General features: G+C 38.4%; 1 protein-coding gene across 2 annotated transcripts; it reads right to left on the bottom strand.

Moving 5' to 3' along the window:
- Nucleotides 1-33,267: 33,267 nt before the first annotated feature.
- Nucleotides 33,268-63,528, bottom strand: HPGD (15-hydroxyprostaglandin dehydrogenase). Of its 2 annotated transcripts, XM_034661378.1 has the most exons (8): nt 63,308-63,520; nt 62,886-63,081; nt 62,470-62,593; nt 59,236-59,342; nt 51,118-51,214; nt 38,602-38,678; nt 36,093-36,256; nt 33,268-35,090 (listed from the first exon to the last, which is right to left on the bottom strand). In XM_034661378.1, the coding sequence occupies exons 2-8, from the start codon at nt 62,976-62,978 to the stop codon at nt 34,952-34,954; spliced, it is 801 nt and encodes a 266-aa protein (XP_034517269.1). In that variant the 5' UTR covers nt 62,979-63,081; nt 63,308-63,520; the 3' UTR covers nt 33,268-34,951. The 2 variants fall into 2 exon arrangements, with proteins under 2 accessions (XP_034517269.1, XP_034517270.1); XM_034661379.1 differs by lacking the exons at nt 33,268-35,090; nt 36,093-36,256; nt 38,602-38,678 and adding an exon at nt 39,631-41,340 and having other exon boundaries at nt 62,886-63,528.
- Nucleotides 63,529-72,089: the final 8,561 nt, after the last annotated feature.

The following is a 72,089-nucleotide window of genomic DNA, read 5'->3' as shown; positions in this document are numbered from 1 at the left end:
AAGAGAAGTTATCACTTTTAATCTTATTAACATTATATTTATTTGTTTATTTATTTACTTATTTATGAGAGAGAGAGAGAGAGAGCACAAGTGCACTGGGATAGGAGCAGAGGGAGAGGGAAAGAGAGAATCTTAAGCAGGCTATAGAACCAGTGTGGAGCCTAATGTGGGGCTTGGTCTCACAACTCTGAGAGCGTGACCTGAGCCAAAATCAAGAGTCAGACCCTCAACCAACTGAGCCACCCAGACACCCTTAAATCTTATGAACAATGTGACGCCAATACATTTGGTCACTTTAATTAAATGGACACATTCCTTGAATGACACAAACTACCGTCAACCAAGAAAGGAGATAAAGTGGAAAAAGAACAAAGGCCTTTATTTGTGGTCTCAGAAATTATAATTCAGGAAGCACAAATCCTAGCAGAAACCAGAAAAGTGTTCTGCCTGAGGGGTGAAAGCAAGGGATTTTTATAAGCAAGAGGAAGGGGGGCAATTATATGACCTGGATAAAAAACAAAAAGAATTGTCAATTGGTACTAAGAGGCTGAACTGCTTTCAGTCACCCATCCATTGACTATTCTATTGGTGTTCACAAATGAAATTATTCCTGGTAGGCATTAGTTAACTATTCTGTCTTCAGGAAGTCCATAACCAACAGTCTTATGATGAGGAAGCCTGCTGTCCTGTTGACTTTTTACAGACAATTGCTTATAAAACAGTTGTTGCTTCCAGCGCAGCCAAGGATCTTTTTGCCCAGTTCAAGTTCATTAGCCATTTGCTTTAGAAGGGAAAGTAGAGCTTTTCTCAAAATAGAGTCTCTCAGGTTATAAAGTTTTATACAATTCCGCATGACTAAAACTGACACAAGAAGAAGTAGAAAATCTGAATAGCTGTGAAGCTACCCCATCTTGAGATGGGATTTTAGGCTCTCTATTCTTTCCCGTGCAGGATGTTTTAACTAAGGTAGCAGGGTGACTCTCCTTAACAAAGCTCAATGTAAAGACCACAGTAATTTATTTAGAAATGTATAAAACATAATGTCTAGACATGAAGACACCAAGGTAGAGAATGTGAAGACATACTAATGCAAACAAAATCCCCTTAAAAATCCTTCAGTGAAGAGTCAAAACAATAAAGTAAAAAGCTTAATGTGGGAGATTGAGGTATAACATTCAGACAGACTAAAAGTAGGACAGTGTAGTAGCTTGGAATCAAGCCATTGGGAGGAATTCACTTGAAACTCAGTGATGTTTCATCAGATAAAGGTGGAGAAGAGTCAGGTGAAAATGAGATTCTCAGGACAGGTAAAAGGGTTAGTTTTGAAAGATAGGAGCAGGGTATTTCTTTGTGACAACAGTGAAGTGGATAGGAGGAAATAAAGTAAATTCTTCAGATAAGAAAAGAAGGATGTCAATAAAATTTACTGTTAATGGCTTAAATCTTTTCAGTGAAAGAGTCTCTGGGTTTGAGTATAGGGTGTAGGATTCCACTTGAAGAATGTGGAAATTATTTAAACTAGCTTCTAGGGTAAATAGAAGAAAGGCTTGCTAATTAGTTCAAACCTAGTTGGATTTACTTAGCATGCCGTTTGAATGAGTACAATCAGTAATAAAGGGTACAAGATTAATGGAAACCGGAGCATTAATCCAGGATAAGGCACTTCCCTTGCCTGTATCACAGAATGTTAGGGGAACAAAGGATTCTAAGTTGATCTATGGACATCACTAAAATGATTTACCATAAAGTCTAGGCTGGGACAATAAAAATGGCACTGAAATACAAAAGAACATAGGAACTTAGACAGGAAGTTTTCTGAGATGTGATACCTTCTCTCTGTGATATAAGATGTTCTGGTTTATCTTCTTGTGCTGTCATTTAATGTACGTCCCAACCATGTAATCTTGTTGTTTTTAACCAAAAATTAACATTCTTTACTTTAGAATATTCTGTTGCCACACAAAAATATTTAATCATGCTTAATACCTTCGAGAAAGGTAGCCAATTAAAACAAATAGGATCCCTCGCTCTCAGAGAGATACTCCTTATTGTAAATGTAAATTGCAAAGGTACTTTATCTTAAAGGCTGAGTCTAAGTTTTTCTTTAATGTTCTCTGTGGACAGTTTGTGTAGAGAAGACCAGTATTTCGCCTTTAATGTGTGTAGGACTTACTGTGATAGATATTAGAGAAACATGTAATACGATAAAAAGGCCCACCAGTTGTTCGATCACTATTCAGCTTTCTCTTTATCAAGATTAATTATGCAGCTATAGCCACATAAGGTTTTTAATACTCCCCTAACACTCTATTAAATTGAATCATATGAAACTGCCATTTTTATAGGTCATAAATGGTTATTTATTCACAGCTGCATCTGCTTCAACCTAATATTTCAAATTTTATTTCTCTAACTTTGGAAATACTAGAAATCGATACCGAGTCTGGATATTAGTGAGTGAAGAATTACAGTTTGCACAGGCAATAAACTATTTTCAATATTAAACTTTTAATAATAGTACAATACTAGCATTACTGACTTTATTTTAATTTTATTTATTTATTTATTTTTTAATTTATTTGACTGAGAAATAGAGTCAGAGAGCACAAGTGGTGGGGTGGGCGGGCAGGGAATGGCAGAGGGAAAAGGAGAAGCAGACTCCTTGCTGAGCAGGGAGCCTGACATGGGCCTCAGTCCCAGGACCCTGGGATCATGACCTGAGCCGAAGGCAGATGCTTCACCAACCAAGCCACCCAGGCGCCCCCACCTAGCATTACTGGCTTTAAAAGGAAGTAGCACAACTAACTTCCGAAGATGATAAATACATGGTGTTTATAGACTATAAAAAACATCCTCAGATTATTTGTGGTCGTGCTCAGTCATAGTCTTTTTCCTGTCCTTTATCTCTATTATGTTTTGCCCCTCTTCGGTATCATATGCATATTCATAGTCCATTTTATTTCTTCTCTACCAACTTCAATTTAATACTTGGAGCACTGAATCAGCTTGCATACTTAATGAAAATGTGTCGGTATTTCATCACACATATAGAAGAAAAAATTTATAGCCTCAGAGGGAGGCCCCCATCTCTCATTGCTCCCTCTGAACTTGTCGTGACAAGGACTCTCTGCAGCCCAGGTCTGTGAATTGACAAGATGCTTAAATGAACAGTTGACTCCTCTGGAATAAGAGGACCTCGGGCAGCACAGTTCTTGAAGTCAACAGTCCAGCATGGCATGGCTGGGTTCTCTTCTCAGGGTATCACAAGGCTGAAATCAATGTGTAGGCTGGGCTGAGTCGTCATTTGGAGGTTCTGGGGAAAAATCTGCCTTCTACGTTCATTCTTGTTGTTGGCAGAATTCAATTCCTGTGGTTATAGTACTGAGGTCCCTGACTCCTTGCCCGTTGTCTGTCAAGGACTTCTCTGTGCCTTTAGAAGCTGCTTGCATTCCTTGTCATATGGCCCCTCTATCTTCAAGTCAGAAATGGAACATTGGAATCCTTCTCGTGCTTCTAATCTCTGACTTACTCTGTTCACAAACTTGTGTGTGTGTGTGTGTTTTGTATATACAAAATTTATTGGTGAAAGCTAAGGCCCTATAATACATTCCAAAGTCCAGAGTAGGTCACTACAGATTATGTGTAGCTCTGATTGCCCTGTTACTGTGCAATTTTTGCAGCTATGCCAATGTAATGACGCCAAAGAATATAGGAAAAACTCAGCTAAATTGATGTCTTCTAAAAAAATGATGATATATGATCTGTAGTTTGTGCATCAGCTTTTATTTTTGTTTTAAAGTTTTTATTTATTTATTTGACAGAGAGACAGAGAAAGAGAGAGCCCAAGCAGAAAGAGCATGAGAGGGAGAAGCAGGCTCCCCTGAGCAGGGAGCCCAACGCAGGGCTCAATCCCAGGACCCTGGGATCATGACCTGAGCCAAAGGCAGGCACTTAATCGACTGAGCCACCCAGGCGCCCCTGTGCATCAACTGTTATATCAACTTTTCAAATCTTCTGAAAAATAATGATTATTTTCTTCCTTTTTGTCACATAGCATGTTTCTCTAATATCTTTTGCAATAAGTCCTAGATGCCTTACAGAAGAAATATTCTTCTTTTCTCTACAAACGATCTTTTCTGTTTTGACTGTGTACTTATAACTCATGCTTTCAGGCATCATTTATGCTGACGAAGTCAAAGATCATTTGGATTTCTTTTTGCTTATTTCCTATCTAATGTTGGCTTATGGATATGCAGTTATATTTCCCTATTTCTGTTGTTCATTTTTTTACCTGTTTTTTTCAGACCAGATTTTTTCATTTTGAATAAAAATGCCAGGTCGAGCTCAGCTAAATTTTAGTGATAACCTCCTGTGTGTTTAGTAACTTATATTACTCCTTTCTACAATAAAGTTGTCAGTTGAAAACATCAATTATAAAATTAACAGTGTTTCCCAGTTTAACAACATTTTACATTCCTTGCTTTTGCATAGATTGATAAAACAGAAAAGATATTAATTTTCCACCTTTTTTTGTAGAAAAGGGATGAGTTTCTAATTTTTAATTTAGAATGTCCCGTCATTAGATACCTTTAAGAATTTGATTTGTACAACTGATATTTGTCACTTTGATTTGCCATGTATATAATTCAATCATCTGGATACTGTGCAAACATATCCAAAACTTGGCAAGAAAGCACTACTTTCCATAACCAATATGTTAGCCAAGTCCCTGAATTAGTATTGTTTAGAAATATCTGTCTTCCTGAGACAACTCTGACTAAAATGAAACGTTTTCTGGTGAACAATTTTCCAAGCTTTAAGGCATCTGTGCACCCTGTTCAGTTCATCACAAACAGTGACTCCAAGGATTTGGCGTTAGGGAAATGATTGTAAAACATCTAAATCATGCACTAAAACTGTTTTTTTTTTTTTCGAAGCAGCCATAGAATTGGCAGTATCTCTGCGGGTGAACACTGAGTTTATCCCACCTGCCAAATATATAAACCCTTACCTCCTTGAAAATGGAAGGATGTGCAGGTTAAATAAATTTAAAAATATTCTTTGTCTTGTAAGATCACTTACACAGCCCTGGGGAGGGTCTTCTCTTCCAGGCAAATGATGTTCTTGGGTTTTCTCTCACTATTTCCCTTGCTAAGTGACGGATCTCTCTCTGGTGTTTCCTGGATTTTCGTCCTTCTGTGCCTCTACCTGGATGTTTATATCATGTCTCAGTCTTAGGGATGTGGGATGTATATGTGTGTTGCGGGGTGGGGGTAGTAGAAATTCCAGCAACAATCTTGTTTTGCAAATTGTATGCAATTATCAAGTGTATTCAGCTAAATATCTCTGAAACGTATGACAAGTTACAGTTTCCTAAGAAACAAATTGATTTTAATCCACTAATGTTCTTAGGGAATAATTAAGTCTCTATTGCTCAAGTTTTGTATTATCATTCCATGGATAATCGGGCTTCCATCTTCTAATTGAAAAACAAGAAATACCTTGTTCCACTTAATTAAATCAGGTAACAACGGGAGAAGTGCAGTGAGGAATGGGGGGACCAGAAGCTGAGCAGATAGAGAGCTAAAATGACCTCTCCGGTTTTCTGACTCAGGTCTCTATGGTCTACTTTTATTACTTTGTCTGAAATGCAAATTCTCAGAATGCCAGACACACCCATATTCCAATGAAAGTACAAAAACAAAATTCAAAGCCAACCACAGTTGAGTTTTTCATTGTCTGTCACTTTGATTGGTCTTGTTCCTTCCGCCTCCTTTCCACACCAACCAACCCGAATAATCAAAAGTTGTTTCTGTTTAATAGGAAAAATGCATGTACTAAGCGGGTTATTCACCCAAAGAACTTTCTGGTGTAAATAGATACTCAATTGACTATAAATAAGCCCCCCCTCTTGCTGAGGGCTCTGAACACTACCAGATATTACTGATGTGATGTTGCTTGGTGGTACAGCTGACCTTTACTGGGGAAAGTAATACAGAGAAGGATTTTCATATCCAGCCCCTATTGCTGTTGGGCCTGTTTTCTCTTCTCACACAAGATTAAGGGGTAGGCTTACTTGAGAGTCTATGTTCTGGCAAGCCTTGTTGCTGAACTTGGCAGGAACATTAAAATATCTTTATTAGAAACCATGAATCAAGTTCCATCACAGAATTCATAACCTTCCCGATCTGGCTGCCTTCTTTTGTCAAACCTCACCAAAAGGTGTGGCTTAAAATAAAGTTTATTTTAGGGTGCAAAGATCCAATGATAATGGTAAATTTTCTTCTATAGCATATACAGGAGTCTTCATTGAAAGTAAAACCCATCAACCTGTGATTTAAAAATGTGCCATAGAGTTTCCAAATATAATCCAGAAAATTTTGCCAATAAAGAGCTCGGCTATAAAGAAGTGATGATGGGTTTTGAAAAGCGCCAGTATTTTCTTTGAGCCTGATGAAAATCCATTGGCTTTGGTTCTTTAAAGATGCATATTGAAATCGTTTATAATAGGAAAATCTGTTAATACTTTCTTAAAGCAAAGGTATGAAATTGCTTTCTTAAAATTGCTTCCAAGTTCTAGAAGTCCAGTTTGAAGGAGTCTAAACTCTCAGAAATCTATGAGACTTAACCTGCCAATCAGGCATGGGTCCAGTTATCATGAAAAGCTATACACAATGAGAAGAGTTTTAAAATATTGGTGAGAAAAAGGTTAGCATGTGTATAGGCTCTCATAAATTCGAGTCTTATTTTTCCAGCATGACCTGTAGCCTGGAGGTCCCTCACCAGTGACAGGAGACATACAATAGACAAATCTGCAGAATGGGCCACAGGGAATCCCAAGCTCATCTTCAACCTTAGAAGTGGTGGTGGGGGAAGAGCAGAAAAGAAGCCAGTCTCTTTACAAGGTGGGAAAAGTTAGAACTCAGTCTACAGAGATTAATAAATGTAAGATGGAATCTTTCAGAACTGTTTTGGTGTGCCTGAAATTAATAATACACTATAGGTTAACTAACTTGAATTTAAATTAAAAAAATAGAATTGCTTTGTTGTGTACTATCATTCTGTATGAGTGACAGGGGATAGGCTAGAATAAAAATTTTTTTTTAAGATTTATTTATTTATTTGAGAGAGAGAGGGAGAGAGACAGCTTGAGTGGGAGGGGCAGAGGGAGAGGGAGAGAGAATCTCAAGCAGACTTCACGCTGAGCATGGAGCCCAACGCAGGGCTCAATCCCACAACCCTGGGATCGTGACTTGAGCTTGAAGCCCAGAGTCAGACGTCTAACCGACTGAGCCACCCAGGTGCCCCTCGAATAAAAATTCGGAGTCAACTGTGTGAATAATAGAATTGTCTAGATAAATAGGGCTTAATGGCAGTTTTAGGACTATTAAGTAGCCAGATCATTGTCTATTAATGCTATCAGCGTGGATGTGAATGCTTTCTCGACCTAGTGCTTTGGATAAAGTAAAACTATTCTGTTTTATTGTTTTTGAAAATGTTGGTGAGTTGGAGGCATTAGCTTTGCATCAAAAAATCCTATGTTTTTAATATTGATGATTCCATAGAAATCTGTGTTAGAACAGAGAAGGAAAGGCACTTGCTATCGCAGCTCCTATTACTAATTCTTGGATACTTTGATAATTGAGCTGTGGATTTAGTGGACTAGACGATTAACGTATATTATGTCCCTTTAAGTCTCAGATTACCCAAAAATGCATTTATTTTTTTCAGCTGTGTAATAGCAGCTGACTGAAGCTGGTTAGATCTTATTGTCTTCCAGTGTCTGTCCTACTGCTCTGAATTGTTCAGAGGCACTATACCAGGGTGGGACTCTGTTATTTTGAGAGGCTGAATTAGGAAATGGAACACCTTAGCTCTATACGAGTGCACTTTACCTGCCCCCGGGCACATCTCACAGCCACTGTATGCTGTAAATACTCCTTGTTTATGAAGCCTTACAATACAAACTTGACTGAATGGCTGAGGAAAGAACACACGGCTGTTTTCCCCTTCAGTTGCCTTCTGTGAAGAACATTTTGTCTTGGAAGCTTATGCTTCACTTCCTATATGGAGGCTCTGTCAAAAATTAGATGGAGTTTGAGCAAATTTTCAAAGATCTGGGAGGAGTTTGATGAAACTCTGGGTGGGTTTGTTTTGTTTTGTTTTGTTTTGTTTTGTTTTTTTTAGGTAATTGCTATGCCCTTCCTCCTTGGTACAGACTGCCCTTCACAGAAATCCCCATAAATTAAACTTCTTTCCATGAGGAGGAGAGATGAGGAGAGAACGCCTCTGTTTTAGTTTCCTCCATAGAATAATGCATATTTGCTTTAAATCATGAGAAGCTGACAGGTTTAGAATCTGCTTCCAGATGTCCAGATGGTTTAATAAAGAAAAGAATAATAATACATGACATATTTTCTTTTTCTGATCCAGAAAGAAACAGCCTCGTGTCAAGTTAACTTGGAAGTTGTATGTTGAAGGAAACTGTTATGTAAATAAAGAAGATTGATAAAACAGAAGAAAACAGGACAAGTAAAGACACCCTGCCCAGGAAAAAACCAAGAAGGCATATAAGAAAAATTACTTCTTTAAACAAAGACTGAAATGTTTATCTGAATTATCACAGTCTGAATTATACGTACCTCTAGCTCCCGAGGTAATCTCAAGTCCAATATATTTGCAAACAACCCTGTCCTAGAGTCTTTGCTGTACAATACAATAAAACCATATTTCAGGGCAAAGCTAAGATAAAAAAGAAAGTATGAATAAGCAAGTTAAGGCTATGATGGCTTACTGAAGGCAGACATTCATCAACATCCAGACATGACTATTTGGAATAAACTTGATTTATATGTATAAAAATAAAACTCCACAACCCCTAAAAATTAAAACTTTTCTTTCCTATATGAAGTTTAGTATTTCTAAAGCCTCTTGACTCTATCTTTTCACAGAAGTATGGATATGTAGTTCGTAGACTTGCTTTTTGGTTTTACAGTATTTACTTTAAACAAGGTACATTGAAAGAGTTCTTGGTTAAAGATTTTGCAATTCCATCTTAGCTGTATCAATAACTTGAAAATAACAAACCAGTATTTTGTGAGAAAAAAAATGGAATGGAAAAATATTAAAGATATAGATTGTGGAAGGAGGACTAAAAGTTTAGTATCATATACTGTACTGTATGTATAGCCATATTTAAAACTGAAATACTGAAAGGAAATCCATTTAACCCTTGGGAATTTGTCTCTTTCCTTCTATGATCATTCTCTGCATGCAGTAATTTAAGCACATTAATTATATATTATTACTGAACATTCTTAATACCTGACAATTTAATGCATGAAGCTGTATTCCACATTTTTCATTGGATGTATGTACATTTATATTACATACACATATCATATATACATATATGATACATAGATCCATACATATGAATATATACATACATATTCACATAATTTTTAAACATTAGGGAATATTCTGAAAATTCAATCGAAAAATTCGTAAATGAGTTTTACAAAGTTTATATGTATTTAGATTAAGGAATGACCAGTCTATTCAAATATTTTCAGCTTTAAGAAAATGTACTAAGATGATCAAAGTAATTCTACTAAATCTTCCTAATCATTTCTCGGGATGGATGGGATGGAGGTGGGACTAAAGACCTGTATAGGCCAGCCTGGGGACCTGAGAGTTGCTCACAGCTGGTTGATGTTTCTGAGTTCAACATCGGATCTGTTGGGATAATTGCTAATAGAGTACAGATAAAAATAAAATGCTACAAACTTTGAAAATTTACGAAACACACGCATTGTTCTATGTGCAATGTAAATATAGTTATGCATAATATATTGTGTATGTAATAGATAGTATATGTAATATATTATACACACGTAGAAGTTCTCTTTAAAACTCACTGCAATCCTATGAGATAGTTGCTAATTTATTGTCCCAATTTATCAATTTATTGATCCAATTAAGAAGTACATTACTTATTGTACATGGAAATCCATCTATTCATTGCTATCCAGATCTGTCTTCCTGACCAAGTTTTGATAAGGTTCTCTCACATGCCAGGCTCAAAGGCCATGTAGGCAAATGCCTGAACCTAAATTTAAACTCAAAGGCAGCAGCTCAGACAGTTCCTTCCTTAGGTAATAACTGTGCTTGAAAAAGCAAGGAGCCGATTTTAAAAATCAAAACTAGTTCTATCACAAAGCAACAAAGCTCACACCCAGAGGTAAAGTAACCTTAATTGGTACGACCTTCTGCTGGTATTCCGAGGCCTTTGGGCTCTGTTATTTAAAGTTGGCCAATGTATAACCTAGTGGAATGAACTTTAGACATATACGTGGGATGTTTAGGTTCTAGTCTTGGCTCTACCAATGAGTCAATGGTTTTAAGCTTGTCAAGGGAACATTGGTTAATGTATTAACAATAAAAACAAAAGCAATATGCTCAAATGCTTTAAAAGAAAGACACTTTAAATTCAAGATATTATTAATTTTACTACAATAAGGAAATAAAACCCATTGCTATAGTCCTGAGATATTTCTTCTAGAGCTTAATTTTTCTAATGTTCAATGAGTGTTTCGGTCCATTTCCCTGAAAATGTGTGGGAGAGGCAGAGGAGAAGCAGAAAGATGTAGGTCCATGGGTCATCAAAGAATTTCTCTGATGCAAAGCAGGAAAGTGAAAGATCATGTGTCTACTTCATTTCTCTTATACCGTATTTTTGAAACCTAAAGCTTGAGATCATGCTATGTATACTATTCATAAAAGTTACTTAATTTTAGAAGTTGTCTACTGGTGTCTGGGTTGCTAGAAAGATACAAATAAAAACTATGGTGTATCCTCTAATGTTGAAAATTTTCAAGTTTTGAAAATTTTGAAAATATAAATGTATTCAGTATTTTTTCTGTATAGAATCTTATGGTTTCTGTAGTTTTGTTTTGTTTTTCCTCTTGGAAATATTCCAGGATACTGAAGGTTAAGAGTCAAACTGAGGGATCTACTCTAAGATTTTAGGAAACACTGTATTCTAACACTGTCATTTAGATAACCACAGCTTCTGTCTTGGAGGTAGAGATTTTCAGAGGGAGATAAAAGATTCTTTCTGATAACTATTTCATACATTTTCTAGACACTGGATTCAGGTTCTTTGGCTATAAGAATGAAGTATAATTATCAACTGGTCATGGGGCTATTGTGGGAATGGTGAGCAAGTAAACTTTCCCAATTTTAGTTTTTTGTCATCACCCTCACAAATATTTTATTAGCGATTTATAAACAAATTTAAATCCTTCTTCTGAGTCTAGGATTCTCGGCTATACTCTATTCGCTTTAGTAACTCTCATGTTTCTTTCTGGATTGTATTACTAATTTCTAGGGTGGGACTGGGTGTGTGGGATGCAGAGTAATGAGAAAAATTAAGACTTTATAGATCCTGTGGCTTGATAAATTTTGATATTCTACCAGACTTGTCTACTTCTGCCAGAACCCCTATGGAGGAGGACAGGCTGCTGGCAAATGATCTGATGTGAAGCCTAGAAGCCTAAACAGTGTAATTTTAAATATTTCCCGATTAAACAAAATAAAAGTAAGAGGTCAGAATCTCAAAAATAGCAGGACTTGACATTAATCGACTGGTAAATAGGTACCAGGGTTCAAATGAGGCTCGAAAGGTGTTCTTTTTTCCTGAAAGCAAACCATAAGCCAGACATATAGAGCAGTATTTTTTCCCTTCAAAAAAAAAAAAAAAAAGGAAACTGCATTGGTTTTTCTTAATATTTTGATTTCATGCACCAAAGAGTTTTCTTAATAATTTTTTATAAATTATTAGCTCACTACCAAGTGGTTAAGTGTTAGTTTTACGCCTTCATACCACTCTCTCTCTTTCTCTCTCTCTCAGAAAGAAATCAAAACATATTTTTAAGGTCTTTTTTCTGTAGGAAGAACAAAATATTTTTTTCCAAAGTGGCTTTTTAAAGATTTTCTTTCAAGGTGCTCCATAAATATTTAGAAACCTCCCTCAAATCAAATAATCTTATATTTAATGTGTTGGGGGGAAATGGCAGTTAAAGATGTCGTCGATAGCAGAATGCAAGGAAGAAGGACCCCATTTCTTTTGGAAAAGCAGAGCTTATGAACTAAGAGCTGAACCAGCTTTGGTTATGTGTGGATGCAGTTCTAGGAGTTAATCATTGCTTTTTTCCAGTGAGACAAGTATAAGTTTTTTTTTACAAAATTGGTTCCTTTCCAGGTTGGATGGAAAGTGGAGCAAAGTCATGCAAATATCTTATAAGCACAGATTGCCAAGAAAGTTTTCATTGATTGGCAGGATCAGGGAGAGTGAAGGGGGCTGGAGAAGGGAGTAGAAGGGCAAATTGTAAAGTTTGAAATGTGGCATCCGTTCAGTTTGTTTATTGCAGGTTTCTGGCTTGAACCACTTCTAGTCCTAGGACATGTTCTTACAACTTTGCCAATTGTTGGTGTCAGGGTTCATACTCATATAAATAAGTAGTCCAAACATTAAGATATAATTTATCAGTGTTCTCTACATACACTGGCTCTGGAGGAAGTTAAAGTAAGAGAGGTTAGTTTTTAAAATAATTTTGTCACATTACTACTCTTTCCTTAGCCCCACCTGTCCTTCTTCTGTAGGCAGAACTCTTTTCTTTCATGCCTTTCCTCTGCCTAATAAAATGTGTATTCCATTTCCTGAGGGTTCTTATTTCTGCCCGGAGCTAATCTGATAAACTAATGCCTGATGAGTTGTTTAATAATAAAAGATTGCTCCTATCTTGCCCATCTAAGATTATGATTATGAATATTAGGATTTGTCAAAGGATTCTCTTATAAGAATGGCCAATTTGGGGTATTTTCTATAATTAGTAGAGAAAATTTTTAGACTAAGCAAATTTCAAATGGCTCACTCCCTTTTTTGGGCATATTTTTCTAATAGGACTATCTAGCTAGCTAGCTAGCTATCTAAATTTTTAGACTAAGCAAACTTCAAATGGCTCACTCCCTTTTTTGGGCATATTTTTCTAATAGGACTATCTATCTATCTATCATCTATCTATCTATCTATCTATCTATCTATCTATCTATCTATCTATATTATGAAAAGAGTGCTTGGTCCTGATAAGCTTTCAATTTTTTCCCATTTGATATTCTTGAATCCATGAAATGCCACACTGAATGAGAATAAACAGTGATGGATTTAATCTTCACTATATCCTAGTATTCATTTTCTAGATAAGTCCACCTTCCCAGATGCTTTATATATTAGTTGAGATGTTTTTGGTTATGAGTAACAGAACTCCAACTCAAATTAGCATAAATGATAAACCAGATTTATTGGCTCACATATCTGAAAAGTCCAGGCATGTTTTGATTAAGGCAGTCTCTCAGTTTTCTATGATTCTCTTGGCTGTGCCCTTCTCTGTATTCTGGCTACAACCTCAGATTGGCTTCCATCATAGCCACAAAATGGCTGCCAATAGCAACTAGGGCAACATGTTATTTGATTCATATCCAAGGGGAGAAAGACTCTCACATTTTATAATCATTTAACAAAAGTCTTGAGATTTACTCTGATTGAGTCAATCACTGGGCCCAGGAAAAAAACAAATGCTGGTTTATCTGGGCTTTGGTGGCAGCCCCTGCTGAAACAATCTTTGTTTTAACTGGGGTAAAACAATAAAGCTTGGAGCTGGGATGGAGTCAAGCCATGCAGAGTTCATGGCTATAGCACAACGAGGGAGGGATATTTCCAAAGAAACATCTGAGTGCAGTTAGTAAAGGTGGAATAAATTCTAAGTTTGTAACTAAATATTATCTCCAAGCTCCTTTAAGTGAAGTCTATTCTTTCAACCTTAGGAAAAAAAATACAGAAAAACAGAAGAATAGACTTCATTGCCAAACAGAAAAATTATATGTGACTCATATCTAGCTTGGCAGTTTCTTTTTACTCTATAGTAACCAAAACTTTACTCTTTTCTTAGAACTGGATATATACACTTAGCCATGTGAGACATTCTAAGTACTATATGATTAAAGAGCACTTGTTACCCTGGACACCTAGGAAGTTCTGAGATGCCACATACAGCTACTTTAAGAGGAAAAGGACAGAGATGATACCAAGCCAAAGTTATGAATTCTGTGTGGTTTGGTGTAAGGTTTACAGTGCTCACCCTGAGACTGAGGAGAAGGCACATATGAATATCTAACTTTAAAAAATAGAATTCTGAGGAAAGAACCAATTCAGTGTTTGAAGAATTATCTAGGGATTGGTTTCCTTTAGTTTCATCTCTGTTCTGGATTCTGTTGCTACTATGTCTTCCAATAATCAATAATTTAGTTTTAATCTGATGTTCTTGTATAGCTCCTGCTTCATTACAGTGGTTTTCTTTAGGTGTTTTCCATTTTTTCACTTTTGGGTCATTACGTTCAAATTCTTAGAGACAACCCAAGTGGCAGAAAGCAGCAAATAACTATTTTTCTGCTTGATATTGACACATGGGCCTATAGCATCCATGCTCCAACCTCTAACTTATTGGTATCAGAGTCTGTATATCCCAAAATATCTCTTTACCTTCCTCTGGTGCCTAGAATTCTTATCTATAGGATCATACTCTATTTGCATTTAGACATGGTCCCAGCAAGTTACTTTTTAGAATGCTTAATATGGCTTAATAAGAACATGCTCCTAATGTGCAAATTCAATCATTGTGTGAAGTCGAGAATGTGAAATAGTTGCCCTTGCGTTTCTGGCCCTGGTTGTGTGTTTTTTCACCCACACATTGCAAAATTCCAGTTTTGAAAAAGGAGAAAGGATTGCTGGCCTCCAAAGGGCAGGAATGGGTGAGACGTTGTGAAGATGTGGACATGAGAGTATAAGAATGGCTCTTGAGGAGAAGTCCAGGAGGTAAGGAATGGGAAGAGTACTACTATGAAATCTTTCCTTTTTGGAGCTGAGCATGCAAATCTTTTTTGTTCATCAACTTAAAGCAGTATATATCTAATATCATCAGTCTTAATGCTTATGCACCAGAACTTGAGGGGATTGTCTGCCCAGCACCCCTCATTCTCATGGGTGTTATTGGACCTTCTCTATAATCCCTCTTTTGTATCATTGTCCAGTCTAGAGACAGACACCATATCTGAACTGGGCCAACTGGAATCTTTATAGGAGTTTTAGATATGGAAACCGAGAAATGGAAGTCAATATTTTTTTGGTATGTCAGGTATAAAGGTGGAAGTGTGGAAGCAATTAATAGCCATGTTTTCTACTCTGTGGATAAGAGAAGGCAGGCTGCACCCACTGGTGTTATATCTGAGTTAAACAAAGTTATGAAAAATATGCAAGCTCCAATAGATGTTATTTAAATCTAAAAGGAAACATAAAAAAAAGAATACAGAATCTAATTAAGTGGTGAAGAAAACGTTAGCTAAAGTCACATGAGGCAGAATTCCATTTATTTGACGCAGGTAGAAATATTCGATAAAAGAATGTCTTGAACTCTGTAGTCAGTGGCAGGATTGATGTCAGTCTGTATGTCTACTGTTCCAAGTTTTTCATTCTAGCCCCCCAAAACAGGTCAATAGCAATTTTAACACACTGCGATGGTGATACCAATTCTTCTTTGAAGAATAAAATTTTCTCCTTGAGGAGGTTCAAAATTAATTTTAGAGAATGTTCAGTACATCAAATTAATATTTTAGTATTAGGATAAGAATGACATGTCCGTATTTGGTGTTAAGTATTTATAATGTTTATATATCATTACCTATTGATGCTATGATGACTGATTTGTGTGTCAACTTGGCTAGGCTATGGTGCCCAGCTGTTTGGTCAAACACCAGTCCAGCTGTTGCCGTAAAGGTAAGTTTTAGATGTGATTACTATTTACCAGTAGATTTTGAGTATAGCAGATTATCTTCTGTAAAGTGGATGACCCTTATCCAAGCAGTTGAAAGCCTTAAGAGAAAAGACTGAGTTTCCTCAAAGAGGAACGAGTTCTGCCACTCTCCCCCTGCGCCCCCCCACCCCCAGGTTGCCTTTGGACTCAAGGTTGCAACATCAACTCTTGCTGGAATTGACAGCCTGTCAGCCTACTCAGCAGATTTTGGACTTGCCAGCTCCCACTCTCTCTCCTTCTGTACACACATACCCACACGTACCCACACGTACCCACACCCACACACATTAGTTTGTTTTTCTGGAGAATCCTGACGATACATATTTATGACAAAGGCTCCAAAAATTATTGACTTAAGACAACAAACATTTATTATCTCACAGTCTCTGTAGATCAGGAATCAAGGTGCAGCTTTGCTGAATGCTTCTGCCTTAACGTCTCTTAAAGGCTGTAATCAAGGTGTTGGAGATGTAACCTTATCTGAAGGTCCAGGTGGGGGGTGGATCTGCTTCTATATTCTCTCACCTGGCTGTTGGCAGGATTCATTTCCTCATGGCTTGCTGAACTGAATATCCCAGTTCCTCACTGGCTGTTACCTGAAGGCCTCCCTCAGTTCCTTGCAACATGGATCGTCCATAGGGAAGCTCACAACACAGAAGCTGGCTACATCAGAGCAAGCAACCAAGGGAGGAAGAGAGATCACCAAACACACAAGGCCGGTTTTTTGTAACCTGATCTTGGAAATAAGATAGTGTCATTTCTCATGGAAATTCATTGAAAGTCACAAAACACCAGCCCTCTAAGGGGAAGGTACTACATAAGAGTGTGACTACCAGGGGCACCTGGGTGGCTCAGTTGGTTAAGCATCTGCCTTCGGCTCAGGTCATGATCTCAGGGTCCTGGGGTTGAGCCTTGCATGGGGCTCCCTGCTCAGCGGAGTCTGCTTTTCCCTCTCCTTCTGCCCCTCCCTCCATTTATGCTCTCTTTCTCTCTTTCTCTCTTGCTCTCTCTCAAATAAATAAATAAAATCTTAAAAAAATAAAAGTATAATTGAATGATTGATTCGAACTTGTAACTTAGTTGAAGATCAGGAGAGAATTTTTCTAAGATTGTAAACACTGCTAAAATGTGTGAGAGAACCTCAGATTTATCATATTTATGAATTTAATTTGTGAGGTTTACTAGAGCAATTTAAATAGCTGAGAAAGTACCTGAAAAAATTTCACTTGTTATGTCAGGTCAAATCAGTCTACAAATATGTTAATTACAAATGCAGTCAAAAATGTTAAAGGCAATTAAATTAACTAATTTGTAAGAAGCCTGATCAGTGAGTTCTGCAACCTGAATTATTCAGATAGCAACAACCAATCTGAAAGTGATTGTTAAATTTTGCTAATTTGTAAATAGAATTATGTGATATATATAAAATAAAGTTAAAAGCTTAAGGGAAACTAAATTCTAGAACTTTTTCACTTTAACTAATTGAATATTAATTTAAAAAAATCCCAGTTCTTAAGATTTCTCCTCTCTATGAAAAAACAAAACAGAACAAAACAAAAAAACAAAAAACAAAAGCAAAAAAAAAACCTCAGAAAAAATAAAATCTTACAGTGACAAAAGCCCATCTGTGGAGAGAAAGAAAGGGAAAATTCAAATAGGTAAGAAGAAAAGGGCAGTGGTGATACTTGGGAGAGCTTTCCAGCTGTTCCTACCACTAGCTGCATCCCAGTCTTTCAGTTCTGTAAGACACCTTGGTGTGCTTAAAATTACTTTCACTTGAAACTAAGAGTATCAACTCAAATATGTTTTTCCTAGAATCTTTTCTTCAGAACTGTCATTTGTGAAATACAAACTGGGCACAGTATCTTCTCCAGCTATAGTAATTTTCGGAGAGCCAGAAAAGCTCTCCAGTGTGGGAGCCCTGAGACCCAGAGTTCACTCCTGAGCCTCCATCATTTCTTTCCAGATCAATTTCCTTTTTATTAAAACAACGTGAATTTAATAGTTGACCGCTGCCTCCTATGACTATCGAGAAAATAAGTAATAAACCTCGACATGTGTTGAAAAGAATATTCAGTGGTCTCCCCAAGGTAGTTTAAATGTCATGTATTTTGTAGTATTGGGGTAATAATGACATCTGTCTTAGAAGATTATTACAAGATTTGCAGCGAAGAGCTTGACACGGTGTCTGGAACAGAGTAAGCCCTCAATAAATATAACTGATGATGTTGATGGTGCTTTTGTAAACTTTGCACATGGCACACAGAAAATATGTCAGTGGTCCCACGGCTCCCCCTCCTTTCCACCGCTCATTCCCCACGTGGCGCTGCTGATTCTGACCTGTGATTGTGCTTCTGTCTGTGCTTACCTCTTTGTCTCCATTAGTATTACATTTATGAAGGCCTCTGCCATCTCTCCTATGGGATTTTGCAATATTTTCCCATTTAGTTGTCTGGACATCCAGGACAGAATTCGTCTATTCCATTCTGAACACATCCCAAGAATATCTTCTCAAACACAACCCTTTTCACACTTTTCCTTATTAACTGAGTCCATGAAAGTTTCCCTATTGGCAACACAAAGCACAAACCTCTTTGAATGACACACGGGCTTCTTTACACTAGCTTCCAATCCTAAATTTTATGCTAAACGCATAGAGAACTGATTATAGCTTGCTAAACTAATTATGCGGTATGCCTCTCCCTGGAACATCTTCCACCCAAACTCTTAAAAACCTTTCAAGGCTAGGCTCAAAATTCTCCTTTTTAATGAAGCTTCCTCTCCCCGACTCACTCAAGCGAAGTTTCCATTGTAATTTTCCCATCAGCCTTCTGCATAAAGCCATTACAATCTTTATGTTTGTTTCCCAAACACAGTTGAAGGCAGGCACGTGACTGACTTACTCATCCTTGCCTCCTTGATGTCTAGGACTATTCTTGAAGCAAGGTGATTATTCAGTAAATGTATATAAAATGGAAAGTAGATCTACTGATATTCTTGGAATATATAATATTAAATGTAATTTAAATTGAAAATTAAATTAAATTTAAAAACAGTAAATATCCTAAGAGTTCTAAGAAAATTGTTTTTTATTTTTATTTTTTTTATTTAGTGATTCATCACTTAACACATAACACCCAGTGCTCATCACAAGTGCCCTCCTTAATGCCCATCACCCATCTAGCCCATCCCCCACCCACCTCCTCCATCACCCTCAGTTTGTTCTCTATAGTTAAGAGTCTCTTACGGTTTGCTTCTCCATCTCTCTCTCTTTTTCTTCCCATATGTTCATCTGTTTTGTTTCTTAAATTCCACATGAGTGAAGTAAGAAAATTATTTAACTTTCCCTTCTATTGGGGAAAGGACTGCTTTAGACTATAATACAGCACTAAATTAAAGTAAAGCAAGTTTGTTGGACACCTGGTTGCCCCAGTCGATTAAGCATCTGCCTTTGGCTCAGATCGTGATCACATCATGGTTCTGGGATAGAGTCCTGCATTGGGCTCCTTCCTCAGCAGAGAGCCTGCTTCTCCCTCTGCCCACTGCTCCCCCCGTTTGTGCTTGCTCTCTCTCTCTGACAAATAAATAAATACATAAAATCTTTCAAAAAATAAAGTAAATCAAGTTTGTTTCTTTAGGTAGTGGGAGAGGGAAGACTGGAAAATGTTTCATTCCTTGTTTTTGCATACAGGTTAAAACATACTTAAAGTAAGATTTGTCGCAAACTGCAATACAACAGAGTTGATGGACTATATTTAAGTGAAACAAGAGGGAGTTTTAAGAAGGACTCACTATTTATTTACTTTTTGTTTCCATGTTAAGGGGGAGAACAGCAAAACAGATGGATTCGGGGAAGCTTGTGATTGAGAATTAGTATGGGGATTCTCAGCCTCTTCTCTCTACACTAAAATGCTTAAGAAGTCAAGAAGAGGTCAATGAAAAAAGACACTAGCATTTGCCTTAGAAACCTTTAAAAATGAGTAGCCTTTTAAAAGAGAAGGTTTTGTTGGAGATTGCCATTTCTATCCTTTCTGGCTTTCTACTCATCAAGTCGTTTTGTGTTTTGTGTGTGTTTTGTGTGTGTGTGTGTGTAAAGAGATCTCCAAAAAGTGTTCTTCTGCTGATTTATTTATTTATTTTTAAGTTTTGAATGTTTTATAGCAATGACAGAAAACAGAATTGTTTGGAGTTCAGCATTCCCCATTACTCACTCACCATAACTTGTAATAAGATGAACAAAGATAATGGGAGGCCGAGATCAATCACTGCTCTGTTGCACTGTGAGTGAAGTGATACTGAGGACAGCAACTCAACAACCCAGCAACCCTGGGCACTGACTTGTGATGTTTTAGAACACCTGAAAAAAGAATTGTCCAGGATCAAGTCCTGTGATGGACTGGACGGTTTTGGATCCTCACTGATACCCTCCCCCGCCAACCACTAAACAGTTCAAGTCAACTAGCCAGTAACAAGCACTTAACTTGAACCAGTGGGGTTTGGGGAGCCACGGAAAGGCCTGCTTTTCTGTCTTAGGTGCTATGATTATAATATGAAAAGCTTATTCATTGTTCAATTGAATCTGAATCAACACTGATTACAAACATCTGTATGTGGACAATTAAATTCAGAAATCTATTCCTTATACTTTTATGCCAGGCTAAATCTGAAAAACATATTTCTCTGAAGTTTATCTAAATCTCTTTCTAGTATCTTTAGCCTAAAATTCCTTTCGCCCCCATCACTCACCCCCTCAACTGTAATTCTCTTCCATCAGCAGGAATCCTATCCTAACCATCCCCTTTGCACCTACTCCAATTCCCTTCCCTGTGGGGCAGATTCAGAAATGAGGATAAGAGAGAAACAGAATAAGCGAAAGGCAGAGGTGGGGTTTGGGGAAGCCTGTAATTTGATAAGGATTAGCTTAGATAAGGAAGGATTGGCAAATTGTGGTCTGATGGTGAAAGGTCTGGAATGTCTGGCTGGACCTCCGGACTTCATGCTTCTGGAAGTAGGAGGCAAGAAGTTTTGAGCTGGGGAGTGACCTGATTAGATTACACAAACACAATATTTAGGATTAATTGACCAGGACAGACACGGGAGGCTTGAGAGTAATTATGAGAAAAATAAAAGCATATTAGCACATGGAAGATGTTATGAGAATCTGATCTTACGCAGTAGAAGTGGATCAGAGGAAAAAGGACAGTAAAAACAAAAACACCCGAGGCTAGAAAGATCGAATTTTCTTCTCAATTTTATAACGGGCAGTATGTTCACCATCACGAAACTCTAGGTGTCTGCTTGTGCAATCTCATAAATATATAAAATCCCTTCACTGATAAAATATGGGAAAAGGATACAACAACAACAAAAAAGAACAATTTTATCATATCACTTTAGCTACCATCAGATAAGGATGATAACACTTATTTAAGAAAACTGATGCTCAAAGCATCCTCCTTGCCAAAGAAACCTCCCAAACCCCACCCCCATGGGCAGGAAGAATGGAGCAGACCATTCATCAACTAACATTTTGTAAGCATTTTACAACAAAATCTCAATAAAATAAGCATTAGATTTATCCAAAATTAGGTGGCCACTGTGACTCCTTTAAAAAAGTCCTTGCCAGAGCCTGGAGGTAGGCAGCTAGGTGGCCGTATGACGAAGTGGAAGTGGCAGCTCAGAAGAGCGTAGCAAGGCCACACGGTTCTGGAAAGCCTCCTACCAAAACACTTAGCTATTAAATAGGTATGAGAAATGAGACATTAAGGAAAGTTAGAAAGCAAGCAGAATAACGCATGAATACCATAGTGACCCTTTATGGTTAAGTGTGACCATAAATTGTATTTCCTTTGTATAAACTTAACTTCAGAGACCATCGTGTAGGAATGGAGAATAGACATGAAGTTCAAAGAGATTTAAAGCTCTTTTGGCCAAATTCCCACTTGTGCAGAGATGCCATGTACAGGATCCCTAGCAGGTGCTTAGTATTAGCCTTCTACCATCTCAATGATCAATACATTTTCTGCTTCCAGGGCAAATGCATTCTATTTGGAGTGTCCTCATTCTGATGGTACCTCATACCACATCCCTTACACCTCTGCTTATTCACAGCCCTGTTCCCTAGAGAAAACTGTGTCTATTCTACCTTTCTTTAAAAATTGACAATGCAAGAAACAACAGTTGTTGGAGAGGATGTGGAGAAAGGGGATCCCTCCTACATTGTTGGTGGGAATGCAAGTTGGTACAGCCACTCTGGAAAACAGTGTGGAGGTCCCTTAAAAAGTTAAAAATTGAACTACCCTATGACCCAGCCATTGCACTACTGGGTGTTTACCCCAAAGATACAGACGTAGTAAAGAGAAGGGCCATATGCACCCCAATGTTCATAGCTGCATTGTCCACAATAGCCAAATCATGGAAGGAGCCGAGATGCCCTTCAACAGATGACTGGATTAAGAAGCTGTGGTCCATATATACAATGGAATATTACTCAGCTATCAGAAAGAACGAATTCTCAACATTTGCTGCAACATGGACGGCACTGGAGGAGATAATGCTAAGTGAAAATATTTAAAAAAAAAACAAAAAAAACTTAACTCCAAGTATGTGAAGCTTTGTATATTTCTCCCATTGCACTTAAGATAAAAATCCAAACCCCAGATTTCTGAAGTCCTCTTAAAATGTGGTACTTCGACTCCAACCCAGTATCCTAGAAGTCATCTGATCAATACAAAGAAGAGTGGAAATATTAACTTCTGGTGTTTGGGAAACTTATATTTTTATAGACAGTCTAGAATCCTTTAGCCATTTAACAGACATTTCAGTCATCAATTCAATAATCTTTGCTTGATGCACATCATGTTCCATATACTGGGTTTTTTTGGGGGGGGTTGTTTGTTTTAAAGATTTTATTTACTTATTCAGAGAGAGAGAGAGAGAGCATGAGTGGGAGGGGCAAAAGGAGAGGGAGAGAAAGAATCCCAAGCAGAGTCCTCACTAAGCACAGAGCCCGATGTAGGGCTCCATCTCCCGACCCCAAGATCATGACCTGAGCCAAAATCAAGAGTCAGACTCTGAATTGACTGAACCCCCCCAGGTGCCCCCCATGCACTGTTTTATATGCTGGGATTAGATAGAGAACAGAAATGGAAAGTTCTTATTTCTATAGAGGTTGTATTAGAGCAGAAAAACCATAATGAAAAAATAAATGACCAAGATAAATTCAGAGACAATCAATGCTATGAAGGTAAAAACTAAAACAAGTGTGATGCGATGGCCTAGGGTAGGAGAGCTGTACAGTTAAATTAGAGTAGCAGTCATGGGGGACTGTACTGAGGTGGTAACATTACAGCCTGGCCAATCTTGGAAATACATGGGAAGAGGGCGCTCTGGGCTGCAGAGTGGATGCAAGGTTCCATGGAGAAAGTTTGATATGCTTGAGGGTCGGAGAAGCCAGGAGTCTAACGGACAAGTCAGAAACAAGGGAAGTGAGAACAGGCAAGATCCAAGAAAGAGGATTTTTATCTTAACTGCAATGGCAGACACTGGGATTTGTAAAGAGAAGTGTGGGATGATTTAATTTACGATTTGATCGCTAGTACACTTGCTTGTTTTCTATTGGGTCCACCATTATATGTAATGCTATTTCTTTCTTTGGACTCATCAGCTAATTATTATTAGAATTTCTTCTCAATTAGCTTATTAGTTATACATTATCTTCTATATTATACTAGCCTGACTTATTAATATCTAACATTAGTGGTTTTTTACCAAATCCAAAAAAAATATAAATAGCTTAGAACACTAATTCTATTTACCCATTCATGACATCTAAGCTTTCGTATATTTTAAATTCTGGAAGTCATTATTTCATTGCTTAGTAAAATATTTATTTTTATTTATCATGCTCCATCCCCCCCTTTACCATTACACTTCATAGTTCCTTACATTTTTCTTCCTCTATCTGGGGATCCTTTCTGGTGTTTGAAAAACTCCTTGCTTATATTTCTTTGAAAGTGGATATGTTGTGAAAAATTCTCTCTTTTTTTTTCTGGAAATATTTTTATTGCAATTCAGTTTTGAAGGATTTTTTACTGCATACAGAACTCTAGGGTTTTTTGGTTTTTGTTTTTTGGGGGTTCTTTTTTTTGCTTGTTTTTGGACTTTGAAATATCATTTCATTGATTTCTGACCTATATAGTTTCTGTTAAGAAGTCAGTTCCATTCTTATCTTTGTTTCCTTTGAAGATAATGTGTCTTTTTCACCCCTCTGGCTGGTTTTAAGATTTCCTCTGGTCATTGGTTTTTCTGTGGTTTGTATTATCATTTGGCAAGGTGTGCTTTTTTTTTTCTCTTCTCATTTGTATTGTTTGTTGAATCAGCAGCTTGAATTACTAATTAGGAAAATTCTTGAAAATGAGTTTCAAATATTGCTTCTGCCTCAATTTCTCTTTTCTTCTTTCCTGGGACTCTAATCACACCTCTGTTAGACAGTCTTAAGTCCACATTTTTTTAACCCCTTGGTATGTATTTGCCATCCTCTCTTTCTCTTTTGTTGCAGCCTAGAGATTCTCTGCTGGCCTATTTTCTGATTCTCAGATCAGATTCATGAATCTCTTCAGCTATGTCTATTCTCTTATTTCATCTATTTTCATGACTTCAATAATTGTCTTTTCAGTTCTAAAGGTCTTATTGTTTCTAGTTCTTTGGCAAAATTCCCAATCTTGGTCATCTACTTTTTGAACATATAAATTGCAATTATTTTATTTTTAATTTTTAAAAATTACAATGATTTAAAAGTCCATTTCTGATAACTCCAATATCTAGCCCCCTAGATGTTGCCTTTTTCAAACAAAATATTTTCATATTGTTTGTCTGTATGTCTATTACTTTTTTTTTTTGCCTGTTACTTTTTAATTGAATGCTAGAAATTGTGTATGAACAATTATAGAAGCTCTGGTTGATTATTTTTCTCCAGAGAAGGTTTTTGATAGCTTATGGTAGACAAGTAGAATAGTAGTTAATCAGCTAAATGTAATAAGGGATTAAGATGACTTGAGTCTGGGTTTTAGTCCTTGTAGGGCCTGGTCTCTTATTTCTGGTTTGCCCTTACTTGAGAATATGGCCATTTGGGGGTCCCAAATGAATCTATTCTCTGTTACCTCCTCACCATAATTGGGGCTGACTCTTATTGTTTTCTTCCCCACATGTGATGCTGGTGAAAACAATGTTTACTTTTCCAGTCTCTTAGCAGCCACTTTATATTAACTTGTCTGCCTCTCAAACCAAGCTGCTTATGGTTTGTCCAATGGCTTGTGCTGAAACTGGCTCCTTTCTGTACTTCCTTTTTCGCTATAATCCTGCTCTCTCAAATCCTCTCTACTTAGTTGTCCTAAGCTCTAATGTTTTTCCTCCAGCTATGTACCGTTTTTAAAATACTCTTTTTTTAAAGATGTATTTATTTACCTTAGAGAGAGAGAGAATGAGAGAGTGGGAGGAGGAGCAGAGGAAGAGGGGGAAAGAATCTCAAGGAGACTTCCCACTGAGCATGGAGCCCAACATGGAGCTCAATGTCATGACCCTGAGATCAAGACCTGAGCCAAAATCACAAGTTGAACAGACACCCTTGCTTAACTGACTAAGGCACCCAGGTGCCCCCGCGTAACATTTTACTTCTGTTCTATTTTGCTTCTCTGCAACTTCGCAGCCATTAGCCATGACCTACTGTTTGTCAGCATCTCAGAGCATTTAAAAATTGTCCGATGTCTCCAAGGAGAAGTAGTAAAAACACCACACCCATTTCAGTGAGTTTCTCTTCTCTCCAACATCTTGGTTCCTCAAAATTAGGACTGCTGGGTAGCTTTCCTTTGCCATCAATCAGATGTGTTTTACCAGTATTATTATTATTATTATTATTATTCAATTAAGTTTTTTTAGTTTTCTTTTTTTTTAAGATTTTATTTATTTGAAAGAGTGAGAGAGAGAACATGAGAAGGGGGAGGGTCAGAGGAAAAAGCAGATTCGCCACTGAGCGGGGAGCCCCATGCGGAGCTGGATCCCAACTGAGCCACCCAGGCAGCCCATTAGTTTTCTTTTTCTTCATCTCCTCCTTTCTTTCTTCCTTCTCTTCTCCCCTCCTTCTTCTCTTTTTTCTTTCTCTTTGTTTGTCTCTCCCACCCTCCCTCCCTCCCTCCTTTTCTTTCTTCCTTGAAGCCCATCAAGACAAGAGGCTACTTGGCAAATTTTATGTTATTGAGCATGCTGTATTTTAATTGTTTTTTTTTTTTCTGTTTTTAGATGTTCACATATTTTTCTTTTTTTTTTTTAAAGATTTTATTTATTTATTCAACAGAGATAGAGACAAACAGCGAGAGAGGGAACACAAGCAGGGGGAGTGGGAGAGGAAGAAGCAGGCTCACAGCAGAGGAGCCTGATGTGGGGCTCGATCCCGTAACGCCGGGATCACGCCCTGAGCCGAAGGCAGACGCTTAACTGCTGTGCCACCCAGGCGCCCCTAATGTTCACATATTTTTCTATACCATCTTTGTTTTCAGAGCCTTTTTTACCAGTTAGCATTTGCCACATAACAGAGAACCATACGTTAGTGGGTTAAAACAATGATCTTTTTATCTCACAAGTCTGTATTGGCAATTTGGGCTGGGCTCAGCCGAGTGGTTCTGCTGTGTGTTAGGCTTGACTAATTTTGAATGGGGCTCACTCATCACCTGCCGCTGGCTACCGGAGTGGCTGGGAACCGGCCAATTAGCATGTGTTGGTTGCCCGGTATGTGGTCTCTCATCCTTCAACAGGTTAACATCAGGGTTATTTATGAGGAAGCAGGATTCCATGCACAAAAGTAGAAGCAAGCAAAAACCTCATCAGACTTCACACAATATTGATTCTCTTGCAGTTTTGACAAAGGAGGTCACAAGGCCAGCCCATACTGGGGTGCAGAAACAGAGTCCAGCTCTTGTTGAAAGAAACTGCAATGAATTGTGACTATTTTTTTTTTTTTTGCAGTCTACATGCTTGAGAAATTATTAATTGTAATAATTGAAGTTTCTTGGACTTTTGTACATTGATGGTCACATCCACAGACAATAATGATAGTTTTATTTTTTCCTTTCTAATTTTTATACCGTCTTTTCATTGCCTGACTGTACTGGATAGATCGTTCAGTTTCAAATGAAAGCTGAGATAGTGAACATTCCTGATTTGTTCCCAATTACAGAGGGAAAGACTTTTTTAAACATTTCCCTGTTAATATGCTGTACTTTTTTGGTGGATACTTTTCATAAGACTAAGAAATCACTCTCTTTTTTAGGTTTTCATACATATTTGTTGTCATAATTAAGAATAGATGTTGAATTTCATCAAATATTTTTTCTGCATATATTAAGATAATCGTGTGATTTTCCTTTTTATTTTTTAATGTGGTCATTTCCACTGAATATTTTAAAGTTGGACCAAATTTAATTACTATAATAACCCAACTTGTTTTCTGTTATTTTTTGACGTGGAAGAATTTTTTTGTTTGTTAACTTTTAGGACTTTTATACTTATGATCATTATGGGAAAACTGTGATTGGTCTATTCTTCTTCTTTTTTTTAATAATGTCTTTGGCAGGTTTTGAAATCAAGGTTATAAGTTGAGAATTGGCCTCTTTTTCTGTACTCTGGGAGAGTGGATATAAAGTTGGAATTGCTTCCTCCTCAAATATTTGGGAGAATTAACCAGCAAAGCCATCCAGGCAAAAAAAAGTTTCTTCTTTTTCTATTGTTCTCCATTTGAAGGGGTGGTACCAAATCTCCCGGGAAGCTGTGTCACTTTTACACATTCTGCCTGGTCAATCCGAGTTTCAAAACCCAAGGTTTATTTTAAGTCTTAAACACTTAAAGGCTTTTTCAGCCTGGTTTGTAATTTCTTTAGCTGAGCAATTCTCTAAAAAAATTAGTAGACTTCTGATCTATTTAGTCAATTTTATTTGCCCGAAAAGATCTCAAATATCTTTAATTGTCATAATAGTCATAATTCTCAAGCCTGATATGTTTCTCTGCACCTTCTCCCCTATTCTCTTCTTTCAACGTAATGGCAGCTGCGCTGAGATAAGCAGGCTTAGATGGAGCTCTACACTTGCAATTTGTGATAGACCTATACTTTTTTTTAATTTTAATTCCAGTTAGTGTATTAGTTTCAGGAGTGCAATATAGTGATTGAACAGTTCCATACAACATCTGGTGCTCATCACAGCAAGTGTCCTCCTTCATCCCCACCTTCTATTTCACCCATACCCCCACCCACCTCCCCACTGGTGACCATCAGTTTGTTTGCTATAATTAAGAGTCTGTTTCTTGGTTTGCCCCCCCCTTTTTTCCTTTGCTCCTTTGTCTTGTTTCTTAAATTCCACATATGAATGAAATCATATGTTACGTCTTTCTCGGACTGAATTACTTTGCTTAGCATACTACTCTCTAGCTCCATTAATGCAGTTGCAAATGGCAGGAGTTAATTCTTTTTATGGCTGAACAATATTCCATTTTGTATATATACCACATCTTCATCCACTCATCAGTCGATGGATGCTTGGGCTGTTTCCACGATAATGCTGCTATAAACATCAGGGACAGACCTATACTTCAATGCATTTTTAATGCATCTTTAATGCAGAAAACATTTCTTAGTCTTACCTGTTTGTATTTGGAGTCTAAAGGCAGTTAAATTTTCCAACCCAAAAGGCTCCAAATTTCTGGATTCTTTCTTCTCCTCCCCCACCCCATTTTATTGTAAACTGGCCAATTCCAGCCTGAGCTGGCCTCTGGTTTCCATACCTTGCTAAATGTAACCAGAAAATACCAAAACACACCACTAGCATTCTGTCTTCCAAACTCTTCACCTAGAAATCAGCCTCAGTAGGCACAGAAGCAATATCATTATCAAATGTTTTATTTTTGCTTAACATGGTCCTCCATTTTTCTAGCCTCACCACCCGCCTCCCACCTACCAAGCCAAGGCCACATAGGTTGGTTTTGGTTGTTATTTGACAGCGTTCCACTTCAGTATCAACTGTATTAGCTAAGGTAACGTTCAGTGCTGTAGGAGCGAAATCCCCAAATTGCAGGAACTCAACAAAATGGAATTTATTCTTCTCAGACACAAGAATTCAGGGTAGGTGTAGCGTGCACAGCATTCCAAGAGGGCGTGTTAAGGATTCAGGCTCCTACCATCTTGAAGCTCCACCATGATTGAGAGCTCCAGAGTCTACTCAGAGAGTAGACAAGGAAATTCCTCACTTTTGGGGAGAGAGACCACACAATGCTTACTTGTAGGATTGTCATCACCGCTATTGACCAGTGATCCTGGTCTCCTCTTTTCCAAGTGAGAGATTTTACTGTAGATTTTCTCCCTTTAATCATCATTACACAAGGAGTGTGTGCACAAGTTAGATAAATTGCCTTTTGAGCTCATAGGTCACTAGTTCATGCGAAGCCACATGTCCTAATGAAGAGGACTGTGTATCTACTGGGGATCTGGATTTGAGTTGCGTGTGATAACCGCACGGGATTTTTAGGATGTTTCCCTTGAGCGGGAGTATGTGTAATCAGTGTGAGGAACAAGGGCTTCATAGAGATGCTAGGTGTGGCAAAAACACAAAAGATGCATCTGCTTGTCAAAAATGCATGATCCCTTTCTATTGCATAGAGTTGTTTTGGGGAGGCTTGTGGCTACAGGTTTTACATTTCCCAGCATTGCTTGCATTTGGAGAGGGTCACGGGACTAGTTCTCACCATGGGCTGTGAGTAAAAATACTTTATGTCACTTGCAAGCTGAAATGTTTAAGAAGCAGATGTACCTTCTCCACTTTTCTTGCCCAGTCTATTGGCTGAACGTGAATGACCCAAAGGCCCTAGACAGTGGAGCTATAAGGCAGAAGGATCCTGAACCACTTCTGGAAAGCTGCTTACCGAATACCAGCATTGGATTCCTGTGTGAGCCAAGGAAAAAGTTTAATTATGTTAAGCCATGAATTTCAAGGTTTATCTGAATCCTCTGCTACTCTTACTCAATGATTATAAAGTATATGTTGTTCTAAAAATTCTTTTGTGATCACAGGAGCAAAACATTTGGAAGTCACAGATCTATTCTAGTTCTTCCATTCTATCTATCTATCTATCTATCTATCTATCTATCTATCTATCATCTATCATCTATTTCTCTATTTACCTATATCATCCATCTCTTTATGTATATGTAATTTATGTATACATACACACACATATGAATTTAAGGGCAGATAAATAAAAACGTATTTACATTTATACATTCAGATTTTAGATAATGATGTCTGATTAGCATGCAATTGCTTTAGGGCAACCTAAGGCTGGGAATTTACCACCTCATTCTCTTACAATTTAAACTCAGCAGGTTGAGAGCCCAAACATCTGATAAGATTCAATACGATGATCAACATGTTTTAGTATCTTTGGATCCTTTTTTAGCTTTTATACAGCGATGGTGAGACAGTATTTTTNAGCCCAAACATCTGATAAGATTCAATAGGATGATCAACATGTTTTAGTATCTTTGGATCCTTTTTTAGCTTTTATACAGCGATGGTGAGACAGTATTTTTTTTATTTTTGTGACAGTATTTCTTAAGTACATATCTAAAGTCACAGCATAAAACAGATAAGACAAAATGATCTTAAGGACGGGTGATAGGAATTAGTAGTAAATCCATATATCTCTCTGTGCAAATGCACGGGCTGTTACTTATCTGCAAGATGTCTGCTGGGTCGTTAGCTGTTGTGCAACTATACCCCGGACCACTGCCCCATTTTATCTTATAGAATTAGAGTGTTATCTTTACTCGTGCCTCTTAAAAATAAGCTTTAGTGGGTGCTAAGTGGCAAGCTCAAATTTATGATTGCAGCAGGGTGAATATCAAATGTATGTTGTGTCTGTCACTTGTCAGTTTATTCTCAAATCCATTCCCTTCCGTTATACTGCTCAGGCCTGTATCACAAGGGGCAGATCCTGCAAACTCCATTTTCCTGACTTGAGAACAGAATACTGAAGGGCAGGCAGATAGGAGATTTCAGGGTCATTTCCTCCCCACCCCTCCAACACTTAAGGTGGTGTGTCTGGCAGTGGCTGCCTTCTCTGGGGTTCCAGCTCCCACCAGACAGCTCCTGCTCTGTAGTCCTAGCTTTGCTTGGCAGCCTCCCCAGTCACTTCTGGGTTCTGATAGTATCCTGAGTCCCACCAGTTTGGAGGTGATAGTGCCTTCCTGCTGGTTGCTTTAGCATCCCGTCCTTTTTCTTTGGCTCTTCAGTTCTTCCAATACCTTTGAAACTGTTTCCCCATATTAGTTTCCTTCAGACTTGAATGCTCTTTGCCAGACCAGACCTTAATCAACGCATTAATGTCTGCACTAATATCTACATAGAACACAGTTTATTGAAACATGTACATATAAATGTATCAACAAAATAACTGTTGGGGAGTTATTTGTTGAATGAGAGAATTTATGTGTGGAAGTGTTACTTGAAAACTGGGTAAAATAAAGATATTTTAATGGTTTAAAATTAAACATAAAAATTCCTGGGTGGCTCAAGTCGTGATCTTGGGGTCCTAGGATCCAGCCCTGCATCAGGTTCCATACTTAGCAGGGAGTCTGCTTTTCCCTCTCCCTCCCGAAAGCAGAGGGAAGAACACAAGGGCAGTAAACAAGCCCCTCCCCCTGCTTGTGCCCTCTCTCTCTCTAAAAAAAAAAAAAATCTGTTAAAACTTAGTGTAACCATTTGCTGATGATGAAATTTTAGTAAAAGGAATTAGAAGTGGTGCTAAAACATTTGAATGGAGCCATAGGATTAAAATGATAGCATAGTCAGAGATTCAAAAACAGTCTAGAGGCAATAATTGCAGTCAATATTAAAACAAGTATCTTGAACCTTTTTGAACCTTGCTATGATTCATAATAATAAAGATCTTAGACTGAGAATGAGTACGATTACATATGCATGAGATAACTGCTGTATTGCTGTACTTTCTATTCATTTTCTTCCCCTTTTTCAAATATTTTATTTATTTGACAGAGAGATAGAGAGAGAGCACAGTCAGGAGGAGCAGCAGAGGGAGAGGGAGAAGCACACTCCCCGCTGAGCAAGGAGCCTGACATGGGGCTCAGCCCCAGGGCCCTGGGATCATGACCTGAGCTGAAGGCAGTTGCTTCACGACTGAGCCACCCAGGCATCCCTTCCCTTCTCTTTCATCAGATTCTATCTGATGTGACACACAGAGTTTTGAAAACATGGTTCTAGGTATGTTATAGGAACCATAATAGTCTTTGTAAATTTATCCAAGAGATTAAGATATTTCTAACCCTTGTTCACTCTGTCTTGCTCTATAGTGGAATTCCTCTATTGCTTTCATCAGCTCAGCCTGTTCACCCACGTTCTGGTAATGGCAGCACAATTTTCTTCTTGGAATTATTCCTCTCCTTGTCTTAGTCCAGAGGGTTCAGATCAACTTCCTGCCCCCCTTTCCTGTCCCCCACCACTCTTTTTTCACTACCTCTGGGGGAGGCATGTCATCTGGTTCTGGTCAAGCAGAATGATCTTTGACCACAAGGACTATCTCAGTACTCAGGACATAACCTAAGCAAGGCCAATGAGCTCTACTGTCAGAAAGAAGTTCTTTTGCCAGACTAGAAGCTGGTAAAAGTCAGGCTGTAGATCCCGAAGCCATTGTCTGGACAGAGTTGCCTAGGAGGGAAGCTAACAAAAGGAAAGAGATGGAAGACCGAGGCCAGCATTTGTGACCCTGAAGCCGGTCACCTTTTCCTGTGAAGGGGTAAATTCGCCTTTTGAAATTCAAATGTAAGAAAGAAACTCCCCTTCAAATGATATTTACTATGTGAAATGACTTGAATTTTATTAAAAATTTACATTTTCACACCTCTTCAGTATCCTAAACTTATGAACAGAAAGAACAAAAATAGAAATCAATACATAATCACTTATATTTTAAATGGCACAAGTATCTAAAATCATTTGGATACAAAAATTAAGTTTGTTGGACATTTCAATGCCATTATTAAATCTTAATCTTTTTTCAGTGTCCACACTGAATAGTTTGGCTATTCTGGGAGGCCCCTCCCCCCCCACCTACCCATTTATTAAGAAAAGTACATTTGAAAAAAAATACACATTATTTACATTAGGATTTTCACTGAAAAAATACAATTAAAGGAATTAAGGCCTCCCCTCCCCCAAATTTAATGTTTATTTTTTTCCCAACCAGTATACAGAGATATCGTATAACATTAAAGATTCACTTAAAGCTATTTATAGCAGATACATTTTAATGTAAAATGAACTTTTACAACATAACTCACTTTTTTTCAGTTCTACTCAGTATTTGATTTTAAATGTCTGCAGAGTTCACTGATTTGAAGCAAATACCATTCAAAGCACAAAGCATACTGAAGGCTGCCAGTACAAAATATTATCCATAAATGAGAAGTTTTAGCTACAACATTGAACATTACAGTAGGGAAATATGTAAGCTAGGTGACATTCCACATGCCTATATTATTCCCTGACGAGTTACTGCCACAATGTGTGAACAGGTTGGTACATGATTACAACTCTTCTCTATCAGACATTCACGGATGCTCATTTCTTGTTGTTTTTCAAATACATTATGTGAAACTCTGGACAAGAATTATTCATATTAAAATAACTCCTTAAAAGTGAAGGCAATAGTTCTCTATGGCGGAATTAAAACAGAGCAAGATATGATAACACTCCAGTGTCTCCTCATTAATCTCTCACATGGACGGCATTTGCTCCAAGCTGGGAGCTTTGGGCTTAGCAAGCAGAGTGAATCACTTATACAATATTCTATGAGAAAATGATTGATTTGGAAATCTTGTGCTTTCACTATTAGTGGCATTAATTATTGCTTGCAAATATTGTTACCCAGAGCAGTAGCTGATCCGATCTTAAGATACTTGACAGAGAAAATTGCAAAACATCACGGGCTATCTCTACCTCTTGTTATTATGACTGAGCACACAAAAACATTTACAACGGAGGCTATGACAAAATTGGTTTCTTCTTCTCAATACCTATACATAGAGCACTACATAAATTCTGGAGATTAGAAAAAGAAAAGAGTTTTATTAAAAATTAGGCACTATGGAAGTCGGTACAAATGAAGTAACCTGAAAAATAGTACATTTGTATTTTTTTTCCTTAATGAGGTGATCTTAAATATAGTAATTAAGCACTACCATTTTTGCTATAACTGTTAAATGTTTCATTCCTGAGATTTCTGGAGAAAATTAAATTTCTTAAAGCAAGCAAACAGGAAAGAAAGGGTTTTCCTAGATGGGAGGCTGAACTGTGCTCTATATCTCAGCCAATTACTTTCTGTCATTTTCCCATACCTCAGATTTTTCATTTGGGATATATTCACACTGTAGTTTATTCTTTACCTACTGGCCCCCACATATGCCACATCTTTAAAGAGCTGAAATGTTCAGCAGAAAGATGGCATATAAGTAAAAGTTATTGTTACTAAAAATTTGCCTTTGTAGGTAGCTTCTCTTTTCTAAAGTGAGAACATAAAAACAAAATGAGATTTTTACATCTGGTTTGATTTAAATAACAATTCAAGTATCTCCTTTAAAACAATATTCTGAAAAACATTAATATTTATGTACCACAAATTTAAATACGTTTTCTGAGAGGCAGAATATTCCTTGAATATCCTTTGTTTTAATCATTACTTAGACTAGAAAGATCAAAAGTTAGCTTTGGTTCACATCCCATTTTTGATAGCTCCCGATATTTTTTTATCCAAATACCTAAGTAATCATTTAGAAATAAAGTTAATATCAAGTGCATGGCAGAAAGCATTAGACAATAACATTTCATTTAAAAAGCTATATTCAAATGAATATGGTCTAATAGAAGTCACTTGTTCTTATTATCAATTATGGCTGATAGGTTAGATATTCACTGAGTTTTTGCATGAAATGGAGTTGTTTCATAGTCTTGAAAATGAATTCCCTTAGAAGTTGTGATCTTCATAATAGCGCCATTCAAAGCATCATCTTCAATGAGTGTTATTAATCCACTTGCAATCATTGATGGGCTAAAAATAAAGGAAACATTGGTTCTTTAAAAACTAAATCTGAGGCATAATTATCACTACACCTTGAATTGTTTTTGAAAAATCTACTACCTTTAACATGTAATAGGTAAATGGATATCATGAAGCTATGGCTACCTCCATATTTTAGTCAGTTAGATATCAACTAAATCAAATGATAAATTGAGTGGTAGATTTCCATGCCTAACCCACTGTCATTCTGACAGGAAGAATTTATGAATTTGTATTTATTGCTTAGAAAATGATTATTTTCTCATCTTTATCTTATAGATCTTAGACTTACCAGATTAAAATGGTATTAAAGTAGAAATATGAGGAATTCTAGATAACATTTATTGAACATCTATTATCTACTTGTTGCTGTTTTAAGAACCTTCCACATATCAATGTATTCATGGACTTTCCAAAAACCCTATTTTAGCATCATTTCTACTTTACATGTGAGAAAATTGAGGTACCCCAAGGGTTGACAGGTAAGTTTACGGTCAGGGGTAGAGGCAGGATTTGATCCCAGATGGTCTGATTCCTTTCTCATGACAGTTAAGACTCTGTGTTGTGAAACCAACTGCTTGAACTCAGACACTTTTCACCAAACGTGTGTGCTGATCAACTGTTTCTTACGAAAATGGTCGGAGCTAGGGGGCCATATGAAATTTCACAAAAGGTAAATGTGAATATTGCTTGGAATTTAGGCAAATTAGGTATCATAACTTCCACAGGCAACTAAACACCATGTTTTTAAAAAAAAATATCTGATTATGGCCAAAGGCATTATGATGCACTGTTTTTCAGAATTCATAATGTGTAAACATTTTATTTGGGAACCCAGAAAAAAATATTTTTTTAAGAGAATTTGCCAAACCAACACTTTGAAGCCCTCTTGGTTTCTCAAATTTAAAGGGTTATTTTTTCCCTTTTTATTGTTTATGTCTAGATAGTACTTCGCTCCATCATATAAAGGAAGATACATATAGTTTTACTTACTCCAAAATTCCATAGAACTTCATCATATCCTTGATATGATCCTTATATTCTATATATTGTCCCATGTTTTCTTCTTTCTCAATGGATTCGAGGATGGGGGTATTAACAAAGCCTGGGCAAATGGCATTCAGTCTAACACCACTGTTCATGAGATTAGCTGCCATCTGTGGATGAGAAGTAGAAGGCTGCAGGTTTCAGTTGCTTTGTAAATGTATACCATGGGACACACTGATCATTAAAACCATTTCAAAGACTCTGATGTGAAAAATACCAGTCAGATATCCTTCTAGCGATCTAACAATGACAACGTTAAGGTTGACTGGTAGCAGAAAATAAAAGAATACATACTTAAGTGTTAATTAATTTCTGAAAGTCTCAGCTAATTAATTCTTTGAAAATCAGTATTCCTGGGGAACTCTTGAAAATCCTTGGTTAATGAAGCTGCTCTTATCTACTGAATTCTGCAGGAAACAAACGTCAAAAGCCGAGGCTCAGAATTATCATCTCAAGTTTGCTTTTAAAGATTAGGATTGTACACAAAGAGAACATTTCTTTAAAAAGTACTGTTAGGGGAAAGTTTGGGACTCTGATTCTAAAGATACTCTTGATAATATGCACTATGTCGAAGGCAATTTAAGTATTTTCAGACTAGCATTCTTTGGCTTAATTTTCAACCTCTTGATTTTATTTGAACTACTTATAAAACAAAGTGTAGTCAATTATTTTTGGATTCCATTTACCTACTTGCTAAAGTTAATTTGTAACCCCCAAAATCAATAGTCATGGAGTTTTAGGGGTCATTTATGGACAAGCACAGAGCAAATGTTCCAGCTAAGATCAAAAAGATACTCTTGTTTCAGCTATCATACTATAAACAAATGTCCTCTTTGTGATATAGTTAGTCTATGTTTTTCCCATTTTTGTGCCATTTGTTGGTGACTTTGCTATTTAAAATGATTCCCAAGCACAGCGGTGAAGTGCTGTTCCGTGCTCCTAAGTGAGGGCAGGCTGTGATGTGCCTTACAGGGAAAATTCATGTGTTAGATAAGTGTCCTTCAGGCATGAGGTTTAAATGCTGTTGGTCATGTTAATATAATACATATCGAGCACAACCCGTATTAAATAAGACATGTTTACATGGAAATATACATAAAACTAGGCTATATATGGATTGGTGGGTCAAAATGCTGTGACCAGAGGCTTGAAGGACTAAACCTTGTATTTGCCCAAGGAGCAACAACAGGTCAATATTCTCTAATGCAGTGTTTGCAAGTGGTTTTATAGAGTCGACTACTACAAATACTGAGAATCGACTGTACAGATTTATATTCTTGTCATTGTAAATAGGAAATTTCTGGTATTGAAAAATTATTTATTTATTATTTGTTTAAATTCAATTAGCCAACATATGATACGTCATTAGTTTTTGGTGTCATGTTCAATGATTCCTTAGTTGCGTCTAACACCCAGTGCTCATCAGAATTATTTTGTTTTGTAATAGCTTTATGTGTTCATTAAAAGTTGAATTACAGATTAAGTCTCTGCAAAGTAAATAAAAATTTCCAGTCAATTTGAATTAAGAGCCTGAGAGCTGCTCATCTTCCCTTTTGCTTGAACATTTACTGTTCAGGCATCGACTGTCTCTATCCCCATTTCTTTTCTAGCTATCTCTGTTTGGTCCCTCTTTTTGTCTCCCCTAGATTAATCACTGCGGAGATCCCTCAACTGTTCTATCCTCTGCTACCCCTGTCCTCGTTAATACATTCTCTAAGCAATAGCCAGGACGGTCTTCTGAGAGTGGAAATCTAATCTTGTCACTCTTTTGCATAAAAGACCCACTGATGGCTGCAGTTAGAATCAATCTAAGCTCATTCCTGGGCCCATTGCTGCTTTTGGTCTAGCTCCTGCTTCTGACGTTCCCCTCGCTCCTCAGGTTCCAGTCAAATTGTCTCTTTCCAGTTCATAAAAAGGCAAGCGTTCTTACTTCATGCCATCAATGCATGTAGTCAATTAGGCCTCAAATATTTTTCTTAGCTCTGTGCACTTGTCAACGTAGGTCCCATGGAGACACCATCCTTGACTCCCCTCTCTGGCTAATTCCTGTCCCATCCCTCTGTGCTCTCCTTTTTATCATAGCTCCAGTGATAAGTGATATCTAGAGCACACTACATAGTCTATGCAAGGAGGCCTAAAGTTACTAATTTTTAAAGTTGGAGTCAGTTTTAAAAAAAAAAAATGTCTTTTTTTTTTTTTTTTTTTTTTACCCTTAGGATATTTTTCCACGACGCATCTGTGTTTAGGACCAGCTTCATTTTTAAAAGATCTCTTCTTCATTTACTCCTTGATGTGATCGGAAAACCATTTTTTATAATAAAGATTAAAGGATAATTTTTCTCTTTTTAATCCAGATGTACTGAGTTCTGGACTTATCCCCCTCTGCTCTACAGAACTCATGTTTCATATGCGCACAGACAGAGAACAAGCGATACTGTGGTGGTTAGCTCCTCACCGCAGCTGAGCGTGTGAATCCAATTATGCCGTGCTTTGAAGCACAATAAACAGGCTGTTGGGCCACAGGCATGAGCCCTGAAACAAACAAAAGATTTAAACAATTTCACTAAAAAATAAACAGACAAAAATCCAATAATTACTATGGAATTGAATAATTTGTGCCTGTTCCCTTTGACGCTTATTCTACAAAATACACTAAAATAATTATCAGACCATCTTCCTTCATGAGCTCTACTATCCTGGCCCGAACTGATGGTATGTAAGTTACATTCTAGGAATGAAGCCAAGAGTGATATGGAAGTCCTTCTGTCTCCCTGACCTTCTGTCAAGAGAAGTAAATGTTACACAAACAGAATCACCTTTACATCCAGTAAGTTACCACCAATGTTCAGTTCTTAAGTCTTTTTTTTTTAAGATTTTATTTATTTATTTGACAGAGATAGACACAGCCAGTGAGAGAGGGAACACAAGCAGGGGGAGTGGGAGAGGAAGAAGCAGGCTCATAGCAGAAGAGCCTGATGTGGGGCTCGATCCCACAACGCCAGGATCACTCCCTGAGCCGAAGGCAGACGCTTAACCGCTATGCCACCCAGGCGCCCCAGTTCTTAAGTCTTGATTTTAAAAAGTGTGTCTTCTATATTTTGTAAGGCTTCCAAATGGCTGAAGTATAAATTTCTGAAGTGAGATTTGGAGAGTACTTGTCTTTGCTGTCAATTAGTATGCATTTCCCCATCACCAATTGTACTGAATGATGCCTCTAAAGTGCTTAAGAAAATTCAAAATAACTTCTTTTGATTCTGACCTGTGGTAGACGCCTAGATCTTCTCGCCCATGACTTAGGTAAAGAAAGCCAGAAATTAAAAAAAAGAAAAGAAAACCAGAAATAAAAATGTATGATCCCATTTTATTTCATTTCATAATCATGTACTCTAACAGAATTCAAACAATTTTAGAATTGGTTTAATTTTCCACATATACCCCATAGTAACTACTCGAAAGTCCGATTAAAGTGCTTAAGAAAATTCAAAATAACTTCTTTTGATTCTGACCTGTGGTAGACGCCTAGATCTTCTCGCCCATGACTTAGGTAAAGAAAGCCAGAAATTAAAAAAAAGAAAAGAAAACCAGAAATAAAAATGTATGATCCCATTTTATTTCATTTCATAATCATGTACTCTAACAGAATTCAAACAATTTTAGAATTGGTTTAATTTTCCACATATACCCCATAGTAACTACTCGAAAGTCTGATTAAATTCATGGCCTGCAGAAATAGTAATAGTGTAGCACACATAGCATCTTTTCTCCCCTACTTTCTGGCTCAGCCCCCCAAAAGAAACAAAACAACAGGAGAAACCTTTTACTGAACTGTTACTATCAAGTTTATTTCAAATAACTGTCAGTTCTCTAATCAACAGTGACGCCTGAAACTAGAGCCATTTGTATATTTCAGTTTTTAACAAATTTCCTCCATTATCATTTTAACATTTTTCAAATTTGTGATTTCTGAGTCAAGAAACAGTGATCTCTGATTACTATAATGTTATTAATATCAAATGTCATGCTAATAATACTAAATTATTCTGCTGAGACGTGTTCATCTCCACCCAGCTAACTAGTCCCAGAGCACCACCAATCAGTTGAGCGTGTTGTGCCAAAGTTCAGCAATAAATGCAGACCTTAACCACTCCCTGGGTGCCTGCCAGGTCTCAATTTATAAAGTATGTTTGCTCAAGAGCAGTTTAAATCCCTGAGGATGGTAGATCACACATAGCGCGTCCACCCAGTGATCTCAAAGTACTGTACCATGTGGCTCTCTTGTTGATGTTTTTTCTTAGGTTAAGGAAAATGTGTAAGTTAATTAAGTTCATCGATGTCAGTCAACAAGAATTTATGCTGCCTCCACAGGGGACACAGGTGTGTGAGGGGTTGGGGACAAAGGGAATAAGTAGGTGCACCCAGGGATTGCTGCTGCTTGCTCTTTTAAGTTGGTCATTGCTTTGCCTCTCCTTAAAGCTTTATGAGACAAAGGCAGTTGGTTGGAGGATGGTTTTCACGGACTGCAGGAAATGCAGAATGAACCTTAATCAGAGATAAGCTGACGCAGCCAAAGGAACAGAAAGCACAAGGACACCGTTCATAAATGTTGTCAAAGATGAATTCAGAATGAATTTTTGTTACTTGTGTGAAGGTCCTGAACTTCTGAACCCAAGCTGGTTCAAAATGTCACAGAAGTGAAATAAATCAATAGCATTAGGTTGGTTCCATTTAAGAAGCAAGCATGGAACATAGACGTTCCTCTAAAGGTACAATTGTAAAGGCGACCAGCACATGAAAAATTTGTTTGCATTTTTAAAGTGGCGCTTGGCTTTATGAATCTTGTTAACATTATAATGACATTTTCACTGCTATCCTGCAGAATGTCTACTTGTCCGTTGTTTTCACTTTCTGATATTAGATCAAAGGCTGTATAAATCAATATCATTCAGAAATTGTGTCCTTTTTATTTTTTTTATTGAGGTATAATGGACACACAATAAACTACATATATTTAAAGCATACAGTTTGATAAGTTCTGACATATGTATACACCCAGGAAACCATGACCACAATCAAGATAATGAACGTATCCATCACCTGAAAGTCTCCTCTTGCCCCGTTGTCATCTCTTCTTTCTGCTTTTCTCCTCCCTCTAGGCAAACACTGATCTGCTTTGTGTCACTGGAGTTTGCCTTTTCTAGAAGTTTATACAAACGTAATCATATATTGTAAACTCTTTTGGTCTGACTTCTTTCACTCGGGATAATTATTATGAGCTTTATCCATGTCGTAGTGTATTTCAATAGCTCATTTTCCCTTTTTTTTTTTTCTGAATAGTATTCCACTGTAAGGATATACCCATCAATCACATATACATTCACCTGTTCGTAGATATCTGGATTGTTTCCACTTTTAGGATATTACAACTTTAAGAGAATTCTTTTTTTTAATCCCTTAAGCAAGTCGTAGTTAACTTAGTTAAATAGAGATTTTTTTCTTTATCTTCCCATACCTACAGATTTTAACTGTTGCTTCTTATGTTTCAATCAGGTAGGGTGGGTTAGTGATGGGCAGTGCTTTCCCAGCTTGCAACGGACAGTCCAGGTGGAAATTTACTATCTGTACTTCAGTTTGCTCTTGTGAAAAGAAGACTAAATGGGTAGAGAAAGGATTTTTTTTAAGGTTTTTGTTTTTCTTTTTAACAATGATTTTGTTCTGAATATTTCAGAACATCCTGAATATTCCAACATTTTCTGTTAGATTTCAAGAGCCACTTTTCTTTTACACATAATGTTATTGCTAATATAGTTTAGCTTCAGTATTGATTAACCGTACTTCTGTTATTACCTTCGTCCTACAACATTAATATATGTTGTTTCTATGTGCTTCAAATAAAAATATGTTCTGAGTCTGGGAATCAGGGTCAGCACACAGAATTGTGCAGGGTGTGATATGACTCTGGAAGCACCATTAACATGGTAGTGTAAATTGCGCCCTCCCCACCCCACCCCACCGAATTACAACCTGCACAACTATACATGGCAGCCGTTTCTGGTAGAAGAGGATGACAGAACAAAAGAGACTGAGAAGAAAGAACCAGTGGAGCTAGGAAGAAAACAAGCTAAGCACTGTGTCATAGAAATTAAAGATAGTATTCTAAGAAGCCTACAGTGGTCACTGTTATCATGTGCAGAATCAAATGAGAATCATTCCCCTTGAGATATGAACATGTCTCCATATCAATCATCCAAAAGTAACACCCCTGGTCTCAGTTTCCTCCAGCTACAATTCTGCATCTCTTGACAACACAAAGTACTGAAAAGAGTTACTCTATTCACTGTCTCTACTCTCCTTGTCTCCCATTTGCTGCACAAAACTCACTCTACTTGGGCTTTCATTTCACCCTCCAATCAAACAGATCTCATGACCAACACTTTCTTATACTACTTAACCACTTAAAAATGTCTTTTTAATCCAAGTCGTCAAGAGGGGCTATAGCACAGTGGTTTGGTCTTTGGGTAGAGGCTGGCCGAGTTAAAAAAATCTTTTTTCTCAGTGAGAACATTTTTTGAAAGATTTTCTTTTTTAAATTTATCTGAGAGAGAATGTGCGCGCACAAGCAGGGGGAGTGGCAGAGGGAGAGGGAGAAGCAGACTCCTTGAAGAGCAGGGAGCCCGTCGTGGGGCTCGATCCCAGGACTCGGGATCATGACCTGAGCCAAAGACAGATGCTTAACCGACTGAGCCACCCAGTGGCCCCCCAGTTCAAATTTTGAATCCACCACAATGAGCTATGTGGCTTTGAAGGAGTAAGTGCTGGCTCTCAAGGTGCTTTGCTTCTGGGCAGTAGAGCCCTCATAGTGGCCACTGAGTCTTCAGTGAGCTTATTTACATAAAACACTTTAAGCAGCACCTGACACATAATAAACACCGCTGTTTGCTATGATTTTATACCAATATTTTTCCTTAAGATGAAACACCTCCAAACCTTGTTTTGTAAGCTCATTTATCCACATTATATCTTTTTATGTAAATGTACATTTTGAGCTAAAACGCCACAAATCTGGTCCAGTGTCCTAACTTCCTTTGCTTTCTTATCCCTGGCAAACCGCGGGCTGCTGTTAATCTTAATTCAAGAGGATTTACCGAAGTACATTCCTTTAAGATCTGCGTGCTTAGTACCTTTCAAGTACACGGTATAGTGAAGTAGTTTTTAAAATACACTCTATTGGGGGACGTCTGGGCGGCTCAGTGGGTTAAGGGTCTGCTTTCAGCTCAGGTCATGATGCTGGGGTCCTGGGGTCGAGCCCCTTGTCCCGCTCCCTGCTCAGCAGGGAGTCTGCTTCTCCCTCTCCCTCTGCCCCTGCTCCTGTGCTCTCTCTATTGCTCACTTTCTCTTGCTCTCTTTCTCTTTCAAGCTCACTCTCTTGCTCACTCTCTTTCAAGTGCTATAGCCCCTCTTGCTCACACTCTATTTGAATGTGTCAGATTAATGGGAGGACCCCTGGTGCAGGGAACTTCACTGGGTGAACTGCTAGATCAGTGCGAGTCTTCCGACTTTAGGGGAGTTTTGCCAGTATTAGGACTACAGGACCAGCTGCTGGAATTAATTTGGGTTTTTAACATCTTGCAAATTAATACCTATATGCACAGGGTCTTCATGTCAGAGGATTTAAGAACAACAACAAAATAAAGGATTGTGGCAATGAGATGGCAGTCTCTGAAGAAATGACATTTTGTTTAAAGACATTTTTTATTTGTGCATAAAAACGGATACCTTATATTTAAATGGTTAAGAATAGAGTCTTCATCTCTAACACTCTCTATCTCTCAACTCTCTAAAACTTATCTCTAAAATTCTAGACCCAGCATGGTGCTAAGTTCACTCTAGAATCCCAAAACAACTCACTCCAAAATATCGTGTCTACTTAGTTACAGGATTATGTTTATCCTAACAATAGATTTAGAAAAAAATCAATAGAAGGAGAAATTCTACCCACAAAATAGAGAAATTTTTTCTACAACCACTCAGGATAATAACACCAATAGCTACTGACTGATGAGATAATTATGAAGAAAAATATAAATACCTGAAAATTACATGTGCAATTACAGAACATACAAGGAATTCATTTAAAAAAATATGATTTCCATTTCCACATTAGTTCTTCTATCTTTCATATTCTTTCTTCCCATATTGGCAACAGATAGCTTTAATCTCTACGTCTCAAAGAAGGTAAAAAGCTCAAAAAGATTTTGTGCAAAAATATGAAATCTTCTTGGCCAGGGCAATTGTACTGGGTCTCCAAACAGATTTTCTTTTAAATGGAAAGAAGTCATGTGAAGTAGGGGCGCCTGGGTGGCGCAGTCGTTAAGCGTCTGCCTTTGGCTCAGGGTGTGATCCCGGCGTTATGGGATCGAGCCCCACATCAGGCTCTTCCGCTATGAGCCTGCTTCTTCCTCTCCCACTCCCCCTGCTTGCGTTCCCTCTCTCACTGGCTGTCTCTATCTCTGTCAACTAAATAAATAAAATCTTTAAAAAAAAAAAAAAAGAAGTCATATGAAGTAGATTACAGAGATGTGCTAAAGAAATTCAACTTAGGAAAATAAATTGAGAATCTAAAGATACCAATCTTTGCATGATAAACTGTAGTTCAGCAGCTGTGCCGAACAGCAGGGATCTGAACCCCTTGCATTTTCTTTACAATCAAAAAGGAAATCGTGTACCCACCTTTCCGTTTATAACTACCATTTCTCTAAGATGAGGGAAAAGGGAGAACTGGTGAGAATCTGTTTATCTCCGTTCCTGTAGAAAGCTGACCAAAGTAATGGGGGCACTTCCTCATCATGTGGTGTTCCACAGAACAGAACACCTTATCTGATGCTGCTTTTTCCCCAGTTTCATGTTTGCCATGAACAAATCATGCTTTATTTATTTATTTTACTTATTTTAAAGATTTATTTATTTTAGAGAGACAGAGAGCAGGGGGAGGGGCAGAGGGCAAGGGAGGAGGAGGGGAAAGAATTCCAAGCAGACTCCCCCTGAGCTCGGAGCCTGACACACGGGGCTTGCTCTCACCACCCAGAGATTACAACCTGAGCTGAAATCTTGAGTCAGATGCTTAACTGAATGAGACACCCAGGCGCCCCCAAATCATGGTTTAAAGTGTGACATGACATAAAAAGTGGTATAAACGTTCCTAAAACCATTTCTGTAATAAAAAAATCTTTCCAGAAAGGTAATTTTGTTTGTTGAGAATGAACTTCATTAATTCTTAGAAAGTTGCTTCTAATGTTCCACCAAAACTCCTCCTAAAAGTCCAGGCATTGCCTTGTGCTAGGATCAGAAGAAACCCATCCCAGACCTACTGAGTCAGAATTTACATCTGAACAAGTCCCTAGGTAATAACTATGCATGTTAGATTCCAGAAGACGATTCATTTCCTAATCTGGCTAGGAAACCCTCAGTCTTTTTATCCATTCCTCAAAGGCCAACTCATAAATATTTCATCTTTCTTATTGATTCTTTCTCGTCTATGCCTTCTTAATAATTTTAAGCCGTAAGACAACAAAACGGACACCACGAAGAACGTTGCCAGTACTAAACAAGAAAGGCAGCTCGGCATATTCATAACAGCTGCCGTATGACCAATAAAGATCCAGATAATATAGAATCATCTAGTCTATGACATACACTAAGAATGGCAAAATAAAAATTGCGTTATTGCTACTGCTAATTCTCACCACATTTTCCAAGTTATATATAGTTGTTTGACTATAAGCCGCAGGGACTGGGTAAAAGGTAAATGTGACATCATACAGACAATAGTTTATCACAACGCCTGTGACTTGGCAGGTGGTAAACATGTTAGGCCCTCTTCCTTGTATCAAGAATACTTGCAGAGGTTAGGACCACATGATTCTTTTTACTTTTGGCCTGGAGATGAAAGAAGGTGACATTCCAGTCTAACTACTGCTTTTTAGGCCATGCGAGACCCAGTGCCTTGAAATTTAGTATCATGTTTCTGTTTAAAAAGTCTATGCCACCCTGGTAAGAGATACTGATACACAGCTCTTCAGGTAGAAATTTTGCCGAGTTACTTTCATATTCCCCTTTTCCCTTCCGTACATGCTCAATGTATCTTTGATTAAGTTGAATACGTTACTCAAAGTGGTGTCTTTTGCACACCCACCTTAACACAAACTGCAAGCTAATTATGTCAGTTTCGATGAAAAGTATAGCTCAAATAAGTGTGATACTGGCTTGGTATTTAAGACATGTTAAAAAAAAAACTATGATTTTTCAAGTGTTTTCTTGAAACTCAAAATGTTTTCAGAAAGTAAGTTTTCTTATTTACTGTTTTTTCAGTCTCAGTAAATAAGACCCTACTGGGATCTCTCACAAGATCCCCCTGAGTGACTGTCTCAAAGGCACAGAGAACGCCCCCAGTGAGCACCAGGTCCTCAGCAGCTGAGCATGCGGCAGGCGGAGGCAGGACTAGCAGGCAGATTGCTTTTCCTGTGACAACCGCTCCATCTTTCCCACTGTTTGAAGCAACTAACTATATAAGAAGCACACTTGATTCTTAGGGGAAGTCTTGTGGTCAGAGCACAGCTGTTGAACGACCTGTGTTAAACCAGACTTCATTCTGACCTGTTGTTGTTCCTCTCAACTTTTTTTTTTTTAATAGTTAAGGATGACTATGTCAACATGAGCACAGCTTTATATGCTGTGTTTATAGACAGAAACTTCTAGAGAAGAGTCTAGGTGGTTAACAGCGCTCAGAACATCTTCTGGAGCTCCCAACTGGCGCACACCCTTCCCTCAACATGCGGAGGAATCCCTCTCCACTTGACTCCTGTTTGTTAAACTTATTAATTGCATTTGATACTTGGTCGGTGTCAGTGGTCATTACTCATTAACTTCTCTGCCCAAACCAGTGTTTCAACTTAAGGTTTTACTGACAGTGAAGGACTCCAGTGAATCTATGTGAGATCGTGAGGAAAGACCGGTGGAGTTCAACAGCACCTGCAGCTATTCCTTTAACAGTCTGAGCAACAGGGGAAAAAATAGGAACAAGTCTGAGGAAAGAAGGTTCAAAAAACTCTTTCAGAAAACAAGAGGAAGCAAGCACTAGAAATATCTTTCCTAAATTTTGTCATTTATACCTCAATAAAGCTTGGGGGAAAAAGTACTTTGACTCTGGTAACTCCTCAAAGACCTTTTTGGTCATCTGGCTTCTCCCAACAGGCAATGACTTCAAGGGTATAAAACTGTTGGTACAATTTCTGAGGAAAACGTGAGGCCAGAGAGGTTCTCACTGATCTTTTTCTAATATTACAAAATCCTGAGTGTTTATCAAACTAATCTTATTGTGGGAAGACGAGACGATCTTGGTGAGTGGATAGAATACAAGGCAAAGCATCTTCCTGCATCTTCTTTGTGAGAGGAAAGCACCTTAGTGCCAAAGCCTGGGGTGGGAGGAGAGGTGGCAGGGCCTGTCCAGCTTGACCAGTGACAAAAAAGAAACAGTATAAAGGCATCATGTATGGAGCTTGGGCGTTATGGAGGGAGGGTACGGCCCTATGTAAGGATGAAGGCACCACATTAAACAGAATGGACAGAGATAAGCTACATAACCATTATAAGTAGAGTTACCCTGCTGGCTGGGAGGAATATTACGTGGAGAAGAAGTCTGGAATGCTATGATATTCATTAAATTCTAAGAGTGCCAGAAAGGTAATTTGAAGCCAAACTGATCTTATCGCTGAATTTGTATTTATTCACTGTTTCATCTGCATGATTAGAGAAAGATCCACACATGGTTCCAAATGTTGACTCTGAAACAGGTAAGAAGAGAACGAATACCCAGGGGTGGGTAGTGTGATAAAGCAAGCTCTTAGCTAAGAAAGCAAAGTGTACGTCTAATTGTAATCCTTAAATTGCACTTCTCAGTGACGTGTTTTGACTTGTGACTTTGGTAAGCTCCTCAGATGTTTTCAGGGCTTTACTCTGTGTGTCGAACGGGGCAAAAGCTTAAGATATCACTGAGGTTTAGTCATGTGGTCTTGAGATTAAAGCAGTACCCAGAAGGCCTGAAGACAACTAGCACATTTCACTGGCTTCACCGAGTTATAGGAATTCAGTTTCTTTGACCTCTCAGTTGTACTAAAGTAGTCACGGATGGAGAGCCAAATTAACAATCTCACAGACAAGAGAGTGAGATAACCTGGTGGTTAAGACAGAAGAGGTCTTGTATCAGGTGCTTGCATGGGAATTCCCACTTTACCGCTTCCTTGCTGTGCAAGCTTGTGCAAGATACTCATATTCTCCTGCCTCGATGTCCTTCCCTACGAAATGCAGATTACAGAATCTACTTCACGGGGTGGTTGTATTAAATGAGGTAATGCACACACGGTGTTTAAAATAGTATTGTGTAAACAGTAAGTGCTCAATGAATGTTAAGTATGATGACACATTTAAATATTTTTATTGGCTAAGAGGCAGTAGTACATTGCATTTCTTTATTCATGCTCTGAGGCAAGTAAGCCTCTTTTTTTTTTTTTTTTAAAGCCTCCTTTTACCGTACAGAATGTCTCGAACAGAGTGCTAAACTGATCCAACCCTGAGGCTTCCAGACTTCCTGGGAACGAAAGACTTCCAGTGACAGAAGAGCAAGGGGCTCCCTGGAAGGGCTCATGCTAACATGCTTGTTAGCCCTTTAGCTTCAAGACACAACCCATGGGATTCTCTCTTGATCACCACCCCAGGTTTTTCTATGTTTCTATTTTTATTAAGATATCAAGTACTTCTTGTTAATCCTCCAATCATTTACATATTTTTCCCTTATAATTTCATTTCAAAATAGTGCAGATAGAGAGTTGGCAATTTGACTCTAGGGTTTCAGACTCCCAGAATCTAAAATGTGGCCCTCTCTTGGGCCAAATAATTAAGTCTCGCCCATGCTCTCACCTTTTACCACATCCTCAGAATTGAATTGTTATCATTTGTAAGTAGACATTACATTAGGAAAAATAACCCAAGTTACCCTGAAAAACTTGTAGAATTGGTTCTATAATAACTTCAGGGATGTCATTTTGTCTTTAAGCAACCCAGAAACTGAGATGTTAGTCTGTTTTTTGAGAACTTCTCAAGAAGGAGATTTCTAAGCCTCCCTTGGTGGCAGGTTTACAGAGAGAGGCTTAAGGACCATCTGACAATGATGCCCAGAGGAAGGAGAAAGAACAATGCTGAGAATCAGATCTCTGGTGTGGTCACAGGTGCCTCCACACCTGATCCCTGAAATACAACTGGAACTAGGAGGTGGGGCACACTGGGAGAGGCGGGAACACCGGTTCTGAACACCTGTTCTGAAATTACCAGGCGACTGAAACCAGATAGTGTAAGGAAGTCTCCCTACTTTGGGACATGCAGAGTTTAGACAATCGCTGTCAATACTGGTCCGACTTCTAAATCTTCAGAATCTCGTTTGAACTACTGAAGCAGCATTGTGATTTTTTTTTTCCCCAAGAAATTTAGAAGTCAAGTCATCTGGTTAAGTTGCTCCAAAAGTTCCTGCCAAAGACTTACAGCCACTATTGAGTAACATGGTATCGGGTGGTATTAAATCCTACTGCCCTGAATAAAACAGAGTGTGGACTGCACGTTGTGGCAAAGACAGTTAGCCGTCTATAGGAATCCATTCTTTGCTTGGGCACAGAACCAGAATATATTCTCAGACTCTCTTGTAGTTAGGTGAGCCACGAGATCAAATTCTGTTCTGGAACCTGAATAGAAGTGCGGTTTGCCACTACTGGGCTGGGGGTAGAGGGTCTGTTTAGAAAAGCAGCTTTGCCCCCTCAGTGCTCTCTTTATTTCTGCTGCAGAGAAAGGAGTCCCCCACCCCACCGTACCCCACTCCCACCAGCAAAACTATGGAAGCCCCATGTCAAAGAGCTCAGCCAGCCTGGTTTTCCCAATGACTGCATGTAAAAGAGGCTCCTGGCAACAAGGATCCTGCCTGGGACTGATATATGAGTGAGAAATAAGCTTATACTATATTGAAGTTATTACATGTTTGGGTCTATTTATCATAGCAGTTTAACATTGAAGGGTGGCAGAACGAGTCACCCTAAAATGTGTCACGGCATAAGGATTATTTGGAGCTAAAGGCACTTGAAAAAGGGCAGGTACAAGAAGGGCTCTCCGACCTCTCCTTTTCCTCCTGAAAGCAGGTGATAAAACTCCGATGTAAAATATGTTCTTCCTATACCCGTAGGAAGGAAATATTCTTATCACCAGAGATGGGGATTTGAGGCCAATGGAAATCTGTACAGACCTTGTTAAAATAACTCTCATCTTCCTTTAGGCCCCCTATATATTTTAGTGACTTTCCCACAATTACCTCTCTTTGTTCAACCTTGTTTATAAACTTTTAGACCTAGCCATTCTTGGGTCTTGGTTTTCCTATGGGGGCTCCCACGTACACATAAAAATCTATACGCTTTTTTCCTGTTCATCTGCCTTAACGCCAATTTAATTCTCAGGCCCAGCCAGAGACCCTAAGAAGCTACAGGTGAAGTCTGGCCTCCCCTACAACAGATCCCAGCTACTATATATGCCATATTTTAAAATCATATACTCTCTCTAAAATCACGTGGGAGTAGAGATACCTTAACTGTGTTTTAACACTTCTTACTTTGTCAAAGATGCTTTCATATGCATTACTGCTCAGTGCCACAGTAAGGGAGCTTAAAAAGTCACAATTTAAAATAATAGAAGTAAACATACACTTCAAACTTCTGATATTATGCAATAGAAAATTCCATAGAGTCAGTAAAAAACAAAACAAAACAAAGCAATTAAACACATTTTCAATTCCCAACCTGAGTTGATAATAAATACACTTTGAAGATTACTGTTGTGGTCCAAATTACCAATAGGAAATTATTATGAATGTCGGAATTGTCCTTACCTGCTAAAGAGGACATATTGATAATGACACCGCCTTCACCTCCGTTTTGCTTACTCATGTAATCCAAGCCAAGGTAGGTTCCACTGATAACAGAAACCTAATCCAGAGACATAAACAGGAAAAGCAACATAGCCATTATACCTTATCATGTATCACAGACTGAAGTTTTTATGGCAATTGCAGACACCCAGGGAGATTTCTCCAAATACTATCACCAAAAGGTTTTCAAGTGGCCGCTTGCTTTTTTTTTAAAATGAGTCATTGACTAGCTTCTCTTTTGTTTGCCTGCAGTGGGGAAGCTGCTCACGTCTTTGCAAAACTCCACTTAGTTGCCCAGTCTGAGACCTGACGAAAAATGTTGTATTCCCATGGTGTTGTCATTGACCTCAAACCTCAGCATCTTCGAGAATGGTACATGCAGTGTTCTTTTTCTTCTCTAGATATTGGGCACAAAATTTATTTACCCTTCTTAGCATATGGGTCTCAGATCCGGGTCTTTCACATTCATCTGCTCTGTTTAATTATCTTGCATCTTGGGATATGTAACAGTGGAAACCCTTGATTTCCTACAGTTTTCATGTCCTTTTTTAAAAAAATTTCTTTTTTTTTTTTTAAAGATTTTATTTATTTATTTGACAGAGATAGAGACAGCCAGTGAGAGAGGGAACACAAGCAGGGGGAGTGGGAGAGGAAGAAGCAGGCTCATAGTGGAGGAGCCTGATGTGGGGCTCGATCCCACAACGCCGGGACCACGCCCTGAGCCGAAGGCAGATGCTTAACCGCTGTGCCACCCAGGCGCCCCTAAAAAAATTTCTAATAAAAAATCTATTTGGCATTTGTATCTACTTCTTCCTCATGTGATGCATGAGGAAGGTGATCTCCCCAGGTTTAGTGTGGACACTGATGAATTTAGTTCAGTCGCAGAAATCCCACTCTCTTTGCTAGTGACTGGTTTAGGGGCCCACATGTGACCCATTTCTAGCCAGGGACCCCTGAGGAGCCGTCAGCTGGAGGGCCAGGTCAGGGAGGGGTGGTGGAAGAGGCTGTGGCCAAAAAGACTGTTGTTTTTAAGAAAATCAGAAAGAAATGATTGCATCAGTCCTTTTGCATCCCTTTGTATGGGTGTGATAGCCGGAATACACAGTTACGTCCTTAAAATGAAAGGTCTGTGAAGGGCAGCGGACTGGAGAAATGAAAAGACACTGGGTTCTGAGATCACTGTGTTGCAGTATCAAGCACTCCCGACCTCTGTGTGGTGAGATCACAAAACTCTTTTACTCAGTTTCAGGACCCTGACTTTCGGTCAGTTGGACACAGGGTCTTCTGTAATGTCTGTCACTTAATCTTGTTCATCACTCTTGCACTGTTTTTTTGAGAGTTTACTCTGATTGGTTATTCACCTCCCTGAGTAGGCAACTTTTCTGTGTACTTTTTTTTTTCTTAGATTTTATTTATTTATTTGTCAGACAGAGAGAGCGAAGGAGAGCACACGCAGGCGGAGCGGCACAGGGAGAAGCTGAGCAGGGAGCCTGATGCAGGGTTTGATCCCAGGACCCTGGGATCATGACCTGAGCCAAAGGCAGAGGCCGCACTGACTGAGCCATGCAGGCACCCCTGTTGTATTCTAACATTGGCGAATTCTCCACTACCAAAAACAACTTGTGGTACAAAACTTCTATTGGAAACTTTATTTTCCCTTTTAGATTTAAGAACTCTTCTCCCTTCCAACTCAGACTTTGAGAAGGTGAACATTTTCTTTTGACATCTTAATTCCTACTTTTTGTATTCTTTACAATACTACAAAAAAAAAATGATACGACAGAAATGAGTCTGAAACTGAGGGAATAATAGTGGTGGTTACCTTCTTTTTATTTTGAAAAGTCCATTTGGCGTTTCCTGACAAGCATTCAATGTTGCCACTCTACCTAATAGTAGTTCTAGAACAAAAAAGTAAATTGAAGATTCTATTTCTTAAGCCATGTGTCAGTTTGATATTAAGAAGGCTTAAGGAGAATGAGTAAAATCTCCAGATGATTCCCTTTACAATATAAAATACAAAACATTAAATGGTTTATATAAGAAGGAAAAAATGTACATGGCTGAAATAACTGAAGTCAGTTAGATTCTGGTAGTTTCTGCTTAAGTCTCTAGCATGTCTGGACAGAATTTCTGTTTACGCATATTGGTGCTATGCTTTTATTCTCAGGTATTTACAGCTTTGCTGACGCCCTGCTTTTGTGTTTTCAACATCTACAAGATGCAGCCAGATAGAAAGCTTGGGAATATTTAAGCTTTATTTATTTTGTTTTAAAAGAAGGTTTATTTCCAAGGTCTTTGGTGGAGGAAGACAAAGGATTATTTTCTCATCCATTATCAAGTTAAGAACTGAGAAACTTTTCAAGTGAAAGTGTTCTTGGAATAAATCTACAAAACAGGGTTCAATGCTTTGGCTGGGGCGTATGTGATATTTTCACCTCCTCTTCTACAATAATCTCTTCCTTATCCCAGATAATAAATTCAAGGAAATGTTAAGAAACCACAGAATAAAATGTTTTTGTTAGTATTCTAAGAACATTTCTTGTCCCTTGGCAATGTTTATGTATCACATAGATTGGGTCATTAAAACAGTAGGCATCTAGAGGAAAAAAAAGAAAATGAAAATTATAGACATGTTCTAGCTACAAACACAAAATAGCAGGGACCTATAGTATTATTTTAGTCTATCATAAAGGTGCTCTCAATTTTGTATTTGACCTTCAACAAATTTTGTACTCGACTCTCAAAAAAAGAAAAAGGAAATCCTATGGCTAATTTCACATAGTGTGAATAAAAATTCACTTACTGACAAAATGATCTAATTAACACATGCTTACTCAATAGTTTTGGTTATGAATAATTTTTGTATGTAATGCCAAAATTAAACTGTGCCATATTCCAAATCTTAAATTAGTTTTTTCCACAGATTAAAGTACCCTGTAAGTTACAACTACTCATAAATTCCCCTGTACTGGGAATAATTCTTAGGTGACAAAGCTAAATGGATAAATGGTAATAGCATATTTGTTTAACTCTTCTTAGCAGGCATCATGTCTTCTTACTATATATATGTAATATAATATATATTATTATATATAATATACAATATGTTCTATATCATATATATTTCCATAACCTATATATAAAAAGCACACATGCATGTATTCACTACTGAAATTTCCTAATCTATCATTTTCCTTATCCTGTCTTCCTCGCCTCTGAGGTCCCTTTTAGTTTATTTCTGGTTTTTGTGCTACACTCTAACTCTAATTTTAAAAATCCTGTCATCTAAATCATGAAACACTGCCTTTCAGGTTTCTTGTCTTTTCTCCAGCCCAATTCTCGAGGAGTATTAATATGGATGACCACTTTTTTTCTGAAATCCTTGTTCATCTTTGTTTCTCTGTGTTCATTCTTTTTCCATTTTTGCTTATGTGGTAAATATTATTGTATTCCCCCTTGCAGAGCTACTTAAAATTTAGCAAGTTCTGCCTAACCATATTCATTCAACTAGATCTTTAAATATTATGGAGTAAGAGTAACAGAGAGAAGTTACTAATTTAACTTGTAATCAACATCCTTGGGAGCCAAGAAAAGGGAGTACATTTGACAACATTTCTACCCATCTTCTCAACTCTTCCTTAGAGGTAGAGTAGGGCAGAGGAATCCACCACATATAGAAATGAGATTGAAATAATGAAGAAGATGTAAGTTTTGACATTCTGGAGAAGAAATGTAATTTATGGACTGACAGTACGTAGTAGCACTGTGCTGGGTGCTCATGTAAGTTAGGGTTTATTTAAGCTTAACCATCCTCCCAGGTAAGGAAATTATCTCCATCCTTTCACAACTGGGAAATTCAAGACCAGAGAAATGAAATAAGAGTTCATGAACTCTAAGTTCAGGGCTGTCATCTAGTTTTGACGGATTCTAGATGTATATCCCTACTAGTGCAAATCTTTAGTCAACCCTTGTATTTCTGAAAAAATAATCATCCTCAGTAAGCCATCTATCTTGTTCAGTTTTTATCTGAGTACACTAAGGGATTCAATATATGTTAGTTACATGTGCAAATTAGGTTATAAATCCCACCTGAATGGGAATGAATTATTTAGGCTTATTAAAGATCAGAAAGTTAAAAAAGTATATTACAGAATGACGTTATCAATATTCAAAGTTAAGTCTACCTCCGCCCACCCAATTGCCAGAGTAACCTTTGAGAGTTATTCAAAGATTCAGTCTTTCCTGAACATTCCTAAGGAGCTCTGGGTAGCTATAAATAAAGCCACCGCGGTTGGTTGCAGACTAAGGGGGAAGCACACAATAGCCTAATGGAAACGAAAGAATGGGAAGAGGTTTAATGTATCTCTTGTGTGGGAAAAATGGTGAAATTTGCTGAGTTAAGGATAAGGAAGTGGTTAAGTTTGTTAAGGAGTAAAAGTAGAAGGACAGATGATCCAGCTTGGGAACACTGATGTAGGAAATAATCCAAACATTGTACTGAAATGCAGAAATGAATATCCATGTATGTAAAATATCATAGAACAGCTGTTTATGTATCCAATAAATATAAATTGAACATCTTCTCTGTACACAAAATAAAAATTTTATGCCTTGAAAGAGCTTATAGCATACTGGCATAAATTGCACAGGTATAAAAATAATTCTAATAAAATTTTAAAATTTGTTAACCCTATAAGAATGTTATCATTACGGTGTACAAGATTCCAGAAGAGGAAGGGATATGTGGTGAGGTCCTTTAACTAAGTGGTTACTCTAACAGGGACAGGAACATAGAGGAACATGCAAAAGAACAGACATGGTATCACAAAAGGAGGCAAATTACATCCAGAGTCTAAAAAATATATAAACCAAACACAAATATTTGCATTATACTAACAGAGATAATCTAGTTGGAAGGATAATGATAGGTCAGACTCTAATCTCTTGAGCAGGGTGTTGCAGGTAGGAGGAGAATTAACATGTTTTCAACTTATATATAGGTAACAAAGGTTATATCTTGCTCTCTAAAATTAATAAATGTCATTAGTTCCTGGAGTTGAGCTAAAGAGTGGCCTATGTCAGCCGAGTCCAAAGAAAAATAAAGGCCAGATAATTTCAATGACGGAAGGATCCAAGAGAGTGAGTTGTAACCAAAGGAGTCAAATAAAATTCTCCTGGTCTTCTAGAATTTTCTATTTGAAGATAATGTAAGAATGTGTAGCCTGCAGCAAGTGTTTATTCACCCAGGCTATGTTAAAGCAAACATGTCCTTTCAGCCAGACAAAGATTAATAATTCTAATCCTATTACCTTTGTGATAATCTCTTCACTATTTTCATGTTCTTTATATTAACTCTAATCATTGCACAGTTTTCTGAGAGCTGATTTCTGTCTTTTTTTTTTAAGATTCTATTTATTTATTTCAGAGAGACAGCACGACTGGAGAGAAAGGCAAAGGGAGAGGGAGAAGCAGACTCCCCATTGAGCAGGGAGCCCAATGCAGGGCTCCATCCTAGGACCCCAGGATCATGACATTGGCCTAAGGCAGATGCTTAACCGTTTAACCGACTGAGCCACATGGGCACCGTGACAGCTGATTTCTTACAGAAAAGACACAGTAGGTGTCCATTATGAATGCAAGGAATACAGGAACTTTATACCCTAGTGACCTCCGTCTATAAAATATCTGTAGATATTACTGGTGAAACTATTAAAAATATCAGTAGTGAGAAAACTCCTGTGTGACTTGTGCTTTTTCACTAGCAGAGCTGGATTCAAAGAAATTCTTGTCACTTTATATGGTTGTGGAAAGTACCATTAAGTTTATAAAAATATATTCTTAAATATTCCTGAAGTTCTCAATTGGTTATATATTCATTTTTTTCCCATCTGGCAACCAAAGGATGTTATTAAATATGGTTCATAATAAGTCAGGGACAACCACCAAAGATTAATAAAATGTATAATTTTCAGGGTGCTTGGGTGGCTCAGTCAGTTAAGCATCTACCTTCAGCTCAGGTCATGATTCTGGGGTCCCAGGATCCAGCCCCGAGTTGGGCTCCCTGCTCAGTGGGGAGTCTGCTTCTCCCTCTCCCTCTTCCCCTCCCCCAACTTGTGTGCATGCTCTCTCTCTCTCTCTCAAATAAATAGATAAAATCTTTAAAAAATAAATAAAATGTACAATTTTCTTACTAGCAGAAAAAAATTAAAGGTATCCAGTGGAATTTAAGAAAAGAATGGAAAAAGATCAAAAGCAAAAAGAAAACTTAGTAAATTCAAAATATGAACTGAAGGAGTGCCTGGGTGGCTCAGTTGGTTAAGTAACTGGCTCGTGATTTCATCTCAGATCATGATCTCATGGGTTGTGAGACTGACCCCTACATCAGGCTCCGCACTCAGCAGGGAATCTGCTTCTCTCTCTTTCTCTCCCTTTCCCACTGCCCCTACCCCTACTCACTCTCTTTCTCTCTAAAATAAATCTTTAAAAAATTAATTAAAAAATAAAATATGAAAAAAAGTATAAGACATAAATCCCAATAAAAGGTAATAATAAATATAAGTGGCTTAAATTCACAGATACAAAATGCAGATATGCTCAGATGTGACTTAAAAAATAAGAGCTCATGCTATACTGTCAGCAAGAGACAAATTTAACATAAATGTTGACAGATCAGGTTTCTAAACACACACACATATCCCAGAAAGACTTTGGGGGAAATTTGACAAATTTTAAAGCTATTTTGAAATCTGATGATATCTAGGAACACTTGAGACAAATTTTAAAAAGAACTAGAAGGAGTACCTTTCATTCTCAATTAAAGGACTTAAGGCAACTGTCAAGTTTTGGGAGAAACTTTGTACCCTTATCAAAGTGGTTCAGCTCTTTTGTGAGGTAGTGTAATTCTCATTACTCCCATCAAGTTATCACAGTTCAGAAATTATTCATGGTAATGTAGATTCAAGTCAAACATTTATTGACTAAGCACTATCTTTAAGATACTATGTCGATTACTGAGAAAGAAAGAAAAAACATAACACATCCTGTTTTTAAGGAGTTTATCATCTCCCAGGAGGGTATCATGAAGTAGAGGGCCACTCCCTATATATTTATACACACACAGTGGTCCTTCCATACTTGACACATACCTGCTTTGCAAGACTAGGAGAATGACCTTCCAAGGGCAGGGTGATCCTGTGCACAGCCTAGCTCCTACAACTTGCTTTGGCTAAGGTTTAAGTTTTACTAACCCCCACTATCTTATGTCAAGTGTGCCTGTAAAATGGGATAACCAACAAACTTGTGATACAGAGGATAAACAAATTTTATTTCCTAATTCTACAGTTTTGTAATTTAAGAGCTAAATGATCATCAAACATTGAAGAAATTATACACACACTTTCAGTATAAAAATTCTAGTAATTACGAAGTCTGTCATTTTAACCTTGCTTTCAATTCTCTTTCTGGAATTAAATGAAGATTTAGTGTTTAAATAAATAAGTTAAGCCAGGATTGACAAATATTTTTCTATAAAGGGCCAGATGATAAATAGTTTAGTCTTTACACATCATAGGGTCATCTTCACAACTATTCAACTCTGCTGCGGAAACAAAAAGTAGCCACAGACAATATGTAGATGGATGACTGGAGCTGTGCTCCAATAAAACTATAGACACTGAAATATGAATTTCATATAGTCATATAGTTCATGTTCTTTTTCCATTTTTTCAAGCATTAAAAAATATAAGACCCTTTTTTTTAGCTTGCAAGTTCTACAAAAACAGGTGGCAGGCTAGTTTCACCTGTGGATCATAGTTTGCTGAGACCTAAGTGATGCAATAAACTGGGTTTTTTTTTTTCATATTTCCTTTGAAGATTTTTAAGGCAGATTTTTTGTGTTATAGAAGTCTCAAATGTCTTTCCATTTGTAAAGGGGAATTCTTCTTTTCTAGCTTTCTGCAACTTCCCTTTTCTTAATGTTGTAGTCCTTGTATTGATCCCATGAACGAACGAACCTTTTCTTCTTTAAAAGCATCATTTTTTAAATAAATTTAGACAATAAACATGGCAAAGATAGCTTACCAAATTAATCTGCACAGTTCTTTCCCAGTTTTTCTCATTATTCACGCCAGCATTATTGACCAAAATGTCCAGTCTTCCAAAGCAGTCTACAACTTTTCTAAAGGTATCTAAGTAAAAAAAAAGAAGAAGAAGAAGAAGACGACGACATTATAGATACATTCTTATGTTCCATATGTACACTTCAATCTTACCCTGCGCCCTAAAATGAATTTTCATTTATCTACTTTTATAATGAAAATTATACTCTTAGACTGTGACTTAATGCCTTGCTTCTCAAAGTGTGGTTTGTGAGCCAACAGCAGTAACAGCATTACCTCCAAACTTGTTAGAAATGTGTAATCTGGCGTGCCTGAGTGGCTCAGCTGGTTGAACACCTGACTCTTGGTTTCGGTTCAGGTCATGAGAGATTGAGCCATACTGGGGGCTCTGCATTCAGTGGGGAGCCTGCTTGAAGATTCTCTCCCTCTGTTCCTCCCCCCACTGTGCGTGCTTACACAGTCTAAAATTCTGTCCTTAAGAAATTACTGAAGTTCTGTGGCTTAAACTATGACAAACATCCTTTTTTAATAAGCCATGTTATATTAAACACAAGTCTTCTTGCGTATTCAGACCCATTATGATCATTTGAGAGACTCTGATACCCCAGCAAGTAAAAGTGTACTTTTCATTCAGTTGATTTGGATACTGTAACTTCAATATTTACTATTCATTCTTTTCTCTCACTATTATTGCTACTTTGTATTACTAGTTTGTGTTAAAAAAAACTGTTTACCAGGGTAAAGTCTGCATAGATCTTGAGGCCTGAAGTTCATTCATATATTGTCCAACCACATGCCCAGTCCAGTCCTTGCAAACCCTCCTTAGCGAGTTCATACTTGGCTTTACCACTTTTGTATCAGGAAACACATTATTTCTCAAAGCAGCCTTTGACAACAGTTCTATAGATTTAAACTCTTTCTTCGGGCCTTTTACCATTGGTTCTAGCTCTATTACTTGAGACTAAGATAACAATCATGGCTGTTCTTCCAAATGACAGAAATGTATTCTCTGGTCTTAGGGCCAATATAGGAGTTCCTTGAAAACAGTAAATCCACACAAACTTTATTTTGATTGAATAAAATCTAGAATTATTAACAACCACCAGGCATATTGAAGAGGGCATGGACTCATCAGTTCCCAAATGGATAAATTACTATGCAAGTTAATTCCCAAAAATATTGCAAAGGCCATTATTTACAGTACTTCACCATACTGGAATAGAAAACAACAAAATAAAAACTGTTTACTTTTTCATGGAATTTTAAAACTGCTTAAAATCTCAAAATTGATTCCAGAAAGGTCCTCTAGCAGAACATAGCTAAGGAATATTTTTTTTTTCATTCCACCTGAAGCATGTTCTCTTCAAAACTCACATCCATCTTACAGAGAATTAGGTTGTTAAGTACATATGTCTAATTGCTTCTTTAATTATCTTTCCTTATTCTGGTCTCTAAGCATTCCTTATACTCTGCCCTTATCAATATCTAATACATCATCTTCTCTCTGGCCTACCACTGAATTTTGGGCTCAAATGGCTTACGATTCAGCTCTTGATGACATTTAGAAGCTTGGGGAACTCTATAATTTACCTGTACTCTCCATGTTGTACTTTTTCATTTGCAATATGAATTATGTCTAGATCATCTCTAAGAAACTTTTCACTTCCGTATTTATGTGATTTCAAAGAAGTCTCCCTTGGCCACAGCCTAAACAGTTTCAAAAGCTGTAGACTGCATTAAATCCTGAAATTGTTGAGAGTCAAGGCCATGTCTTCCTTAAATGCAAATAAATGCTGATGTGCAGACAGCATGTGGATTTCTCATGACCAACATGCCTTCTCCTGGTCACTTATTACGTGTCTGAGTTTCCTCCTCCACAATCACTTATCCTTAAGGAATGTGTTTACAGCCAAGTTACTAATTTTAAATACTGGGAAGCAAAACAATTAAGGTTAAATATCACACGTGAAACTACATAAATTCAGGCAGAAATAGCTTTCAGATGATCTATATTGTTTCCTATTTCATCAGCATGGACGTTGGGATTTGCCATGACTTTATCCTTGATCCAAAATATCATGCATAATCACAAAACTTTATCCTCTGGCAAAATACGTTCCACTAGCACTGTGGTTCACAGACCTTCTAGCTGTGCTTGTAATTCATGTTATACGTCTTTATTAGGATTTTCAGATTTAATTACATAATTTCCTTTAAAACAATTTCCTTTAGCTGTAGGAGACCCTTCTAAGGTACCACTCCATCTTCACCCTCTTATAGAATATCCCAACATTTCAAAGAAATTCACATTTTCAGTGTTCATTTAAGAACAGGAGTACTAGAGTGACTTTTATGGAAGATTTCCGTCCCCTTGATTAAGGATGTGCCTAACAATTTAGTCTTCTAATAAACTTTGTGAAATACATGTTTTATTTTTCTACTTCTTTCCCAGAAAAGAAAAAAAGTATTTTTTCATGCAGATCTATCAGGCCTCCATATGACCAAATCTGTTTATTGTACACACCAATACTGTCCTTGATATCTACAAGTAGATTGTTCTATTTTAAGGGAGCAGACCGGAAACAGGAAAGTGTTGAGGAAAGTCTGATAGAAACTTTTCTTCTGCAATTCTAACACAGCAGTACAGCTATTATTATTTTTAAAGTACCATTTCAGAGGGGAAAAACCAGAGAGAACATTTGGTTGAAAGCGTCTAGCACGTCTGTGATGATGATGCTTGATCTTGCATTCTAGTATGTATAAAAGGAAACATTGCCACATTTGGTTGTCATTGGACTCTGCATCTTCCAGCGTTCTGGGAGAAGTTGTTTGCCACAGTCCCTTAGCCTACTTCAATTTTCCAAGTTCCATCTGCAATTTCAATCACTTAATAATTACTGCAGCAACACGGTCTTTGAATACACAAAGGAATTTTGATTACATTATGTGCTGCCAAATGACTAAAATAAAAGATTTCTCAAGCAGTCTTGGTTTTCCCCCCTTAGTTTTTATGGCTATCGGGATGTCAGTAGGAAACATAACAGTCCAAGCTATCTATTGGAGCTTGTAAGTGGCTGCTCTCCAGGAGGTAGCCGATCTGCCTGCACGGAGGGGGGCTCTCGGGCCCCGGGCTGCCTTCAGGTCGTTGCTTGTTGAAGGCATGTTCCGTATTGATGGACTGATTCCCCTCTCTTACCTCTCAGTTGTTCCTGGTCAGCCACATCGCACTGGACGAAGAGAGTCTTCTGAGGTTCAAACTGCTCATCCAGGGCAGCCTTACACTTTACACCTGCTTCAAGATTCCAATCGACCAGCGCTACCTATAGACAAGAGTAGAGGCATCGAGGTCCTGCGCAGCTCGTGAAACAGACGAACAGTAAATAAACACTAGGACGCTCCCCTATTGGACCTCAGATTCTGCAATTAAAGTTCGGGGTCCCTCCCCAGCCGCTTTCGAGGTCGGCTCCAGACCGTCAGCCTCAGCGCTGGCTTTTGAAAGCGGCAAGGTGGGCAGCCCGGGACGCGGGGCCTTGGCTCCCCGGGGAGTCCTTTGGCCGGTGGGCGAGTCTCGGGGTGGGGAGACAAGTTTCCGCGGCCGGGCGCCACGCTTACCTTGGCGCCCTTGTACAGGAGCGCCTCCGCAAAGGCTCTGCCGATGCCCTGCGCCGCGCCGGTCACCAGCGCCACTTTGCCGTTCACGTGCATGGTGCGGCAGCTGCTCCGGGCGGTGGGCGAGCTCGGCGTCTCCGCGCGGCCGCAGCTTTTATGGCCCCCTGCGCGCGCGCGTGCAGCCCTGCCGAGCGCTCTCCTGCGAGTGGGCGGGGATGAAACTGTCAAGCCAGCGCCGCGGAACCCACAGCTGTGTCACCTGGCCCTGAGCGCTCCGCTCCGAGACGCCAAGCTTCGCGATCTTTGCCTTCCTGACTCGCAGCCCGGGTCAGAGCCTCCCCTTAGCCTCTGACTGGGTGGCTGGCAGGGCGCTGACAGGAAAAACAGAAAGGTTATTTATTAAAACAAAAACAAAAACAGATTACCTTCAGGGCGCTAAAGACCACCCGGATAAGAGGAGGGCAGAGGAGGGGCTCGGGAGCTTGCTTTCCTCCTCCTACCCTAACGTCCTCCCCTCTCTCGCCCCCCCCAAATAAAAAACAAAACAAAAACTAGAGAACAGAGCAAAATCTTAGGGATGTTGCTCTTTGTCTCAGTCTGAATTTATGTCTGAATTCCCATGTTCTGGCGGCTGGAGTGTCAGTTGTGTGTCGTCTTGAGAGGGCTCCACAAGAACGGTGATCATTTACTTGCACAGGACTTGGAGAGTCGCTGTTAGCCTGGTGAACTGTTGGTTCAATGGAGTGCTTACTCACTGAATCATACTGGCTTTGGAGGCTCTCAGTTGTCAGTATGGGAAAGAGGTTCTTAGTCCTCCAGGAACTTGAGTATAAGCTGTGCATCCAGGATGCATTCAGCCAGGGCTGTTCTTCTGACCTAAGCACTTTTTTTCTTGTTATCACCTGCAGGCTTCAATTTTAGTTCTGTAAGCTTAATACCCGGTTGGCACGTATTATGAACAAAGAAACCTAAGCATTTGGGGAGATGAAAGTCAGGCAAAAGTCTTAACTAACAGCAGAATGAATCCTTTGTGTACTTCTTTGCGGCTTACTGGAGATATGGGTGAAGGTGACTGGGTCAGCAGTGAAGGCATTTGGGCGGGCTGCGTGAAATACATGTAGTCAGTAAGCCGTGGAAGAAAGACTTCCAAGTTGATATGAAATTGGGTCTTCAAAAAATGTTGAGAAATTAAGACAGGAAAAGAGATTTACATCCTATCATGATAATTAAAAGTCATAACGTGAAGAGTGCTTTGAGGGATCCTATTGAAAGAGAACAGCAGAGGACAAAAAAAAGGAAATAAACAAAAACCCAATGCCTCTAGTGGACTGCACAGACCAGAGAAGACAAGGAATGAGCTCCTCAGCAGGAAGGAAAAAATTACAGAGAAGGAACCCCTAGAGGAACACGGGACCATGTTGGGAGAGCAAAGTGTTGCAGCACATATGGGGGGAGATAGCTTCAAGAAGAAAGGAGTGGTTAATTATACAGATTACTCCAAGCAGCACAAGGAAAAAACAGCTGGAGGAATGCTTTGAATTTTTCAAGAAAAGAATGCTGAAATTTAAGGAGAAAACGGCTGCGGAGAAGATGGGTATCACAGGAGTTCAAGATATTTCATGGAAAGAAAGAGATTGGACAGTAGTTGGAAAGATTAGGGGAAAACCCAATTTTTCCTCTAAGGAAGGACAAGGAGGAGCTGATTCAGCTTAAGAGGCCAGGAGTCCGTGCGAGTGAGAGGAAGCGGAAACAGTCTGCAGGTGCAAAAGAGCATCAACCTCAGACTCACACAAAGTGGGTTTGGATCTTACCTCAGCTTCTGACCAGCGGTGTGACCTTGGGCCAGTTGCTTCAACTCTCTGTGCCTCGGACTTCTTCTTAGTAGAGTAGCAGTTCCTATAAGAATTTGGTAAAAATTAAATTAGGTGATGCCTATAAAGCACTCTTCCAGTGCCTGGCACAAAGTCACACAATAAATATCTGTTCTAACTAAACACTTGTGGATTATTCATAAATAGTACATATGAGATAGAAAAGAAAATGTGAGAAACAGTTTTTTGTTTGTTTGGGTTATTTCTTTATTTATGTATGTATAGTACACAGGAAGAACTAGGATCTAGGGCAGTTAGTATCTTTTAATCCCTTTCCTCTCAGCTTCCATTGTCGCCATCTTTGTTCAGACCCTTAACTTTCTCCTGCGACAGCAAGAGCAGTTAACATCCTGAATTACTTGGCGCACAAATTTCCTAAATCCAATCCGGCTTCCACACTCCTCCCAGTAAAAATTCTAACCTATAGATCTAGTCATGTTTGGACATTCTTGCTTTCAAAATCCATAAACTATCCAAACTTTAGGGCACTGCATGAGAGGAGGGCACAGGCTTCCATGCTTCGTGTCTTTCTTGTAGCCCCTCTTTAGAGTCTAGGAAAGTGGAATCAGTTAAAACCTATCCCACTCTTCAAGCCTCAGGCCTTTGCGATCTTCTGTCTTCTTATCTGAGGATGCTTCCCTTCCTACTTTCTTCACTCGTCTTCCAGCTCAGCTATGAAAATTCTACAGTGGAAACACCAATCGCATTATTCTTACGATCTGACTATCTCTGTGTGTCCAGCTTTCCTTGAAGGGAGAACTGGGTCTTTTTTTTCTGGGTACCTTCGGCATCCAGCACAGGGCCACCCAAAGTGTGTGCTTATACATGTTGAATGAAGAAAAGTACAGATAAAAGTGAGATATGTGTTTGAGAGAAGATGGAAAATTTGAACTAGATGGTGAGATCCCCGTATATTGTGATTACCTTTTTACACATCTTACAAGTTAAGACTGGAAAAAAGACATTGGTATGGTATTCTTTGAAGCAGAGTGTCTTGATTTTTTTCATATTTTGTATTAAATGTACATTTTGACTTAAAAATACCTACAGGACATTATATATGTATATTCTAAAACTAAAAAAAGTACTCCTTACCCAGTAAACACATCCCCCTGTGGTTTCTGATACACATTTTTCAGCCTCTGTGTTGATAATATTATTTAGTTTCATTGACACTAGCTATACAATTTTACCATCAATGTAATTAGTGTAATTCAATAAATAATTCTGAAGTGAAACTAAGTTAAATCTGGAACAAACCATCATTCATATAATTTTGCAAAGCATTCCTATTTACAGGTTATACTTTATTTAGTAGCTTTTTTTAAAAGATTTTATTTATTTATTTGACACAGAGAGAGAGACAGCCAGCGAGAGAGGGAACACAAGCAGGGGGAGTGGGAGAGGAAGAAGCAGGCTCATAGCAGAGGAGCCTGATGTGGGTCTCGATCCCAGAACGCTGGGATCACGCCCTGAGCCCAAGGCAGATGCTTAACGACTGCGCCACCCAGGCGCCCCCATTTAGTAGCTTTGAACAAAATTCTCTTTCAGTGGAAGTAGATAAAATGCAAGATTAAATAACAGATTCAAAGGGATGATTTTTCTCTCAATACCACTGCAGATATTGGGTATTGAATATCTGATCTCACAAAGGCTAAAAGCATAGCCCCTCCAGTCAAACTGCCTGGCTCTGAATTCAGCTCCGCTGCCTCCTAGCTGAGTGGCCTCGAACAAATTACTCAACTTCTCTGAATCTCAGCTTCTTCATCAGTTAAATGAGGATGAAATAGTATCTATTTCCTAAAGTTGTTGTGAAGACTCTACTGAGTTAAATAAATTCAAGTGAGGTGCTTAGCCCAGAGATTGGCACATAGCAAATGCTCTCAAAATGCTATTATAACCAAGCACTCTACATACATAATTGCGTTTATTATTTACCACCAAACAGTGATGTAGTTATTATTGTGGTCATTTTACAGATGAGGAAAGCAGGTTTAAGGACATTAGGGAATTTGGCCAAGGTCACTTATCTAGAAAACTGAAGGAGGTGGTTTTGAGGCAAGGTGTGGTACTGAGTGGTACCTCTTTTTATTTTTTTTAATTAAACTTTTTGAGATAATTGTAGCTGAGCAGGAGTTTTAGCCATGATTGAATAGTGATTTCTTTAAGAAATACAAGTTAAAAATAGACTTAAATTCAAGTCAGAATTCCCAATCAAATTTATATGTTCACACAAACTAGTCTTTGTTGGGTCAGGTCTCACCTGCTAAAACAAACCAGTCTTAACTTCAATTTCCTTCAATCCATGCCCGGGGTGTGCATAGACATCCCAAGATGCAACCAGGCATGGGCCGGGGTAAGGATAGAGGCAAATCCGTCACCTGATAGATATCAGCTTATTTAATTTTTAAATGATCACATATAAATCAATATGGAAATACACTTTTTCTTTATAAAACCAAAAGACACTGCTGAAATATGACAATTTCTGCAAATGTTGGGGTCAAGGGTTCTTGTTTTGCCCTTGCCTGCATGAGCCAGGTTCTTATTCTTTCATGTGTTACCACATTTAATCCTACAAGATACATAGTATTATCCTCATTTTACAGATGAAGGCACTGAGGCTCATGGAAGACAAGTGACCTGTCCCAAAGTCACACTCTGACATTTAGCAACAAACCTGAGTTCAAACCCAAGTCATGTAGCTCCCAAAGCCTTTGCTCTTTCTGTGCCACTCGGCTGCCTTAGACACGTGTGTGTTCAAATGTTGTCTCTTCCTCTTTGCTAATTGTATGATCTTGGGCTGATCACGATTACTCAACCTCTGTAGCCCTGAGATCCCTGAGCTGTGAAGTGGAGAAAAGGTTGACAGACCGTGGAGTACAGTGCCTAGCATGTACTTGGTGACCCATGAATTATTACTATTAGATTCTTCTTCCTTACTGTTCATATTTCGTTCTGGACTCAGCTATAAAGACTTAGTTCAAAATGGAAAAACAGTGATGATAAGGGTAGAGTTTCAGCTCCAGAATACAGACATGAAGTGTTAAACTTCCGCAGTGTATTAGTCTGTGAGGGCTGCCATAACAAAATACCGAGCCATGTTCACAGGCTCTGTAACTTAAATGAGAGAAATTCATTTTCTCACAGTTCTGGAGGCTAGAAGTCCAAGATCAAGGTGTCGGCAGGTTTGGATTCCCCTGAGATCTCTCTCCTTGACTTGCAGATGGCTGCCTTCTCCCTGTGTCTTCACCTGGTCTTCCCTCTGTGCACGAGCCCCTGGTGTCTCCCTGCCAATCTAAATTTCCTCTTCTGACAAGCATACAAGTCAGATTGGATTAGGGACAACCCTAAAGGCCTTCTTTAAAGTAATCACATATTTAAAGGCCTTATCTCCAAATCTGGTCACATTCTGAGGTACTGGGGGCTCCAACAGGTGCATTTGGGAGGCAGGTGACAACACAATTCAGCCCACAACAGAGAGTTTTTCTGATTTGAAAAGGGAAGTCTGCTTATTGACTAAACTATATTGGGGAACCCTATAGATGTCGTAGGATTGAGCCAGTTTTGTGGCATGTGATTGACAAGGCGTCATACGTTCCCGTGACTGGTAAGAACTGGGAGGCAAGAGATATGGGAGAACAGTGGTCAAGATTATACCTGTGTCAGTAATCTGTGACAAGGAGGGAGAGAAAAAGAAATCTGGTTGTTGTAAACAACTGCTCTGAAGTAAATTCTACTTAATATGCTATGCTTGTACGATTTGTATGATTTAGTCAACAAACGTGTCTTAGGCAAAATACGTCCTGCGCTAGGACCAGATGACATGCAGTCAATAAAACACATGGTCCTGTCCTCCATGGAGCTTGTAACCTAACCTGATTGGGAAGGCAGACAATCATTTGGACACAGGCAGGTGTGTGGGGGCACATGTCAGAGAGACTTAACATAGTAAGGTGCAACTGGGGAGAGGCAAGGCATCTGGAGAAAGTGCTAGTTCTCCCAAAACCTCTCCTTCTCAGAAAGCAGGATAAAGGGTACTGTAGATCTGGAGCTTCTAGAGCCTAGAAGGAAGGGGAGGGCTGTGTATTGAAATAGTCAGAAGATTGATGAGAGTTTGGGGGGGTGGTGGGGATGCAGAAGCGGAAGCTGGAGAAAAAGGCAAGAGTCAGACCATGGAGAACCTTTGAAGCCATGAAATGGGCTTCAGATTTCACTCTCAGAAGATAACAAGTCACTGGATGGGCTTTAAAACTCAAGAGACCTCTCAGATTTGGGTGTTTGAAAGATCATCTTAGCTTGTGCTTGGAGAATGAGTTGAAGCCGATCAACTGTATTTATCCTGCTTTACTGTTACAGAATTTAGGGGTCTGGGAAGAAGAGGGGAATTCGAGCACTGGTAAGACTCCATCATGATACCAACCAAGAGAATCAACCCAACAAGACAGAATCGAGTGGAAGAATGTCAATGAAACCTCTGGGGACAGTCACCCATTCACATTTGCATTGGATTGTTTCCTGTTTTGAGTTGGCAGTGCCCTGAATAACAATGAAAAAAAAATGTATATAATTCTGGATGTCAAGGCTTGTACATTTGGGTTTTAAATTTGGGGAAGGAAATTTTTTTGTTCTTGGCTGAGCTGTTCACCTGTGGGAGGTTATTTATTCTTACTGAATTTTTGGGTAGTGTCCTAAAAAAATCTTTTAGGACTGGCCCTTTGGCAATTTAACCATCTTGGTCAGAGGAGAGTAATCACATTTCACAGTATGGTGAGGAGAATGAAATTCAAGTTTCCCACATGTAAGGGATTCCTTACCATTTTTAGATCCTCCTAGACATAGGGGAGGGAACAGCTTGTGTAATAGGAGGTCTTATCAGGCCGGGAGACTTCTATAAGTAATGGCACAACTAACCTAAATCTCAATACACTCAAATATACAACCAAAGTCCTCTGTGGGGGGAAGATTTGGAGTCCAGAATATGCATATGTTGCTGATGTGCCATTAGTGATGAGAATTTTTTCAGGTGACGCCAACACAGGTCCTGGTCTTCAGTACCTGAAAACAATAGAGGACACTTCTCAGAAGCCCATTGCCTTAACTGTGAAGAGACTCTTTTAATATGTGATTTCCTATGTTTCATAAATTCTTAGAGTTTTTAGGGTATTAACATAATAGACTTCATAGATTAAGGTGAAGAAACAATCAGTGAATTTATTTTTGGTACTGAGGGATAGAATATATCATAGAAATCCAGCCTTGGAAACTTTTAGGATTTGTGACTTGGAAGTCAAGAGAATTTGCCCTTAGGATGATGTGAATTAGCTGTGTGGGCATTTGCAGATCAAATGCTCAGTATTCTTATCTGTAACATTATGGTTTGAGTAAAGTGGAGAGCTCCTCTAAGGGAGCTGACTTGCCTCTGTTCCCTAATCCTCTGCCTCCCTCCTCCTTTTTTCTGTCTCTCTCCTTCTCCTTCTCCCCCCATACTCTTTCTAACCCAGGATTAGACATGTTTGCTAACAGGAAACAAAGAATGGGCATAATACAGGGAAGAGGTGATCGTTGCAGGTGATTTCTTCCTTGATTAGGAGCCTCTGTGTGTGAGGGCACAGGACCCAACTCTCAGAGCTACTTGAACCCTAGATAAAGTGGGAAATGAGAGGATGCAACTTGGAGGGTAGGAGAGAAGGGGAAAGAGCTAAGACCATAGGCTGCAGTGGTTCACATCTGTCCATCACACTTATCACACGCTCTCTGCTCTTGAAATACTGCTAAAGAAGAGTGTTGCTTTAAAACAGCATAATTAAAATCATTAGAAAGAAAACAATATGGAGGCTAGATATAGCATTTGCTAATACTATGAAATTTACAGTGTAGGTCTCTGCTATATTGGATCTAATAACACAAACTGCAACAAATAATATATGTTAGATTGTAGAATTTGAACTGGAGGTCTTTATGTCAGAAGCCTATGAACAGACAATTATTTCTTTCTTTCTCTTTTTTTGCCTCAACTCTCCCCTCCATTTTAATTTGAGATTGGAAGCAACATAGTGCAGGAACTTGTAGGACACCAAGTTATTTTTAAATAAATAGGAGACACATTTATTTCAAATGGGGACAACTAGGTTAACTTTTAGGTTGAAAAAAATTATACTCAAGTTATTGTCATTGACATGGGACTGTCTTATATTTATGAAATGACTTCTTCAAGATGATCTAAAAATAGTAGCGATAGTTAAGTGCTTTACAATATATTGAGTACATTTCATGAACATTCTCTGGTTGACCAGGGAACATGCTAGAACTTCTGGAGCTACAGCTTATCAAAGCAGCCTTTCACCTTTTCATTTGCTCCATGACTCACAAAAGACCACAAATAATCAAGGAAGTTAGGACAAGTATATTTTTCCAGATACTCCTTTTAGAAAATGTTATAGTTCGTTTCATTTTGATTTAAAATATACTTGGTCATATTTAGAGAATTCAGACTATCAGGCTTTTTAATTGAATCCTGACACCAAAGTTGTCTTTTCAAGATTTTTACTTTTGTATAAATATGCTGGCTTGCTTGCACTCTGCTTTGGAATTTAGTTTTCCTAATTGCTGTCAACCTTTTGAACCTACAAGGTGAGATCTTATATTACCCTACGTAAATGAGAGTACAAGCTAACTATAGAAAAATTCCTACCGATAGACCCTATGGGTTCTAACTGTAACTCTGCAAGTAACCTAAGTATCCTGTGAAATTAGGAGAATAGTCTGGCTTAGAAAGAAGAGTATGAGAAGGAGGACAAAGACAAAGACTGAGGAAGGAAGGATGGAAAGAAGGGGGTAGGGAAGAAGGGAAGGAAGGAAGGAAGAAAGGAAGGAAGGGAGGAAGGGAGGAAGGGAGGGAGGGAGATAGGAGGAAGGGAGGAGGAAGGGAGGGAGCAAAACATTAGCACAGAGCTGCCTGTATGGGTGTCTCAGCCCCTTGCTTGGGAATCAAGGTCAGTCTGCTGTGAAGCACAATGACTGTCTAGGAAAGGCAGCTCTCAGTAACAGGAGCAATACAAATGACTAACTTAATAGATAAGATCAGAGGTCTTCCCAGTGACTCACTGTGAAGAAAAATTCAGCTTTTGCATAATTTTGTTGTATGAAAAGAACAGCACTATTAGTAAGCTTCTTTTAGAAGATTGGACATTTCGGAAATTTCCCTGATCTGGATTTTGGGGGCAGGCCAGGCTTGAATAAAAGAAGCAAAAAGATTTTCCCTTTCCCTATATTTCTCATCTATTTCTCATTTTCCTTAGGTACGCTGGAATGGAAGCTCACGAATTCAGTTTCT

The sequence above is a fragment of the Ailuropoda melanoleuca genome, chromosome 5, assembly GCF_002007445.2.
Source record: "Ailuropoda melanoleuca isolate Jingjing chromosome 5, ASM200744v2, whole genome shotgun sequence".
In the NCBI taxonomy this organism is placed as follows: Eukaryota; Metazoa; Chordata; class Mammalia; order Carnivora; family Ursidae; genus Ailuropoda; species Ailuropoda melanoleuca.
This window is presented reverse-complemented; position numbering and strand designations above follow the sequence as displayed.

What these genes read in the sequence shown, in the direction of transcription:
- HPGD (XM_034661378.1), bottom strand. Translation starts at nt 62,978, where the DNA reads ATGCACGTGAACGGCAAAGTGGCGCTGGTGACCGGCGCGGCGCAGGGC. An exon ending in CAATATGTCCTCTTTAGCAG is followed by an intron (nt 38,679 to 51,117) that starts GTAAGGACAATT and finishes TGTTTGTTTCAG; the next exon opens with GGCTCATGCCTGTGGCCCAA. An exon ending in AAGTTCTATGGAATTTTGGA is followed by an intron (nt 35,091 to 36,092) that starts GTAAGTAAAACT and finishes CTTTATTTTTAG; the next exon opens with CCCATCAATGATTGCAAGTG.